Consider the following 72,089-nt stretch of genomic DNA (forward strand, 5'->3'; position numbering starts at 1 on the left):
TTCATTAGCAGCAACAGTGGCTCACGGCTTATAGTCCTCTGGAGATTCATCCACCATTATGTCAGCCTCTTCCCTTGAGGTTATTGAATATGGACGTAGCAGTTTAGAGATGCTCTGTTGAACTGCACTATGTAAGAGTTGAGGTATGTCAGTCTTAAAAGCAACAAAAATGTGCCCACGACAGATGGCTTGGCTCATCATTGGTCTATTTTCACTCAGGGAGGCCACACCAATTCTCCATCACTCACCTCCGGGAGGACCAGATGGAAGTATTCAGCAGGAGGTGGAGAATTACTGTAATTAAAAAGACACAGACGAGCCCCCGATCACCACGAGAGCCCTCCGCAGGAGCAGTGTAGGGGAGTGTCGTGGGCAGAGTGCACTGAACAGCTATTATTTTCACTCTTCCGCGGCTGTGTCCTCCCGCTGAGGTCATGTCGGGGCCAGCTCCAGTGAAAAGACCTGCATTTCTGTGGAGAGAATTCAGTGGCGGCTGATAAGATTCTGTGCTGCATGGATTGAGCTTGTCTGCGGTCTTGACACCTTTAATGGGGAGCACTTATTCAGACCAGTTGTGGCTCGATGACCTGATGAGATGAGGTTGTGTACGGGGGAGCAACACAGCCTTTGTAAGAATCGCAAACCCAAACAGCTCACTATCTGGCAGCTAGTGGAATAAATCAGTAGCTGGTTCTTCCCTCGCTAAAATAAGCCACTATGTGTGTTGAATGAGGTGCATAGAAAAGCGTTGGCAGGTCAGCTTGAGTCTGGCCCTGACAAGGTCGTGTTGTTATTGTGACGCAGGCGTGTGTCGTGGCGCTGGTGTTGGGTGTCCTCAAAGGAGAGCAAAGCACAGGGCTACAATAATGGATCAATCATTGTTGCCTACCTAATCCCTTCCTCTGTCAAGGCCACATTAAAGTTGCATTGTGGGTAAGGAGCTCAGGTGCCACCCAGGCCAGCTGACTTGTGCGTCACACTCAGGCTTTACTCGATTTGTGTGCCTCCTGTGGTGCTGATGATGCTTTAGGCTTGTAATGTGGTCAGTAATTAGATATTATTCTAATTACTGTTTACTTTGAGAGACGGCAATAAAATGTAGACGGGATAATTTAATTGAGCAAACCCTTGTGCGGTTGCTGTTTTTGTAAACATGATTCAAATGCAATATGTGCTTGTAGGAGAAAAATGCACATGCTGACTTTTTTCTATTAGATTTCATTCAGATTTGTTAGATTCCAATGTCACTCTAGTTGAAATATTAAATTGTATTAGAAGAACTTTGCCTGGAGGTAACACTGTTCAGGCTGAGAATACATTTCCTACAAAGGTATAGCTCCATTGTTTCCGACCAGGGTCTAATTAAACACATAAACTAGTTCCACACAGTGTTTTATTTTGTGGTTAAAGTTGATGAATAAATAAAGGGCCATAAAACTGATTGACATTGGTATAGGAGAATGATCACAGCCTCTGAAGGACACAGACCAATGTGTAGGTCCTAAGATATTGGCTGTGTCTTCCTTATGTCAGGGGGAGTTGTACTTTGTCCTGAAGGGGAGAGGGAACAGTGTCTCCATAAACATTAACCGTGCATTTGCGCCTTAGAGAGAGAAAATATCAGACATGCCCATTCCATCAGCCGGGCTTGGAAACGATGCAGCAGATCAGTGAGATTAAGGAGCCGCAAAGTGAGGCATTGATTTGGAGGAAGCTTGTGAGAACTGGGAGCAAACGGAACAGCCCCATGTCGACGCTGAGATTTTTCTCCCGGCATATGGGTGCACAATTGGGTCAGGAGATAAGCGAGCCCCCGTGGACCGAGGGCAGATGAAATCCATCTCTGGCTGTGCCCGTGTCCTGCCCCCTCGCCCCTCCCTCCCCCCCCCCCCCCCCCCCCGCCCCGCCTCATCTCATTCCCTCGCCATCCTACGCCGACCTGCCCGAGCACAGAGGAGCGCTCAGGACGTACACGAGCCCAGAGGACGCCGCCTGACCGAAAGCACGCCACTCTAATCATCAGGATTATTGTTGGGTGGAAGGTGCGCTGTGCCATTGCCAACACTGTTAATGAAGGTTCAGGCAGTCGCATAGTGTGGAATATACTTTGACAATATTGAGCAACAAATCCTCAAACTCTTCAGGTATAGCTAGTCAGACTGTTTTTATGACAAACATTTCAAAAAATTGTAAAAGAGAGAGTAAAAAACAATTATAATATATCATTATAGTATCGTACATGTATTTCACCATTATACACCTGCAATAAGTAATCAATAGGTATACAATTACCTGTACGATATTTACATAATTTACTACAGCAATTTAACCGTATAAATTATGGACAAAAATTGTGAAAGTGAAGACATTTTGCCACTCATCCAAGTAGCTTCTTCCATTCCTCTGACAGAGATCTGAAATAAAATAGGGCATGTTTGGACAGTGTAAATTGTTTCCAAAAAGGAGCGATGCTTTGTACCAGGTTATAACTAAAAGGTTAAAACTTTTTCTATGTCCTGTTGTAAATGTTTTGAATACAATACATGTAACAATCTCCATTGGCATTGCGTTCCATTGAATCATTGAGACAAAAGAAAAGCAGATCTAGCAAAGGAGCTCCTACATTTTGTGTGCTGCATCACCTCTTGAGGCAGAATAAGTGGCTGGAGTTAAGTGGAACTGAAGAAGCTTCTTGGATGTCATGGAATGAGACATACACCAATGCTATTCCTTAACACACAGAGAACACAATTCAACTTAGAATATGAAACGACACAGAAATATCAGACGTTTGTATGGCATGCATGGGATAAAACGCTGGCCTGCGTCAGCCAGGCTGTTGTAAGCAGCCTGGTGACCCTCCTGCGTCTCACGCCGTTTTCTCTCATGCAGGTTGGTTTTATTAGATATTATGGAATAGGCGGGTCACATTTCTCATTGGTCAGCGTGCCATCAAGGCACTTCTCTTTTACGACGGCTGGGATTTTTCCTAGAGATAAAGCCTTGGTGAATGTTTACCCATTCTCCCCTGGGGTGTTACACCCCCCTCCCTAGGGTAAACATCCTTTGCTCCATCTTTACGATACCTTCACAAACAAATGCAGTCACACATGCTGTTTTTCTCTTAGACTAATGATGCAGATAATATATCACTATTATGCAGATAAAATACATCACAGAAATATAATCATATATTCACATTTTATCACATTGGATGATTGGCAAAAGTCTTCACTTACTATGGAACCATGGAACCTGCCTGGTCGACTGAGGCTCTACACAGACATATTTATTTTTTACATTTCCTTTATACATTTTGAGTTTTAATTTGAAGGAGAATTTTAGAATCTCTTATATCAAAGGTTACGTGAACCCATCAACGCATAATCAATTTTCAGTTAAATTTTATTATCAGATAAATAATGTAAAGCTCACCATTATTCTTAATAGACTTTGTGATCTGATCAATAACATGAATTGGTAAAAAAGAATCAATACCAAGAACCGTTGTAAAGCAAGATTGACCGTCCACAAAGGTTGCGGAGGAGAGCTCTTCGAGTGCGTGGATGTGTGAACGCTTCATGTTAAAATGATGAGAGACGTGTGCTCGGGTCAGCGTTTCTGTGATAATGATGAGCCAGGTGTCTGTCCTCTGGCCCGCTGCCTGGAAATGCCATTAGATTGTGACGATCGGGGCTGGAAATGTGCAGACAAGGGGCACAAGGGTCACAGTGAAACACATCAATCATCCCATTGGCAACCAGAGACGACCTGGTGACAAAATCACCAGAATGGAGACCTGTGTTATGACTAATGTCCTTATAAGGCAAGGGAAGTCATCCATTACCCACTAAGCACTGCTCCGAAAGTCTAACGTGCCAATGCTCGTCTGTCATTTGCTCATCCAATATTGAAGAAACCAAAACTCAATTGACCAGAATTTAAAACATCTGGGGAAATATATATTTTGAAACTCTAACATTCAAGGTTTATTATATTTATAGAGCACATTTCAAATTGAGTCACCACAGGTGTTGTACAAATGTAGAAAAACATAATATTTCAATCAATAGTGATAGAACTAGAACCTGAGGGGACATTTTTCTACAATATCTGTCCTACTCGGTATTTTTGTCCTGTCTTAGTCAACACCGTGACTCACGCTTCATTAATAAATGATTTCACATTGGGGAAATAACTCATTAAACATAATATCCTCGAACAGCACAGAATCTGAGATTTACCAGATTTTGAAAGATAATCACATGAAAAGCTTTGAAATATTAAAAGAATTCTTTGACTTGGAGGAACAGGACTGTAATAGGTATTTTCAATAAGGAGTTATTATAACCAAAAATGAAACAAAGCAACAACTCTTTGATTGAATTATATATTAAAGCAGAACTTTCAAGGGGAATAATATCTAAATTATACACTACAAAAGAGTATTAACAATTTAGGCAGCCACTCTACGAATTACATTAAACATAAATGGAAAGGAGAGGGTAATTTGGTTTTGACGGGCGAAGAATGGGGAAACGTATGTACATCGCAATGGAGAACCACAAAATGACATGTTTGGAGGGAATTCTGTTGGAACATGTTTCTTTATAACACAATGTCAAAGAGCTCATTGTACATGCGGTAGTTCTGTTGGAGAAACTAAACAAAAAACACCTAAATAAAGAGCTACAAAGTGCTGTTTTTGAAGTCATCATCCCACTCAGAACTATGTATTTGGGCCTCAGGACTCCGGCCATGGGCACAATCAGGTGATACCTTTGGAACATACTCCTGGCAGCAGGAAAAAGGACTGGACCAATATTATCATGGACTTACGTAAAATGGGGGGAGAAAAAAATCACATTCAGAATTTATTTGAAAATGAACAAGACTTTGGAATAAATGGGAAATTTACTTTGAACTTGGGGCTGGTTCCATTTAATTTTTTTATTTTTTTGGTTATGTGTTTTAAATGTTTGAATAAAAAACTAAATAAACATAATTCTTCACATTCTTCTCTGCTCATAGTATATGTAGGGTAATCAGTTTGGGGCCGTAATAGTAGCTTCTGATGATCCGGATTAAAACATATGAGACGTTAACACCCGTCCCGGACAGTGGCCCAATGCCAGGCTTGTAATTCCCTATAGACAGAGGTCGTTTCTGTGCACACACAAATTGAAAGGTCTCAGCGTGAAACATCTGTCAGTGTGCGAGCCGTGCTTATCTGCTCCAGCCATGTCATCGTCCTCGTCATCGTCCCATGCGAGCACAAAGGCATGACTCTCGTAACATCCTCTGTGTAAACACGGGGAGACTGGGTCGTGATGAGGCTGGGTCGTGATGAGGCTGGGTCGTGATGAGGCTGGGACGCTGCGCCTCCTTCCGGGACAAACCACTTTAGGTAATTTCAGCTCTGATCCATGAAAGTCTCACACAAAGTTACATGTGGCCTGAAGGAAGATTTTAAACCAGGACTTAACCAGAACTTAAAGTGCACGTGACAGGTTCTTTGTTACTTTGTTTGGTGGGATAGTCCCCGTGGTAAATATGGATCGTAGTTTTACATCAGTCAAATTGCAGTTTGTGAAGAAACATTGAAAAATAAAAACAGAATCTCTCTTTCTGTTTCATCAAGAAGCAACATTCCATCAAAAATGCATGGAAAAATGTAACACAACTGGCATAATTTACTGACAGTTTAAACAAAATAAAGGTGTTATCAGGTATTATTAATTGTCAAATATTAGTATTACAAGTATTGTACAATGAATTGTATCTAATGAATTTTAGCCCTTGTTTACTGTATGGTTGCTCAGTAATAGCTACGTATGTCACATCTCCTGCTGGGATAAGAGCAAAATTGGGTAATATATATTAAGAAATGTGTAGTCTTATATGCACTTTAACCAGGACTAAACCAGGACTAAACCAGAACTTAACCAGGACTTAACCAGGACTAAACCAGGACTAAACCAGGATTTAACCAGGATTTAACCAGGACTTAACCAGGACAAAACCAGGACTAAACCAGGACTAAACCAGATTTTAACCAGGACTTTACCAGGACTAAACCAGGACTAAACCAGATTTTAACCAGGACTTAACCAGGACTAAACCAGGACTAAACCAGGACTTAACCAGGACTAAACCAGGACTAAACCAGGACTAAACCAGGACTAAATCAGGACTAAACCAGGACTAAACCAGGACTTTACCAGTACTAAACCAGGACTAAACCAGGAACAAACTAATCCAATTCCAGCCCCACAAAAACATGAATGACACATGTAGAAACATGGACCACTAACAGAAGCTGTCTCCAGGTTGAGCTCCACACCTCTCCTCACTTTCCTCTCCTCCTCCTCCTCTTCTCGCCTCCTCCATTCTTCCCATCACACTCTGGTCTGAAGCGGCGGCATGCTCACTGTCCCGAAACATGATGAACCACTCAGCCCTTGTGGGAATTTCTCCTCCTCCTCCTTCTCCTCCTCCTCCTCCTCCTCCTCCTCCTCCTCCTCCTCCTCCTCCTCCTCTCAGCCCAGAGCCAGCGTGAGCTACATCTGTGTGTGCCTGTAGGTGCAGCGGCAGCAGCATCGGCGGCAGGAGCGGCAGGAGCAGCGGGAGCAGCTTCTCACTCTCATTCATTCCACCTCAACTTCACAAGCGAGAGGACCTCCTGCGGCTCGGCAGGACAGAAAGTTTACCTCCTCTTTTGGACTAAACACGACTGCAACTTGCGAATACTTGACACTTGTTTTGGGATCAGAAAACGTGAATTGCAGATGTTTTATTGTTTTTTTTGCTGTCCTCTTTTTTTAATGCAAGAAAAGCGGCTCTCGCACCCCCCCCCCGCCACGTCCTGATCCCCGGCGCGGCACTTGACCCCAGGCTTCCCGGGCAAAACAAAGGGATTAACCATGAACTTTGCTCTCAACGGGAGATGGAAGCTTCACGCCACCGCACCCCAGGAGAACTCAGGTGTAAGTCTTTTTATATTTTTTTTCTTCTTTTTTTTTTACACTTTGTCAGGCTGTTTTACACTGTAGAAGAATGATAATTTCAAGTAAAGGATGGAGGCGTGACCTGGTTTTGAGAGAACGTCCTCATGCGTGTGTCTGAGAAGGGCTTGGCATGTATTTTTAATGTCTCCTTTTACCATAATGAAGGCAACAGAGGGCATGCTGTGGCAAAGTGTCCTGTGCAATGCTTAATATAGAAGACTGAAGCGTATCGAGCACTGTACGTGGACATGCATTTTACATTAGAGACAGTAAAATCTATGTTACGGAGTATTAACAATGTAGTCTTGAGTTCCTTGATTGACTTAAGTGCACTTTCTCTTTTCTCTTCTCCTCTTCTGTGAAAACTCAATCAATATTTCCCCTCAAAGACCAGACCTCTTCACTCCTCCCTTTGATTAAGTGGAAATATCAACACACTGAAGGATTAAGCAGCGAAGCATGATTTTAACAAGTCCACCCAGTGCCCCCAGAATTATCGAGGTATTACAAGGAGAGGAAATGAACGGTGCCCGCAAACTACAGAACCAATTTGTCCAAAGCCATTGGTAATTAGACCTTCGGATCTGTTTGTGAGAATTTTAACAGTTCCTGGGCAAAGGTCAGACTCATGCGGACGTTTGTGTTATTTTCTGTTTCAGAGTGAGCTGAGACCTCATTAACAAATGGCAGATATTCAGCTGAGAGAGCAAGTCCTGAGTGTAAAAAATGCAATATTCACATCAAGCCAACACCCTTATTAGCACTTTGGTCATTTTAATCATTTGTGGTGCGCAAAAGCATGTTTACCTGAATGTGAGTGGTTCTTGATTGTTGTTCTGTTTGCAAGATCATCAAATATTAATGGTGAAATAGTAATGGAATTTTAAAAGGAACATCTTGTAGAAACAAAAACTAAAAAATTGGAGTGGATGTCTATACAAATGAGATAACGGCTCAGCTATAAACCCGTGAACTGTCTGCAAACAAACACATTTTGAATTATGGAATGGTTAAGTGGAACATAATGTGATTTCAGTGGAGAAATTAGGGTTAAATGAAAACATTGAAAGCAGTTACAATTGTATTTATTACATTTTTTTTTTTGGTTGAATAGGAAATTATAACAGGCACTTTACAGTTCTGATGAAGGCAAAATCCATATTTTTAGGTTTTATTAGAAAAATAATGAAAATTGACCCCATAATAGTATTTGACATACTTACCGGTAACCACTAAGTATTTCCCTCCCTTTGCAATAGAAAATCAAACTGACATTTCTACCCTGGAAATGCTTATTGTATGCTGTTATAAATATGAATAAATTAACGTGTTATGGTCCATTTCCTGTATCCTCCAGTTGCCTTCATTCTGGCATTCTGGAATATTCTAATAATATGACATTTAAAGGGTATATTTCTTAATGCACACCTTATCTTAAAAACAGATTGGTAAAGACTGGATGTTCCCGTTAGCAGCTGCTCACACCGCATTGGCCCAGATTATAATCAGATTTTAATCATCATTTTGTCAAAGGACAGATTTGCTTGAGACCACCAACATTAGCGCTCTGCTGAATTATTCAACTTGATGATACCACTCAGCTTCTCACACACAGACTTCGTAAAACTCCTTTTGTCTCTGCGTATAACTGACTTAAAATATATTTATTGAATCGCTTATGACCCAAATGCCACAGGCACTAGAACTTCAAACACAGGTCAGCGGGCTAACTCATGGTCCCACTTTTTTCTCTTGCCAAAGCGTCTCAGGACTCATTTACACATCACAAACAGTCACTAGGAAATGGCCTTTTCCTTCCGTCTGAACCGTTCTCATTCACCATCTTTCGTCCGCACAAAGGCACACAGCTTTGCTCTTGCATTTCTGCTGCGCGGGGTAAAAAACGAGGAGAAAGGTCAGGTGTGTCTGCGAGCCAAGGGAGTCTGCGGCCTGGTGCCAGAGGAGCCGCTCCGTCCAGGACCGTCCAGCACCGTCCAGCACCGTCCAGCTCTGTCCTCCGCTGCACTCCCAAACTTCCACTCATTTGTAGTAAATTACTGGATCAATGGCCATTACTTATGCATAACGCTAACAGGATATTTCAGAAGCTGGATCTCTGACAGTGGCCAGAATGTAAAGGATACTTCTCTGCAACTCAATCAACTTTTCTACATTTTCTATTCCGCATTTAAAGTTACGTTATGGGACTTTTGTGGAGGAAAGTGTACGCCACCTTCTTGTCTCCATGGAGATGTTATTTTCTTTTCATAGAATTTCACAAACTGCGACTTGATTAATGTAAAACAATCATTTAAATTAGAAAATCAGAAAGACCTGTCATATGCACTTTAATTTAAATTGGTTGACATTACCAGGCCAGGTTACAGGTCAGATCTGTGAGAGAGGCAAGCCTTCTCAGATTACACACTAAAATGCTTGTTTTTTTTGGTATTTTTGAGCAATAAAAACACTTGAATAAATACAAAATCAGAATCATTGTTGTGGAACATCAAACGAGACATGTCCTGCTTTTTTCAGGTATTAATATTGAACTATAACATAAGTAGATCATCACTGTATATTTTGTTCATTATAAACCACGATATTAATCGAAAAAATGTCACTGTTACAAGCAGCAGATTGTCATTTACATTTGATTTTGAAAAATATGACATTTATTTAACCTGACATGTTTACTCGTCTACATTTCGCAAATAATCACAACTAGGAAACAAGGAGCGCTCGAGCCTCACGTGCACAACATTACAGGATTACAATTAAATGAGAATACAACTTTGAGGAAACTATTAATGAGGAAACACTGTTGAATATATTGAACATATTCTAACGATTAATGTGGTGTTGTGATTTATAGTTTTTAGAATGTTTTATTCTCTTGAAAAATTGAACTATAGCTTCCCCAAAGCATCTTTTGTTTTGTCTAGACCACATCTCAAATCCTTCTGCGTCAAGTCCACAAAACAAGTCACAACTGATCCGCTATTTATAGAGACGAAGAGTTCATGTTTACCACCAGCACCTCTGCGTCTGAGTAAAAATCCCAATGTGGTTGAAAAGCTGTTAGTGGTCTTGTGTTGTTCTACATGGAACAGGTCAGAATGGAGGAGAATATTCTTGTGGTCGTGTACGAGACAGGAATAGCTTTCACCAATGATTATTTCATTATTAGAGTCACATTTCAGGGTGTGACCAAAATGTGTTTGAAAGCATTTCATATTTTTGGCTATATTTGTTACCAAGCTTCCATGAAATAATCACTAATTACCTTCCACATTTTTATGCAATTATTCCACATAAGATAAGCTATAATATGTCATTGTGTTTGAGGAAAAAGAAGACCCAGGTGTAGCCGTGGGACCCCTGCAGTGTCTGGAATGTTATGAATGTTGGCCACAGAACTGGTGGCACTCGCATCTTACGCTGAAGGATGTCTGAGCTCATGCCACCATATTTTATGTTTGATAGAGCATGATAACTACAGATCATGTTGATTTGGTAGTAGCACCTCTCAAAATGTGTCACTGGCAGCCAATGGATTACTAATAAGATTTAATGGCAAGTCTTTAATGGAGCATAACAACGTAAACTAGTCGGTTGACATGTTTGGATCAATGACCAATGAGAGAATGATAAGTGAAGTCTACATGCTTTAATTTAACTGGTAAAAGAACAAAAATCATTTAAAAAGGCATTCCCAACTGCGCTTTGTGTTTTTGTTGAACCATCACAGAAACATGCACAAAAAAACAAAATGTGTACCATCATTTCTGTTTTAGAATGCTATATTTACGTATTAATATACATACTGTGGATTTAATTAATTAGTTCAACAGGACAAAGTTTCACCTTTCCTTGAACAGTTTTAGATTGATCTAGAGCTGGGTTGAGCTTGAGTTTTCTATTCTCTGTTGTCTAATTATAAGCAATTAATTAATTATAGCAATTCATTAATGAATCACAATTTATTAATTATTATTTTTGTGCTAAAATGAGAATTGAGCATCGAGTTTATTGAGTTTGAAATGTCTGCGTTGTGACTTGTAGATTGTAACTGCAGGATTTAATTGAAGGGACGGGACAGTAAGAGTCACATGGCAAAGTTCTTCTCATTGGAGCGAGGGGCCTCTCACTACAATACCAGTGCCACTGAAGTATTTGTGGACAGACAAGTTCTTTTTGGGAACAGTGAAGCAGGCAGAGAAAGCTTGTTATCTCGGCTCGTGGTGTGGAACAGAAGTGAGCTGGATCCTGAAGAAAGGCTGATTTATGTATCAGTGAAGATTGAAGATTGAAATTGTGTGACTGTAAAAGTGATGGAGGAGTGTTATGGAATGAAGAAATACAGACTGGCTCTGCCTGGAAGTGCAGACACAATGAGGATTTGTGCATGAAGTGTGCATAGTCCATACACATAATGAGTTTATATGACACATGGAGAAAAGTAGTGGAAATGGCTCACCATTGAGCACACATAGGGTTTATTTATCATATACTATATGTAATCATTGAATGTAAGTTTGACGCCGTTTATATCTTTTAATCAGCAATATATTTAGGTTTCAAATATATTTTATTCTTTAGTTGTATTCAGTTACTTAGTAGTCGCCCCCAGGGCAGTGCTGTTATAATATCTTATTCACAGCAGAAGAGTCACTGAGCTGAAATGGTATTTGTCTGACAAACTCAAAGTGGGACACAGATGCTCTTTAAATCTCATACTTCCCATTTAATAATATCCTTAAGAAGATACTCTACACTGATGAATGTGTTCTGTTGATTGTCATAGTTAATTGTTCAGTTATATCTAGTTTACGATTCCTTAAGCAATTGCAATTGCATAAACACAAATCTGAAACATAAAATGCTGTTAAAATCCAACAATAGAAGTGAATAAAATAAAAGCACGATCGCACGATGCCACAGATGTTTGAGGAGAACCACCATATGGGGATACTCACATGTGCTTAATCTAATTGTGCGAACCACTCAAAGAGAATTGTTCAATTATATTTTTTGGAGCGTAGAGAAGACAAATACAAACGAGTTGCTGCTCTTGCAAGACAAGTGTATTGTTTTTGTTATTCTAATTATATGGATAGTGGGGCTCCTTGATAACACTCATGCACTTAAAATCAGGCTTTTAGATCATGAATGTGATGATAAAGTTGAATTATTGCAGCAGTGCATTTTAACATGAGTTATTGTCCTTGCCCAGTTTTCTCTATCTGATCCAAACTCTTCCAATTTCTATCTCCAACTGGCTGTTCAACAAGTGGAATAATGATAATGTATGAAACTTTGAATTTGATTTAAATCGCTACAATTATTAAAAGAAAAAGGAGGCTGGGGTTTACCTCGTCTGAAAAATTACTTTATTTCAGATCAGAGCCCTGCTCTACTGGTGTGACCCAGAATATGAAGCTCAATGGAAAAATGTTGAGATTAATGCTGTGCCGTTGGTTCCTGTGCAGGCCTTACTGGCAAAAAATCCTTTCAGCTTTAAAAAATAGGACTTTTAGAGATATTTACAAATAAGGAGGTATTATAACCAAAAAAAATAAACAAAGCAACAACCACCATAACACTTATCAAATCATTATCTAAATTATATAAAAGTATTAACAATTTAAGTAGCCACTTTACCAAATACATTTTAAATAAAAGGGAAAGAGTAGGGGAAATATACGTAATATATTCAAACTGCTCACTATTCACAAGGAAATCCCAAATGCTGGCAGCCAGGAAGTCCACCATTACCAGGTTTTTTGGAACCGTCCTGTTGCTCAAAAATATTGTACTGAGATCAATAAAGCGCAATAGACTTTCTTTGATACCGCCATTCTTTCAGAACAATGTGTCTGAGCCTCTAATCTCCTGCCATGGACACAGTAAATGGATACCTTTAGAGCATACACCTGGTGGCAGGAAAAAAGAACAGTACAAAAAATGTATGACTCAAACTGCACCGACAATCAAGGACTGGACCGACACCATAACAGACATACGGAATATGAAAAAGATCACATTTGGACCTAACTTAAGATTGGAAAAATTTAGACTAATTTGGACTATTATTCTGGAATTTGTGCGGCTTAGGTTCATTCTTTTCTCAGCTATTTTCTCTATGGTCTTGTGTGTTGAAAAAAAAAAAAACTCACATTATGAAAGAAAAATAATGTGAGGTTTTCTTCAAGTCAAATATTTTGGGTTGTATTTCTGTGCATGTATTCATAATAATAATAATAATACTAATTATAATAGTGATCCTGATGATGATGATGATGATGATGATGATAATAATAAGTATTTATAAGAGATCTTCTACTGAGAGTGTTTTTCAAACTTCCTATAAGTTATTTGTTCTTTTCTTCTGTATCTATCTCTGTATCTACCTGCGTTGCATCAATGGAATTTCCCCATGTGGGACAATAAAGGATTATCTTATCTTATCTTATCTTAAAGATGACAATCCAATAGTAAGTGGGTGAATGTCTGGCATGATTTTGACGCAGAATTGTCGCCACCTGCTGGTTTTGAACCCACATTGCAACACTTTTCCCTCTTTTACAGATCTCCTGCTGAAAAGGCCCAGCCCCAACAATCTTCTCTTATGTGAGCTTCAAAAATAACCGCACCATGGAGGGAGACGGCCTGCAGAATTCCACTGTCAACCAGACCATGGACGTCCAGCTGGTCACGCACAGTCTGTGGGAGGTCATCACCATAGCAACCGTCTCCGCCATAGTGAGCCTCATCACTATAGTGGGGAACGTCCTGGTCATGCTTTCCTTTAAAGTCAACAGCCAACTAAAGACAGTCAACAATTACTACTTGTTGAGTTTAGCGGCTGCTGATCTCATCATTGGCGTTTTCTCAATGAACTTGTACACATCGTATATTCTGATGGGATACTGGGCGCTGGGCAACCTCGCCTGCGATCTCTGGCTGGCGTTGGATTATGTAGCCAGTAATGCATCTGTCATGAACCTCCTAGTGATCAGTTTTGATAGATACTTTTCCATTACACGACCTCTGACCTATCGAGCCAAAAGGACTCCCAAAAGGGCAGGGGTCATGATAGGGTTAGCGTGGCTGGTGTCGCTGATCCTATGGGCGCCACCCATCCTCTGCTGGCAGTATTTCGTAGGAAAGAGGACGGTACCGGAAAGACAATGCCAGATTCAGTTTTTCTCAGAGCCTGTTATAACATTTGGGACAGCCATTGCAGCGTTTTACATCCCAGTGTCAATCATGACCATTCTATACTGTCGGATCTACAAAGAAACGGAAAAAAGGACCAAAGATTTAGCAGAGCTTCAAGGGATATCTTACCCAACCGATCACACCGCCAGTCAGCCTCAGAAGACAATAATACGGTCTTGTTTTACCTGCAAATTGAGATCAACGTCACATGAGAGGAATCAAGCCTCGTGGTCATCGTCAAGCAGGAGTCATGCCATAAAAACCCCAGCTACGACCACCGACGAGTGGTCCAAAGCTGGGGCGCAGGCTTCCTTTAATAGTTATGTGTCCTCAGAGGATGAAGAGAGGCCCGTGTCTCCCAAGGGATTCCAGTCAACATTTAGGAATCAGGCATGCGAGAAGGGAAAAACGTCTGGGGAGGGCGAGAACGAGCAACTGAGCAGCTACGACGAGGACAGCTACTTCCAAACGCCGGCAAAAAGCAACTCGCAGAAGAGCGGGAAATGCGTGTCGTACAAGTTCAAGCCCGTCGCCAAAGACAATAGTCAAGTGGAGAGCAAAAACGGCGATTCCAAAACGCAGTTGAACTTCAGTTCGGCCGAATCGGTAAGCGCGCCGTCGACCTCTTCCACGTCAAAACCTATAGATGCAACTCTTAAGAACCAGATTACAAAGAGGAAAAGGATGGTGTTGATCAAGGAGAAGAAAGCCGCACAGACTCTTAGCGCCATCTTATTAGCTTTCATCCTAACGTGGACGCCGTACAATATCATGGTGCTCATTTCTACCTTCTGTTCGGACTGCATCCCTCTGTCCCTGTGGCATTTAGGCTACTGGCTGTGCTACGTCAACAGCACCGTCAACCCCATGTGTTACGCTCTCTGTAATAAAACCTTCCAAAAGACCTTCCGCATGCTCCTGCTCTGCCAGTGGAAGAAGAAGAGGATCGAGGAGAAGCTCTACTGGTATGGACAGAACCCAGTGGTCAGCTCCAAACTGACGTGATCGAACAGTTTTTATGGTCAGGCTACATTAGGTAAACCCTTTGTGTTACAAAAGCACAGATAACCTGTACATATAATGGTTTGAAGTAAAATAGACAGATATTATAAGTGGTTCTCATCTGGTTTTGATGTCTGACTCAAAATATTTCATTTGTGAAATATTTGTTAATGTCTGTGTTTGACAGACCCACAGCCTTTCCTGAGCCATGACCCACCAGTTGAGAACCACTAATTCAGTACACAGAGAAATGTGTATGATTGTAAACTGTATTGAAGTAAAACAAATGACAAATGGCATCTACAGTAGGACTGGGCGATATGACAATAAAAATGTAATCATAATGTGCTTTTTTGTTGATATCATTTTGTGAGTGAGTTCCTTTCTTTTTTATGCAGCTCTGTTCAAACATAGACACTTTTCCTCACACACTTGTCCTATTGGTCTTGCTCTGTTATGAGTGAGTGACAGTTAAGTATGAACTCTCAGAAGCAGATGACTCAAGTTAGCGCTACATAAAAAGATACTAACAGAACTGCTTGAATCATGATACAAAATTCTAGGAAATTGTGATCTGTTTTTTTGGCATATCGCCCACTCCTAATCTACAAAATGTCCTTTGTGACTACGTGTACAGTGGGGAAACGTCAAAAGTACATGTGTAGTACTCAGTGTTTTGAGGAGCTTTTCTGTTAAAGGGCTACTGCGTGTTGTACTGTGCTGTTGGGGTCTGCTTGTGAAGTCCAGATTGTAACTTGAAAATCCAAGCCTTGATATATGTGCCAATGTGTCATTAATCAAAAAAAACAAACATTTGCTTCAGAATTCCTTATTTCCTGTCACCTCATCTTGTTCTAGTGTTAAATTGAAGTTGATACTATTTCCTGCGTTGGAAACCACTTCATCATACAGTACTGTATTATGCTCTCCATCCTCAGGATATTGCCTTTCCCACATTTTGTTTTCTGATTTGCTGACTATTTTGCATTTCTAGGAGATTTATAACTTCCTTGCTCACATCATTTTGCCTCTGTTTGCAGACTGTCCTACTCCTATTGTTGACAAATGCTGCTGTAAGTGTTGATGACAAACCGTGGTCCTTCTAGTGCGAATGACAAATATGTTTTGCTTTCTGTGCTTTGACCTTTGCTGTAAAATCTAGAGCTGAAACTAAACTTAGTGTTTCATATTCTGTGACAAAGCACATGCTTTTCTGAATAAAATGTGGCTAATTATTATTGTCTGTTACAGGGATGCAAGTAGGTTTTGTTCCTTCAGTTACATTTAATTTTCAATATTTTTATAAAAGTAAAAATACTAATACCAGGTGTACTTCAGACTCTAACATAAAGTCAGTGTTTTGAAGCGTACTGCGCTCCTCAGAGCTCATCCTTCCTGCAGTCTGTGCCCTGCAGCACTTTGAATGTGTCTGAGGGCTTCACCATCATCCAGGCGTACTTGCACAGGCGCTCCTTGTTACAGTCCTTCTGCCAGTAGATGACGTTTCTACGGTTGAGGTTTGCTCCTGCACAGGCGTCGTACCACCAGCCCCCTCCCGCCACGCCCTGGAACTCCAGCTTGGCACAGTTCTGGAAGTAGTTGTCATTGTCCTTGTCCTTGGTGGTGAATCTCTGGTTGTCATGGAGATAATTCTCTGTGTCCAGTGTCAGAGCGTCCACAGCTGTACCCTGAAATAAACCCAGTCTCAGTCGAAATCCTGACGCTTCATCTTCCACCAAAACTGGGTCATATTCTCCCATTTTTGTGACAGCGTCTTTGTCCACCAGCTTTACTCCCAGTTTGTATCGCCCAGGACCACGTGTCAGCTGGTGGAGGTATTCATTCCCCAGCCAGTGATCCCCGCTGACGTGCCCAAATCCGTGCTTGTACTCAGCCCAGGTGCAATCGAAGTCTACGCTGCTGTTTACGGTGATGTGCTGTACTACGGTCCACCCGCCCTCCTGCATGGCACAATAGGCCACAATGGGAGCGTCTCCAGGCTGAATGAGGTACACTCCATCTCTGGCCTGGCCCGAAGACGTCAGGAGCATCTCATGGCAGTCCCTGGGCAGCACTGGAGAGAAAGAAACAATCAGGAACATATCTGGGAGTGGTAGTTTATTTACTCTGTCAACAGTTACTATAAATGTCATTACACTCTTCAGATTAACATTATATGGCCTTGATAAGAACGATTACAAATATTTACTTGGCTATAAACGTAGATGACATCATAGAACATAATCACTATCACTAACATTGTATTATGGAGATGACTCAGCCCATAACCAGCACAAATAGCACTATAGAATGTGTAGGAGTTATGGTAACCTCAGATAAGCTAAAGATCTTCAAGAAATCAGCAAACAATACCACCAGTAGTATTAAAGTTTTATTTAAATGTAACTAAAATAAAATTGTAATAAAACAGACAAAACTTATTCTCACAATCAGCTCAACCCATACATATAAAAATATTGAAATACCTTTCGTGCCCTGGTTCAAGACTTGATTGTGTTGTTCAGGGGGAAGAATTCTCAGATTCTCTGCTTTGAGATGCTCCATGTCGACTCCATTTACATGAAGCATAAGCTGCAGGAGAACTGCCACCAGCCACAAAGACGTCATCTTTTCACTCTGGGTCACATCATAACAAAGGTATTATATTTACAATTTACACAAATATCATCTTATTGAAAATGATGTATTAGAAAACAAAGTATAAGATTTACCTGGTACAGGGCCACATGTATCAGGAGTCGTTCTGTAGAAGAATGTTTTATGCCCGCTGTGTATAAAGTAAGTACCAGAAAGAAGCGCCGGCGCAGCGATGAGTGAAATGACTGATAGTTTGTGTGTGTGGCGCCTTGTCACAGCTGGACTTCAGACTCAGGTCCACAACACAGACACAATCAGCTGCTTATCGAAGCCTTCTCCTGATAAATCATGTAAATGCACTGATAGCAGCAGAATCTCAGTGTCACTTCAATCACAGAAGCAGTGAATGAGGCTGAAGTCCAGTCGAGCAAACGTGATTTTACTCAAATCTCACTCATTTCACATAGTGGTATATTTAGTGATTCATTTTATTACAGATGTGTTTTATGTTACAAATTAATGAATAACAAAATATGAAAAAATAAAAGTATTTATTTAAGGCATTTTTAAGACACAAGGCTAACATTTGTAAATAAAATAAAATAAAATACATTTATATATAAAATTGCACTTCCTCTGGCTACAATTCTATAGCCATTATACATCTTGTCAGTCGTCATTATTACCATGGTAATTGTGAAATGAATGAATCAATGCCCTGTGGTAGAAAAACACTCAAGTTAAACTGGTGTCGAGCTGTTTTAAACTTGTGAACATTGTAAGTCACACAAACCATTGCCACGTCTTCAGCTGATCCTGGAACAGATTTTAATAGAGGCTCGTGATGCCACAGCTCCAATAACTGTTGATTAAAGAGTTGAAAATTCCTGCCAAAACCAATTTGCAATTTTACTCACAAGATTTACAATTGAGTTTATAGCTTTTACAAATAATAATTACTTACTTATCCAATGGCATTTTAGTGCATCCACTGAGTCCACTTTCTCTTAGCTCCACCCACCAGGTTTTCAGTACTGACTGTATCCACTTTAAACCAACTACAATGTACCTGTCAAGATCACAAATACCGGTATGTAGGTGGAGTTGTGTACACAGCCAAGTTTATAGTAAACTTCACAAATGGCTTACAGAACAATAATAGTAGATGCAATTACAAAGGAACTGTGTGTACATAATAATACACTCACTCTTCATAAGGCTTAGAGAGGACTTTCTTAACCAGTGGAAAGAGGTCGACACAACAGCCAATTGAAACTGTTGGAGAGTCCTCAGATATACTGCAAATACAATGTATGATATTGTAAGTATTCAAAGTCAGCAATACTCTGTAAATGTGTGAGTGGCTGCGACCTTTTTGTTATCACTGGGAGAAAGTCCACAAATACTCCCAAGTCTTGTATTCTGTAAAAACAATTTTAAAAATACTTGCACAACTTTAGGTTTAAAACATCTGTTACAGAAATTGTACCTTAGAAAGTATGTAAGCAGCTCTCCCACGTTTCTCCTCCATAGTGTGAAAGCCACTTTGAGTCGCAGGTTTCTTCCAAAGAGAACATTGGTCATGGAGCTGTGATCTCTTGTGATCTAGAAACATAATAAACACTATTCAGATTATAATAGATCCTACTCTACTTCACTTCAACACGTCGTGAGAGTTTGCTCACCTCTGAGAGCAAACTGTAATCATGCCGCTCAGGACCAGTTCTTCCAGTTTTGTGTTTATCCTGTGACAAATCCCATTGATCCATACAGAATATTCCCTGCTTCATGTCGTGCTTACTGTTCAGCTCATTCTCCTTGTTTGCTGCTACATGAGGCTTCCCTGGTCCAGGCGCTTTCTTCCGAGCCACTGTCAGATGATGGGTCTTCCTCTTACAAGACACGACCCGCTTCAATCTACCTGGGCTGGGACCGGGGCGGCTTCCTGCAACCCTGGGTGGAGTCTGAAGTTTGGTACTCTAGCACATACAACACAACGTCTTATGCACAGCCAACCTACCTCTTATTAGCGGAGTCTTCATGTTTATAATAATCCATCTGTAATAACAAATCAACATCAAAACATCAAAAACGCATATCCTGTAAACAAAGCCATTAAAATAAATACAAAATTAGATACAATAACGTACTGTTTTTGTGTTTCTGTAGGTCACTTTATACTGGGAGCTGTCCTGGTCAAGAATTTGATAATCACCTTCATTATTGGAATCCATTTGACCTGAACAAAGAAAAAATGTTAAAAACACCACAACAACAGTTAGCTCACCCAACGATGTCATTTCTGTGAGGTATTAGCCTGTTCATACACGTTTAAAAGAGTAAAAAGTAGCAGGTGCAGCAGTTTGCTCTTCCAGCGTGTTATCGACCGCTGCGTCCGGCTTGAAATCCCTTTGAACTCAATTTCCCACAATTCACCTGCCATTGGCTATGACGTATACAGGAAACAATACAAAGGGAAACAACCTTCGTGCTGTGAGTTTTGCGTCCTAATTTGATTATTACACGTAAATATAACAGCATTATTTACACATTTACTGGCACTTATATTAGTCAATTGACAAAGAATCGCCAGGCCGTTCCAAAATGCACAACAAAGCGTGCCACTGTGCTATTTTAAGTACTGTTAAAATGACATGTTTAGATCATGTGTTTCTGTGGGGATTAAATTTGTTAATTAAGAAAATGCTTATCTCCAGCCTAATAATACTCACAGCATCGTTGAATCACAAAGGCACGCCAACACTTCGATTTCTTGTTTAGCTTGTTTCAGTTAAAACATGATAGACTTCCTTCCTTTCTCTTCTTGAGTATCTTTAAGTCACTGTCTCCTCTCCAACGGACTATTTGAACCAATAATGCCGCCTTTATCCGGGGATGAACTGATCAACCTGCTCCCTCTAGTGACCAGTCCATGTGCGTGTATTCAGATTGAAATGATAATGTATTAATGGCTGTTTAACTGGCCCAAATGACCATAAGCAGTGCCTTATACAAGTAATTCTACCATCAATACCTCAATAACAAACATTGTATTTTGATTAAACAAACTGTGTGGTTTGTAAGTAAGGTTTTGATTCCTAATAATTTCATGCATGAGCTGAATCCCCAAATATGAGGTAAACATATGGATAACCCCCCCTTCTTTATTCCTATAGTCAGACATTTTTTCCTCTAGTGTGTCAATGTTGGGCATTCTGGTGCATTTGACCTCACAGCAGGAGGCTACTTCCTCAAATGCACAATGAAAAACAGCATCAGCTCCTTTTATTTACACGTCATCTCTTTTGCGAATGTTTTGCTGACTTGGCTCTCTGCTGATCATCCAGGGTGACTGCGGTTTGCTGATGCAAAGTGCCTCATTAAAAGGCTTTCTATCGTGTTAGCTGTTACTAAGCTGTGGTAAGACTCCAGTGTCATGTATATAGTTATGTATTATAGTCTTGTGATGGTTTTATATGGCTGTGTTGACCCATTGCAGAGCAGAGTGGAAATGGAGCTTATCTACGCTGTCTGCCTCTTCTTAAATCTTGCTCCGTGGCTGGTGTATGGACTTCCTCCTATATGGACCCAACCAGAACAGGTGCACCTTTCATATCCAGGTAAATAAAATCAAACAATCAAGAAATCAATTAAATAGACCAAAAGATCCTCAAAAGCTAGACATCATGCTGAGATCCAAAGAACAATTGAGAAAGAAGGTATGAGAGCTATCAGTTTAATGCTCAAAAACCCTCCAATTTGTATGAATTACAACTATTCTGCAAAGATCACTGGGCCACTCCTCCACAGCGCTGTAATAGACTCATTGCAAGTTATCGCAAACGCTTGATTGCAGTTGTTGCTCCTAAGGGTGGCCCAGACAGTTTTTAAGTTTGGGAGGTGATTACTACAGGGGCATGTAGGTTTGGATTTTGTTTCCCTTAATAATAAAAACCTTAATCTAAAAACGGCATTTTGTGTTTCCGTGTGTTGTCTTTGACTAATGTTTAAATTAGTTTGATGATCTGAAACATTAAAGTGTAAAAAAAAACTTTAAAAATATGAAATCAGGAAGAGGGCAAACACCTTTTCAAGTTGCAGTGAATAAGTCTTATTCTTTGGTGTTTTATGGCGGTTGATATCCAAGTATTACATTACCGTCACCTACTGTAGTTGTACGTCTAGACTTTAGATTTAGACTTTATTCTTTAGACTATATTCGTTAGGCTTCTCCCCCTGGTGTTTTATGGCGGTTGGTTCAAGGCCCGAGACACCGGGGGGAGGGGCCTCGAAGTCTAAAGAATAAAGTCTAAAGAATAAAATCTAACGTCTAAGATGTACAACTACAGTGGGTGCCGGTAATGTAACACTTGTAACACACCGACCGCCATAAAACACCAAAGAAGAAGAAGAAGAAGGCCCAAGGCCCCTGCTTAGGCCCAAGAGCTTATTTACAGGAAACTAGCACAATTTACTGACCATTTAAACAATCATTAACAAAAATAAAGGTGTTATCAGGGATTATTATTTGTCTAATCATAACTATTGTGTCATTTAGAAAGATTTTTGCCCTAGTTTACAAAATGGTTGCTAGGTAACAGTTATGGAATTACCTCTACCTATGTCACATCAGCTGTTCATGTCCAACCAGGAAGTAACATTCCTAAATGTCCTCAAAAGTGTCAAACTGGGGAGAAATAGGACACATTTGTTGTAAAATCTTAATTACAATCATTTCACTATGTTTTTTGTCCTCTAGGAGTCCCAGGTTCGATGGAGGTGACCTGGACTACCTTTAATAAAACAGACAGTACAGTGGAGTATGGGCTTCTGGGTGGCCGGCTCTTCGACATGTCTATTCAAGGGAACAGCACTTTGTTTGTGGATTCAGGAGAAGAGAAGAGAGCCATGTACATCCATAGAGTCATCCTCACCGGCCTCAAACCCACTGCAATCTATGGTCTCTGGATTAGCGATAAATTACAGCCTCGTTGCCCCATTTAAGTGTCAGGAGAACTGTCTTAATTATTTATACCCTGTACCCTCTTTCTCATTTTAGTGTACCACTGCGGCAGCAACGAGGGCTGGAGTGATGTGTTCTATTTTACGGCTCTGAATGACAGCGTGGACTTCAACCCAAAGTTTGCCCTGTACGGTGACCTAGGTAACGAGAACCCACAGTCACTGGCCCGGCTTCAGAAGGAGACCCAGCTGCGAATGTATGATGCTATTCTACACATAGGTAGGCTTCTCTATCAGTCAGACAAAAACACCATCCCTAAATTATATGTAAACATGTTTTAAGATATAAGATTCAAGGTAAATCTAATATCGTGTTATATTTTCTAGGTGACTTTGCCTATGACATGCATGAGGTAAGTCGTCTGTCCTTCCTCTATGACCATTTAAGACCTGTAACAGCAGAAATCTTTAAAGCTCAAAGCTCCAAAGCATAAACCTGCTCAAATACACTCTTAAATCCAATTGTAAAACTAGTAACAGGGGTGTGTCCAGACTCTTTTCACTGGTCTTAATGACTGTAACACTAAGATTTTAGAAATGTGAATAAATAATATTTAAATAATTATAAGTATAAATATTTCCTTTTTTTTTGTGCAATATTAAAAGTAAAATTAACAAAAATGAGTGTATACCCCCAATACACTGCCTCCGCCCCTCTGAGTGGAGTGGCACCCGAGCTGGCTAATCAGATTTCTTGTGCGCCCCCTGACCACACCCTAGAACTTGCCTTGCCTAGTCTGTCTCAGGGCAGCTGTGGCTAGATATGAATAGATATTTCAATATTAAGTGCTGTTGGTGTCTTGGGTATGGATAATGAAACAAGTTTTTTTCCTGATTGTCTTGATCTTTACCTGAAATACTATGGTAATAATGTGGAAACCAACTCAAGTATTTGATGAAAATGTGGGTGCCAGATTCTAGCTTCTAAATCAATGTTTTCAAATGTGTCTTGACAACTGCACTGGCAGCCACAATTTTCCCAAATAGATATTCCTTCATTCATAGCTGTGCAGCGCTTTAGCAGTGTTCGTTCACATACTATTGCTGGAATTAATAACCCCGTCCCTGTTGGGCTGACAGCTTGAATACAAAAACATATCCTGTGGCTTTGGTAATATTTTAAAATAGTAAAACAGAACTCAGAGTTATGTGAATGACAGTGCGTTCCTGGAGTAGTCTGCTAAAAGTGGTTAATATTTTGCAGATGGACAAAAATCGTCTTTCTGTCTGGTGCTATGTGAAGTATGTAGCGTCACGTCTGAGGCTGTCTGTTGTTCCAGGATAACGCCAGGATTGGGGACGAGTTCATGAGGCAGATCCAGTCCATAGCGGCCTATGTGCCGTACATGACCTGTCCCGGGAACCACGAGTCTGCATAGTGAGCTCAGCAATACACACACAACTTTAGGCACTGATACTCTACTAACATTTCTGAATCAGGTACATCCTTTAATATGTTGGTAATATACTGCACATTCTTTTTTATATGTATTTATTTATTAACCTTTATTTAACTAGGTAAAAGCCCGAAATTGAAACCTCTTTTCCGCCAAAGTGGGAAACGGAGAGAAATTTAAAAAGCACAGTTTTTGTAGGATTCAAACGCTACTTCTCCTGAGTTAAGATTTGCAAGTAAAATGCATTTATTAAAAGCTGTATCAGGAAGTAGTAATGTCACAATATTAACATTTCAAACTTTAACATGAGTCTAGGAAAAGGCTTGATACTTGATGCCAATTTTGTTACCACAATAATAATACAAAACACTATTCTTTTAGTCAGTATAGAGTGTCATTTTCAACACAAAATAATACTTTTAATTTGGTGTTATATTGGATATTTTTTCGGTATCAATTTGTACCATTTGTTTGAGTAAAAGGGTTGCATTACAACCTTTTTAAATGTTTTTTTAGGCAGGTTAAATAATGTCAGTAAATTTTTCCCCTCCATCCCTTTTAGGGAAATGGGAGGTTTTGTCTATAGGAGTTTTTGTTTATAAGAGTTCTTCTATTGAGAGTGTTTTTTAAACTTCCTATCTTCTGTGATCCGTCCTTTTCCTCTGTATCTGCTGCGTTGTATCAATGAAATTTCCTCATGTGTGGACAATAAAGGATTATCTTATCTTATCTTATCTTAAATGTAAAAGTATTGTCTTTGAAACTTGGATGTGCTCGTACTAAAGTTTCGTCTGGGCCCACCACGGTCTGGGCATCGATTTTCTCTTCTGACTAGAAGAGATAAGCCTTTATTAGTCCACACAGTGGGGACATTTCTGAGGATGGACTTAACTATAGTAGCCATGGTAAAATAGTAAAATGTTGTTGTACTAATTGTTGCACTAGTTAAAACCAGCTGAAGTATCTGTAGTAACGGTAGCAGAAGGAGTGCTAGTATTTGGCTGAAAGCGGTTGTAGTAGTTCCAGGAAGTTTTTTTTGAATGTCTCACTGTTCTCATGGCATTTGCTTGTAGACGCATCTAACTGTCTCTCAAGATTTATCTGAAGAAGTGAAAGCTCAGCAGAAACGTGGTCAACACAGTATCCACGTAACGTCTGCCTGATGTTCTCGTACTAAAGTAATTAATGGGTTCTGGCAACTACGGGAGTACATGCGGCATAATACTACAACGGCAAAGGTGGCCTGCCAAACGCCGCGTGACAAATCACGTTTGGCCACTGTAAATGAGAAGAACATTTTAGTCGGAGCGCAGGAACATTGGCACTGACAGAAGCTATTTTGGTCTCTAAAGGCTGGAGCGGCATCAGGAACCGTTAACCTCCAAATAAAAAGACGCTATCCAAAACAGATACTTCTCGAGGTTTCATCAGCTCAGAATTTGTATTTTTAGGTCTCTATGATGGAACATGTCCACCAAAACAAAATGTGTTATTATCATTTAGGCAGTTTAATCAAAGAAGAGATAGGAAATGTCTACGTCAGAATATAGACTAGTAGTAAACAACTCTAGCAGCCGTATTTATTTTCCTTTTACAGAATTCCTTCTTTCAAATTGCACAACACGTCAGGATGTTCAGACAGTGGGACTCAGGTGGCCGAGCAGACGCTTTGTGACCAGAATGCCTGCGGTTTGACCCCCGCTCTGACCTGTGCGGACTGTCCTTGGGCAAGACATTTCACACACCTTGCTTATGTGACTGAGTGATTGTGGAATAAATAAATAATGGCCTCTAAATTATTTCAATAACGTTTAATGCACAAAATAAACCAACATGTTTTTATCTATAGCCTATTAATGCTACTTTAGGCCTTCTAAAATCACTCAAATCTGATATCGTGACATCCCTCAAGAATCACTCCAACTTGTTTGTTACTAGGGATGTCACAATATCAGATTTTAGTGTTACGATTTAATGATTATTCACTATTATTGAGACTGTGGCTAAACAACAGTGACATCTTTATTCCTTTGGACTAACATGTTACTGTTCCTCAAGTTTGTAATCGATTTTATGAAAATGAACTTTCTGAAAGACAAAATCAGGTCAAATATGACAATAATAGCCCAATATTAAAAGTTATTTACATTTAAGTCTATTTTTTGGATTATAGATTGAACTAAAAAGACTCTGTTTAGCTCCTAAAAATGTCACGATTATTATTATTTTGTTCTCATGATTAAATTGTGACCTGAACGATAACGATTATTGATTAACCTAATAATCGTGACATCCCTCTCAGTTACTAGTGCCCTCCACATTATGAACTTGAGCAACATGCACATTTCACATGATTTATGCGTCCCTGCTTCATAATATTTACCTTTTCGTCTGCGACCCTGCTCTGGCCCCTTCCCGCCTGCTCATCATTAAAAAAGCTAAAACAATAGTCTCTTTTTCTTGGCTTCACGTTTCACCATCAGACTTTGGTATCAATACTGACATTACATAACTAGAAGGCCTCTTCTCTTAGACCGCTCTCAAAGTGTGCTGTGCTTTGCGGTGCGCGGAAGAATCCAAACTTCCCAGCTGCTGTCTGCCGCTCATTCTTCCTCACTCTTTCACTATATGCTCCCTGTTTCCAACCTCAAAGCTTTATGGGTATTAAGCGGTTATAACGGCGCTGACCGCAGCAGTTTGCTCTCAGCATTCCACTTCAGTGAGAGCAGTCGGGTCTCAAAAGATGCTAGGACTTGAGTCAAGGCCGTCTTTGTTCTCTATATGTAATGTATGCTGCAGTGTGGGAAGTACAAGTATGTCGAGTCATGGGAGAAGAACTTCTAAAGCACTAGATCAGCATGGATTAGGCTGAATATTGTGTAAGTCTCTGTATAGATCAAACGTGTTGAGAAAGTGTAAGTTCGCTCAAAGATCATATTCCGTGTTAGACTTCAGCACTGGATCTTATTCATCCATTTGTTGCTTGGGGTGGCATTCATGTACCCATTTCTTTACTTTTGCTAAATATATTTCTGATATACTTGACCAACTTGTTTTGTTCTTAATAACTGTTAACTTATTTTTTTGGTGAGCCACTGCAAGATTCATACACAGTGTTTAGATTAGAGCTGTAGTCTATGTAAATCCTTATAATAAAAATTGACTAATAAAACATTTGGTCAACTAACGCGCCATCAACCGATTAATCGACTTAATGACTAAAGGAGATTACACAGTACTTATAATCAAATGTGCCTGTTCAGGAAGTGACCGATAATGCTTTGATCACTTGTGTTGGATTAACATTTTTGCAAGACAATTTTAAGTTAATAAGGAAGGTTGTTTACCCCTTTTTACAAATCAACCTCCCTTGGTTTGCTGTTGCTAATCGCATCCACTAGGTGTCACTACAACCTCAGATTAAGGCACTGAGGGCCTTGTGCATTTCAATACAAACCTGCAATACAGAAGGTTAAAAAAAAACACGTGTCATTTAAATGTCTGAGTTTTCTGTCCCTTTCTGCCCTTTGACCCCGATGGCTCCAATGTTAAACAAATTTACATTATTACATACGTAAGGCTACTTTAACTAGCCGCAATACAGAAATGACTCCCGTTTGTCATTTTAACTGTCAGTTACAGATGGCTCCTGTCTGTCCTTAGTCATAGAAGAGGCCGGCATGCATCCCATCTGCTTTACAAAGTTTTATGTAAAGTCCAGTTGTAATATTTGACAAAAACACTTGTATTCTTGTATTGTATACCCTTGTTTTCAGAGTAAGTTGCCAGGGAGATTTTGGTGTGACTTATCTCATTGCTCTGTCATGCAGCAATGTTGGGTGTTGAAAAAGAGTGGGGAAATGGAAAAGGGCATTTCTTAAACATAATTTATTGTAGACATATACTCTGGATTATTAATGACTATATTTTCTACCACTTCCCTAATTATTTTATATGACCTGTCGTGACATTTTACATCTTGAACTGCGCATATTGAAACAAAAGTGAGGATTTAATAAGATCAGTGTTTCATTTTAGTATAGAATAGACCAATAGAGAATCAGTGGTGCTTGACTCTCATTCTTCAACTATTTTTTCTTCGCAGTAACTTCTCCAACTACAGAAACCGCTTCAGTATGCCAGGCCAGACTGAGGGCCTCTGGTACAGGTAAGCACCATAAGCGCACAGACTCGTTGCCCTTCCTTTTCTCTAGTCCCCGACGGCTGTGTCTTGTGTCTGCTGGCCCGACACAAAGGGTCCATACATCCCGCCAAGAGAGTCAGAGGGTCTGCAGATCACTCTCTCTCACAGACAGAAAGATAATATTCTGTAAAACCACAGAACAGCTGCCCACTCCTCAGTCGCACGGCCAGACTGGCTGCTGGCTCCGACCTCCTCCATCATGTGCCTGCTTATTACTGCGTTTCCTCAAATGCTTCTGAAAACTACTGGAAAACATTGCAACATCACTATCCAATTTCAGGAAGAATTGTTGCCTTGTGCTGCTGGCCTTTTAAGATTGACCAGCACAAGTGTTTCCATGACAGTGTTATGATGCTCGGGCTGTATCTCTTCACACGTTGCGCAGGTTAAAGCGCGGGATGCTAGAAGTTCAGCGTGCCCTCTCTTTCTGGTCAGAGCTTTGGATCATTTTAACTGCTTGTGTCCATAGCTGGAACCTGGGGTCAGCTCACTTCATCTCCCTCTCCACTGAGGTTTACTTCTACCTCGAATTTGGGCAAGAGCTCCTTTTCAGGCAGTTTGAGTGGCTCGAGAAGGATCTGGAGGTTAGTTATTGCTTTACAAATCCCTGTCCTATTCATTTCCTTTGTGAATTTACAGTATGTAGAATTTGTGTTTTTTATGTTTTATAAAGGAGGCGAACCGACCAGAAAACAGAGCAGTGCGTCCATGGATCATCACAATGGGACACAGGCCTATGTACTGCTCAGACGATGACCAAGATGACTGCACTAACTTTGATTCTTATGTAATATACAAGCTACATTTACATAGCTATTTCCTGCTATTACTAAAAAAGACAAATAACAAAGCATTTTCACATTGGACAATATAAAACCAAACCACCTGCTGGTTCTCCATCTCTTAACAATAAAGGCTTACAGTTTTTGAATTAATCAAATCCATTCAATCCATTAAAAAACAAATCCATCACAAATAAAATCTACAAATGAGTTGAAGTTAGTTCGTTTGACACCGTCTCACAATCACAAATCACATAATTTCCTTCTAGCCAAATTGTCTTAAACACCAGATATAGCCCTTACATTTTGACGCGTAGCCATGTAAGTTATAGACTGTGTATTCAATGTTCTCCTGGCAGCAAACATAACACACTAACTTCAAGTTGGCTGTCTAGATCCAGATGGGCATACAGCATAGCCATAATAACATCAATTTAGACCAATTAGTTTCCAGTCAGAAGTCTTTAGTGCACTGACGGTCGGTCAAGTGCTGTTCTAAGTAGAGCTATAGGATTACAGGTGCTAGCCAGTTCACACTGTCATTGTTCCTCTGCTCAGGTTCGACTGGGACGCAACGACACCAAACCTCCTGCTCCTGGCCTGGAGCATCTGTTCTACCGCTATGGTACGCTCCTCATCAGCAATGCAGACTGTGGTTATTGGATATTACACCATTTTAGACATGGCAACATCTTAGCTCTGTTAGCTATATATTCCATATTGCCACTGATATTTTAATGTATTGTTCCAGGTGTAGATCTGGCGTTATGGGCACATGAGCACACATATGAGAGACTTTGGCCAGTCTACGGGGACAAGGTAAGCCCTATGCCAATGTTTAACTCTGCAGATGTATTATGTATATTTGTGTACTGTACAGATATATTATGTTTGTGTACTGTACAGATATGTTATGTATATTTGACGGTGAAAGACTCTTCTCTGTAGGTGTACAATGGGAGCACGGAGCAGCCTTATGTGAACCCTAAAGCTCCTGTTCACATCATCACAGGCTCGGCTGTAAGTACATCCCCAAAGATCAGCAACTTAACAACAACAATGTAAAGAATTTGTGTATAGCAGCTGCTACAGTGTGTGAGGTGAGGTTCAGTGTGTGATGTGGTTCAGAGAAGCTCGGGCGTCACCCAACCACAGCCCATGAGTCAGACCAGATCAGAACATCTGCTCTGCCATTAAAAGACTCTTATCCATGTGGGACTTCTGTTGCAGGGCTGCAGAGAGAGAACTGATAAATTTAACCCCAACCCCAAAGAGTGGAGCGCCTTTCGCAGCAGAGACTACGGTTACACGCGCATGCAAGTGGTCAATGCCTCACACCTTTACCTGGAGCAGGTCTCTGATGATCAGGTAGGACTTGAAGCAAATGTCATTCCAAAGCAGCGATGCCCTTGTTACATGTTACATGTTTTGTGTGTTTTAGAATGGAAAGGTGATTGACAGTATATGGGTGGTGAAAGAGAAACACGGACCTTCAGCCTGGTTGTGACTCATGCCATCCTACACTGAAAATGCACTTTAAACTATGTATACTTTCTCACAATATTTAGGAATACAGTTTTATGCATTATTCATTGGATGTATTGGAATTGGATAAACTTTCAATTATTGTATTTTGTAAGCAGAGAGCTTTTAAATAAAATCTTTACACTTTAAGGCTACTTGTTTCTTGGTATAGTAGTAACGTTAGAGATAGACGGGTCGATAGCATGTTCTTACATTTTGTTGCATTGTAAGTCATGTTGTAGGTAGATTATTTTAAGGATAGTTCTATTGGGATCACGTCTTTAATAATATCCAAATTAATGGGCTGGGCACATTTTGTTTTCCATGAATATTTAATTGCATGTAAAATCTTTTGTATTTTGGAACCACTCGTATAAACAAATGAGTATTAGGAGAAGTCACTGGTGCGGTCTGATGCACTTAATTTCATGACTGTGAGCGATGATCTGGCATATCACAGGCTTCAGTCCCTTCAGAGCACACTTTGTAAACACCTGGAAATGCACTTCTCTGGCACAGGCCGCTGTCTATCACTCCATCCACATGACAGAGGGGCTGCTGGATGATTCTATCTAACCCTGCATCTGTGTGGTCAGAGGAGCTGAAGTCAGCCCAGGCCCAGGCCTCTTATGTAACTGACTTGTGGCAGAGAGGATCTTTCCTCAAAGCATCAGCACTGCCATGGTGGGATTCAGCACAGCAGTTTCTGGATACACTGGCACACAGCCAGTGCACATCTGCATACATCTGGTTTCAAGTTGTAAGAGCAGTACTTTCACTCTGTCTTTGCATAATTCTGTTGACACAGCGATGTCTGCAAACATAACGACAATTAGACGTCAGCCAAATGTTCATAGACTAACATAAGAGCATGCCATTGGATGGAGATCTTATCCAACGCACATGCAAGGCCATGAGAGAAGTCACTCATGGAAACACAGCATGGCCAAAACACTGAGAGGAGAGAAAAAAAACACATGCACCAGCTAACATGGACTCCAGATGTGTCAAAATATTTAGGCCCAAAGATAAAGTTTCTTTCAGAGAATACACAGTCAGTCAAGCATCAGAGGCATGAAATGATTCTATCGATCCATCTATCTCCAATGATTCTTTGGAGAGGTTTCCTGACAGTGTCCCACCATGCTCTTGACTCACTTCAGATTCACATGGCAACCCTCTGAACCGCTCACCTTATACCCAAAACCTGCTGGATGCCACTGAGCAAGACACGCAAAAGGAGAGTTGCTGAGCGCAGACTTCAGACTCCAGCAGGTCCTAACACGCTCACAATCACCGCGTTTGTTTACAGCCACCACAAGCATGTTTACGGTCCTATAAAGACTGCCGTTTTCCAGTTTGTCATGTACTATCCATGGAACAACAACCATGGAACATACTACTCCCTCAGAAAGTCACGTGGCATTCTTCTTCGTACAGCGATTGATCAGATTCCAGGAAAAAAAGGCATGTGGTGAGAGAATAACATATCATTTCACATTACATTAGTGTTGTTGAAATACGAGGCCCTTAAATGAGAGGCATTGTAGGGTTGTGGTGTGGTGCTGGATTACAACTGCTGACAGAAAGTTGCCTTGAACAAGATTGAGTGTTGAAATGATTAGTTAATTTTTTTTTCAACTGTTTTGCAGCGTAAAGAGAGCAAGGACATCTTCGGAATTAGGGCTGCAACGATTAATAATTAGAATTAGAATAATTATTTACTAATTTAATGATCGTAAATATGTATAATTATGAAGACAGCAGCATTATAAAATGTATATAGTTAAAATGTATTAAAAAAAAACAATGTACATGTGTAGGATATGCAGATGTCCTCCCCCTGTTGCCATGGTGACAGGAATGCGGGCTAGGTGTTATCTACTGCCCGTGTGGAGTTTTACTGCCCTCAGAAGAAAGAGGACGTGATAGCGACAACAGAGACGCTCTGAACTTTGAAAATAACTCTTCATCAAATGACTCCTTCTGGATTACAGAGAGTAACGATCTCTCCAAGACAAACGCTAAAACGCTGAAAGACTATGCGGCTTTAGTGGTTTTAACAGACAATCATCAGATTGCAAAAATGTGTCCACCAGATGACTTTACATGTACATATTGTGTCATTGTGTTTAACATGCCATTTTAACTGTTTCATAACTTGTTTTGTGGACAATTTTACCTTTTGTGTAACTCTTGTGGCCTAAAGCCAGATCTCGTCGCCTTATCAGCTCTGACCCCAGCGTGTATGCTGATTGGCTGAAGCCACGGCGCCAAAACCCCCGCGGGGAAAGACAAAAGGAAAGAGCAGGGAGTTACACACCAGTACCATCCAAGCTCCAGAGCGAGTTCCATCCGAGTTTCTTTCGAAGCTCGACCCTCCATCCAGGGTCCCACCAGCAAGGTCCATGAGGCCTTGGGAGCAGGCCTCGGGCCTAGTTAGCGTGAGCGATGCTACGCTACGGGACAAAGACTTTTCCAAGAGAAGCTAATGTTCCCTCCCGGAACTAAGAAACCTGTGCCCGTTTTTAAAAACGTGATTGATGCTGCATCACGCAAAATCAAGCAAGGACCTTTTGCAACTTTTCAAGTCCACAGCCTTTTAGATCAGCCACATCGGTGGAGCAGCACGACGGCCTTTTCATTTGGAACGCCTCAGAGCCAAGGAGAACGCCTCAGAGCCAAGGAGAACGCCTCAGAGCCAAGGAGAACGCCTCAGAGCCAAGGAGAACGCCTCAGAGCCAAGGAGAACGCCTCAGAGCCAAGGAGAACGCAGATCGCAGAACCGATCCAGTCCTTCTTTGGCCAGACAACGTCAGAGCCGAGCTCCAGAGCAGGCCCTTGGACCCCAAGCAGGCCCTTGGACTCCACGCAGGCCCTTGGACCCCAAGCAGGCCCTTGGACCCCAAGCAGGCCCGTCTCCTCAGGATCACAGCTTCTGGTTCCGTTCGTATGAATGCACCTCACAGGCTGAATTTCATCTTAGACTTAACTCTAACACACACCTAGATAGATCTAGAACCATCATGTCTAGTGTTTTCCATCTGTTATCAACTCATTTGCATATTCCTAATTCATATTTATCTGTTTAATTATTTGGTCATTAAATCTTCATAACCCACATTTGGTTAAGTGTTCCTTCATTTCCAGAAAAGGGGTCAATGTCACGGTTACGTTCTCAAACCTTTAGATCAACGAGCAAATTAATTTCTAATTAATTAATTAATCTAGATATCTGATTTTAGAGTTGTTAAATTGCCGATTATCCGGCTGGTGCCCCATTCTTCTCTTAAAAATACGATTCAAACTTACCCACATTTAGGCAGTGTGTCATGTTTGAATTCTTGAACAATTCTTTAATCAATATCAAACCTGAATGCCCCGCCCCCTTCACAAGTGGGTGGACATTCATAACCTTACAGTACTTGTACTAGTATGTTACCCTACACATGTTTGAATAATGGCAAAAAATGACTTTTCGACAACCAAAATAATCATTAGTTGCAACTCTATTTGAAGTCCTGTCAGTGATTTAGACACAGGAGATTAAGGAGACGTATGACCTTTGACCTCCCTCCGGCCTATGGAGGTGCTACATTTAGCTGGAATCTGTCCTGTTTGCTCAACAGTGCAGCTAATAGAGGAGCTGCTGTCTGGCCAGCACACTTACCTCTATAGGACCTGACATGATAGCATACCTGTGCTATTTGCTAACCGTCTAACTCTAACTCTAGTGTCTGTCTTGTAATGACACAGTTTTCCCATGCTAGGACATTGTGTGTCCTCAGGGCAGTGTATTACTCATGCAACACATCCACGGGTGAGAACTACTGCGTTTCCACTCCACTGGCAACACACTGTAAATGAGTGTTCACGTTGTCACATGGAGGTGCTCCTCAGCTCACACAACAGACACTGATGAGGACCTATTTTCAGTTCAGATGTCTAAAACTTAAATTAACTTAAATTACTAATTACCAACTTAAATTACTAATAACCAACTTCATTTTCACCATCAATTTTACCAAAATTACAATATTTTTTGTGGACTATAAATCGCACCGGAGTATAAGTCGCACCAGCCAAAAAATGCATAATAGAGAAGAAAAAAAACATATATAAGTTGCACTGGAGTATGAAATGCGGTTGCAAGTGTGAAAATAACAAATGATATCACATATAAGTCGCTCCGGAGTATAAGTACAAGTATATAAGTATAAATATAAGTATAAGTTGCACCCCGGCCAAAACTATGAAAAAAGACGGTAGTTTGCGTATCCATTCTGCATAACTACAACATGTGCCAGGAGGCTATTTATTTACTTTGACAAAGAGTGCAGCTTACAAACTGGTACAAACTATGCTAAAAGTTTAATGGGGAAATAAAATATATGTATCTGAATGTAGTAGTCTGAATTTAGTTTAGGCTCAACAAAGTACTTTTTCTAACTTCTGTTTGCTGTAAATGCAAAAACATTGCCAATAGTAACTTATTGGTCGTCCTTATCCTCCTGAAGATGTTATTTTTTTGCCTGGAATGTGCCACTCAAATACAGTCGATGTAACGTATCTAACTTAATAGATGTTTTAGTGCTCCAAAAAAGCATAGAGAAAAGATACATTTAATGCCATTCCATGCAAAGTAATAACACTATCATGAACAATAACACCATTTTGTTATTTTCAAAAGGAATGCACAACCAGAGGGGCTTTTAATGAAGGTGGAAAAGCATAAAAAAGTATTTTGTGCGTCAGTATGTGGAATAAGACTATGGAACAGTTTGCCAGTGAAGTTAAAAGAAAACATATAAAGCGGGGGTGGAAAAAGGGGTGGAAATGTTAAGTAATGCATGAAGGGTAATAATATTGTATTGACCTTACTGTGAGAGATTCAGTAAATTAATCATATGAATGGATGAATATATATTACTGAACAACTGGGACTAAAAAAGTGTATGCGTTCATCCTCCATTACAAACATGTATGTATTTATTTATATGTATTTGTATTTCATTCTTTCGGTGCCATACATGCCACTTGTCTTCATTGGTTTTGACTTGATACCGGTTTATTCCTGTTCAAGAAGAAAAAACAAAAACATCCAAATACTTGCCACAGAGCAAACAATTTAGGGATTTAGGATTTGACATTGATATGAACGCTGCATGTGCTTAAGTTACCACCGCGTTATAACACAGGCATAAATATAGTCCTTGTACAATGGAAGTGAGCAAAAAGCAAAGTACACTTGATATAAACTCTGATCAGAAAGTGGATTATTACAGTAGTTCTGGGTGGCTCTTGGGGCGCCTGAGTTAAAATAACACTCCTTATAGTTGAAAGCTGGGTATCGCCTCACACTATTCCACTGCAGACTGTGCTCATACACGTGCACCGTGATGCTGGGAGGGCGGTGCACGTGTATGAGCACACACTGGGGTCATTACTGTATGTTTTGACTATTCATAAGCTTCAATGAGGCAGAGCTGTTTCGTGCATAGATCAGGTTTCCATATGTGATGGCTCCTCTTCTTAATGTCTGCTAACCTTTCCATTAGCTGAGGGGAATATGAAGAACCGGCTTGTTGGGTCTGAATGCATAATTATTTACACATGGAGACGTTTCCATCCAGTGCATGAATTGTAAATGTAAAGCAGGAGTGACAGGGATTCAGCCTGGAGCCTCCTGATTAGCCAAACCACAATTTAGCAGAAAGACAGCAGCATGATAACCAGCAGCATTAATCAAAGCAGAACAAGCTAATTCATTGTCCGGGAATCTGAAATGTTTGTCTGGAAACTCCTTGGAGATGACCCTAGTGGACGCTGTCAATTGTCAACATAGTGATTATATCGTAAAAGAAAAATCTGAAAATAAAGTGGGAAATTATGAATGTGTAAAATGTTCCCAAAAAGGGTTTCCGTGTGAGTTAGGAATTAAACATTGTTCAAATGCGCTGCCCGGTGGTTGAGGCAGCAGCACACATGCCAGGCTCCATGTGCAGCTGGCCGCAATGTTCAAATCCCGACTTCGACAATTTAATGTATGTCTCTCGCTCTCATTTTCCATTTCACGCTGAACTGTCTAATAAAGCCTACGGGCCAAAGAAATATTTAAATAAAAACTTCTGTAACAAAAAAAACTGTCCAACTGCTTTGCACACACTACTGAAAATACAGTTTGAATGAAATATGTGTCCTTGAACATTTTAATCGTATTTCCATATTTATATCTAGTCCGTATGGCATTAAACGTGTATTACATTCATTCATTCATTATACATTAATAACGTGCATTTTTACTGAGCCTCTCCATCTTGATATAGGCATACTAAAAAATGTATTGTTCATTCATTAATTTTCTACTGTTAGGGGTTGCGGGTGACTGGAGCCCATCCCAGTGACTTTGGGCCTTAGGTAGGCGTGGTACACTCAGGACGGGGGCCAACTCATCGCAGGGCAATACATAATAATACTTCAAGTGTCTAAAATCCAACAAGCCAAATCTTGCAAAGCCACTGCTGTTGATTCACCGCTCGCTATGACAACACAATATCATGCCCCAATATGCAAATATCCAGATTCCAAGAGACCCACAGACAAGTTTCCTATAGTCAGGCAGTTGGCGCAAGCCTCAAACAGCAGCCAACGACTGCTCTTAAGCTAATCATGAGGACAAATTTTGGCAGATATTCTTCTGTCATGGCAACACATATTTTTCAAAAATCAACTCACTGGTTCAACATAGCCGCCCCGCCTAGCGCCTATAGTGCCTATACGGTGCATGTGCCAGGACATTGCTTTAACTATAGTTTGTCCGAAACACTTGCGACACAACGTGGCAGAGCAGTTTTATACATGGACTAATTTGGCTAAACTCTATGATATAAAATGGAGTGAATTGTGGTTAATCAAAGCTGCTTCATGTACAATTTGACGTGTTTTGTGACCAATTAAATAAGTCTGTGACAATATAGCCAATTGACTTTGCACTGTAACCTTCAAATTACACTAGCAATCCAGTGAGAAAGAGGATTGTGTATTCTTTGGTCGGAAACAAATACAAAATAAACTGCAGGCCTCTAAACTCACACCAGCTACCATTCGACATGACAATTACCCAGGCGTCCCCAAAGGAAATCACTGGTCTCAGCAGGAGTTGTTATGACAGGGGCATAAGCCAGTTCTGCACATACAAAGATATTTCAACACCTTATTCCCATGTGGTGTTGATTTGACTTCTCGATCCGCTGATATCCGCTACAAGGCAGCTCTCTGGTGGACTTTTAAAAGCTAACAAAAAGACTGCTTTGTCTTTTTGAAAATGGGCTGAAGTACGACAGGATCTAATATTGCTACTTCAGTTTTCAAGTGTTGACATAGCAAACTCCCTTGGTTCTCCTGTCAAAAATGGAATGTGGTGTGTGAACCCTGGTCAAAAAAAGGTCACAAATTAATTTATGGTGGGATGCATCAAACTAAGAGGACATGGCCGGCTGTACATCTTCTTCAAAGCTACTGTAAATGTAATCAGCTCGGTAGGATGTGTTGTTTTGTTCATATAAGCCTGTTTCATAGAGGCAAAGGTGGTTTTGAGTGTTTATGGAGCTCACTGTGCTTTCCAGTATCCCTTGAAGAGAAACACAGCGGCTTACCAACTCATTGGGCAAAGACAGAACGACTTGTGTGAGAAAACACAGATGTCTCTGAGGAGAAGAGCATCAAATATTAAGAGAATCTTCTGGGCTGCAGCGGGTTTTGTCATTAAATGTGACCAATGATCTGGCACTAGGGACGTGCTTAGACACACAGGTATGTGCACTGTCTAGACCTGAGACTTCGTCCCATTCATCTACGTGAAGTACGACTTGAAAGAAATAATAGTCAAATAATGTGATCAGATGATAAAAATGATATATTTATAGCTTTATACACATAGGCTTCTTTTGCAGCAGTCAACATGTAATAAGTGTAGCAGTCTGCAATTTATAATGAATTTAAAGTAGCCTATCACAATAAAATCTCTGTATTGCCAATAACTTTGTCACAATATATCGGTGTAACATTTTTTTTTTCCAATGGCCAATCCATGCCAACAGAATAAGCTTTATAGTTTTCATGGGGTTTGGCCATTAAGAAAATCCATTATTTTATTTTGAATTGTTAATAAGTGCTATGGTGACAAAACATGCAGATATCATTATGTGTTTAAAGGTGCACAGTGTAACTTTTTTGATGGGAGGTCCTTCCCCTGCATGCTTCTGGATGGACATCAAGAAGAAGACAGCATGGCAATAAACTGAAAGGTGCTGTACCTTACCTGATTTTTAACAGAACACAGGTCTGGAAGACCTCCTGTCTGGTACCTGTGCCTAAGACACCGCGCCCCAAAGACCTCAACAGCTTCAGGCCAGTGGCTCTCACGCCCCACCTGATGAAGACACTGGATCGGCTAGTCCTGGACCACCTCCGCTCCACCGTGAGCTCAGCCATGGACCCGCTGCAGTTTGCATATCGGTCTGGCATCGGAGTGGAGGACGCCGTCATCTCCCTGCTGCACCGCTCTCTCTCTCACCTGGAAAAGCCTGGCAGCTCTGTGAGGATTCTGTTCTTCGATCTTAAGATAAGATAAGATAAGATATTCCTTTATTGTCCCACATGGGGAAATTTCATTGGTGCAACGCAGGTAGATACAGAGGTAGATACAGAAGAACAGATCACTTATAGGAAGTCTGAAAAACACTTTCAGTAGAAGATCTCCTATAAATAAATAAAAACTCCCATAGACAAATAAATAAATAAATAAATACCATTGCATGTGATCCCGACAGTAATTGCACATGAATATGTGTCACGACAGCACATAGATTGCACATGAATTTCACAGTAATTGCACAGTAATTGCACATGAATTCCAACAGCAATTGCACATACGACAGAATTGCACATCAGTATTAGGTTAGGTCTGTATTGCGACGGGATAACGTGACGATCTCCGGGTAAGACGACTGTTCTCCGCAGTTTCATGAGTTCCTCCTTTGTGTAAACGCGGTACGGAGCCGGCCGGGGGGCGGGGCCGGAGCCGGGGGGCGGGGCCGGAGCCGGGGGACTCAGAGCCAAGACACGACGAAAACACTCAATCCAGCCGAATAAAGTCAAAACAAGTTAATTTAAAGCGATTCCAGTGCGTGTCCCGATCGTTCGTGAAGTTCCTCTTTCATATAAACGTGTATATAAACGTGTACCGACGACACGCCGTACTTTAGCGCGGCCGGAGGGCGCGGGGGGGGGGGGGCTGGTGGGCTCGCTCAGAGCTAGCTCACGTCACAACAACACAACGAACGCAACGAAAAACGCTCAAATCCAGCCGAAAAAAAGTCAAAAACAGTTGAATTAAAAAACTATTCCAGCGCGTGTCCCTATCGTACAGTAAAATAGAAAAAATATACTAACTATATTTACAAAATATAGGAGATAAAGCACGATAAGTGTGAGAAAGAAGAGAGAGCGTTTACACCGGGCTGCCAGCTATACCAGCGCCTTATGACGTATCTTTCCAGCGCCTTCAACACCATCCAGCCGCTGCTCCTGAGGGACAAGCTGGAGACGGCTGGTGTGGAGTATGACCTGGCAGAGTGGATCCTGGACTACCTCACAGACCGACCCCAGTTTGTGAGAGCCCGGAACTGTGTGTCTGACACTCGGACCTGCAGTGTGGGGGCGCCCCAGGGCACTGCCTCGCGCCTCTCTTCACCCTTTACACTGCAGACTTCAGACATGACACGGACAGCTGTGTCCTGCAGAAGTTCTCTGATGACTCTGCCATCATCGGAATCATCACGGATGACGATGACGCGGAGTACAGAGGACTGGCGCAGGACTTTGTGGACTGGTGTCAGCGGAACCACCTCCTCATCAACGCGGGGAAGACCAAGGAGATGGTGGTGGATTTCCGCAGAGGCCACCCCACTGCCCCCCCACCAGTGAACATCCAGGGACGGGACATTGAGAGAGTGGACTCATACAAGTACCTGGGTGTTCATCTGAACCACAAACTGGACTGGACTCATAACACAGACGCACTGTACAGGAAGAGCCAGAGTCGGCTCTACCTCCTGAGGAGACTCAGGTCTTTTGGAGTAACAGGGCCACTCCTGAAGACCTTCTACGACTCTGTGGTGGCATCAGCCCTCCTGTATGGTGTGGCCTGCTGGAGCAGCAGCATCACAGAGAGGGAGAGGAAGAGGCTGGACAGAGTCATCAAGAAGTCCAGCTCCGTCCTGGGCTGTGCTCTGGACTCGGTGCAGGAGGTGGGGGACAGGAGGGTCCTGGCTAGATTCACATCTATGCTGGACCATGAATGTCACCCCCTGCAGGACACTCTGTCCACTCTGGAGAGCAGCTTCAGTGAGAGACTGATCCACCCTCGATGTGTGAAGGAAAGGTTCCGTAGGTCTTTCCTTCCTGCTGCTGTCAGACTTTATAACAAACACTGTTAGTACTGAACACTCGCAATACTGACCTAACCATGTGCAATTCTGTCATATGTGCAATTGCTGTTGGAATTCATGTGCAATTCATGTGCAATTACTGTGAAATTCATGTGCAATCTATGTGCTGTCGTGACACATATTCATGTGCAATTACTGTCGGGATCACATGCAATGGTATTTATGTATTTATTTATTTATTTGTCTATGGGAGTTTTTTATTTATTTATTTTTATTTTTATTTTATTTTATTTTTTTAAATTTATTTATAGGAGATCTTCTACTGAAAGTGTTTTTCAGACTTCCTATAAGTGATCTGTTCTTCTGTATCTACCTCTGTATCTACCTGCGTTGCACCAATGAAATTTCCCATGTGGGACAATAAAGGAATATCTTATCTTAACTTATCTTATCTTATAAACTCTTTACAATAGTCCACATGTATCGCTCACTTACCCAATGCATTCCCAACATACTAAATATTCACCAAGATGATTTATTTATAAGTTTATAAGCACTTTTTGTGACTCTCTAAGCCCAGAGCAAGTTTTACCTGATACCGTATTTTCTATAATATAAGTCGCACCAGCCAAAAAATGCATAATAGAGAAGAAGAAAAAAAATATAAGTTCCACAAATAATATCACATATTAGTCTCTCCGGAGTATAAGTATATAAGTATAAATGTAAGTATAAGTCGCACTCCGGCCAGAACTATGAAAAAAGGTGTGACTTATAGTCCGGAAAATACGGTATTTTGATAGATCCATGGCTTTGCCATCCCCTGTAATGCTAACAAACATTAGCATGCTAACAGCACACTTCACCTGCTTCTCAAAGAATACAATTCTTTATATTTAGATGCAGAGAAAGCGCTGCAGTCTCATTTTCCCCTGAACAATATCTGTCCTGGGACAAAACAGATTTTACATGCACAAAATTTGGCAAACAAACTAGCTCTGTTTTCACCTTTCAAAACTGTGAAAATTAGGTACAATGCCTTTAACTATATTAAATGTATACAATTAAATGTGTTTTTGTTTCTAAAAACACTTTAAAAAAACATACTTTCTGGTATAGAATAGAAACGCTTAATGCCATGTTGTGGAACATTCCAAGCAACAAACAGGGAACGTCGCTCACTTTTTATTACATAAGAGGGTTACTATCTAAAAAGTGATGGAAACACAAATGGTTCTCCAATAAACATACTGTTAAAATGATCTAAGGTGATAATTGAGCAAGTTGTTATATTCCAGTGAAGCTGACTGCAGGAGCCAGACTAACAAAAGCTAAGACAAACACGACAAGCAGGAGTTTGTTCTACCTTACAGTAAGTATGTTTGACCAACCATTAGCTGGACCGCAGTATGAATTTAGCCATGGAGAGAGTGTTTTTGTGACCACCTACTGTTTTTAGTAGCCTATTCAAACAGACGTGAACTGAAAGGCTTAATGATGGTGCTGACAACAGTTATGGGAGATGTCTGTGTTCTTGTTGAGAGGAAGGGACGGCTAGAATTACCCACAGAAACCGAGCAAAGTTGTGGTCGCTGTCTCCTAATGCGAGCTGCAGGGAGATGAGGTGTGCAAGCTTCGTTTTTCGTGCCTGACTTCAGAGTTTGTCCCGGGACCAAAACCATTGCGGCGGCGCAGAAGATGGAGCAGCAATGTTGTTCTTTGCCACTTCAAATGTGTTCCGTCATTTGCGCCAATGTCACCTCAATTAGGCATTAGCGTGCAGATCGAATACAGGGCAGAGTTTTAAACAGCGCCTTGGTGTTTTTGTCGGTAGACGGGGAATTTGGAAAGCATCCTCAACAGAAAACATTGTGGGTGGTTCAACCGATGCCAAATTTGTAAAATGGCTTGACACGTGCAAGTAAAGTAGATAAATGCTGTTTCCAAAACTTGCTTGGGTTAAAATAAAGGAGATGATATTTAGAGAGATGTAGTTAGACAAAGGCAACATTCAACACAGGTCTTGACCCTGAATCGTCTGAATTTCTTATCTTTGCTGCATTGAGCCAAAGTAAAAGCAATTTTGTTTCAACATTTGAAATCCATTTAATATCATCAGTCAATTGATAAAATGTGCATAAAATGCTGGACAAAAGCTAAATAATTGTGGATCTGATAAACCGTCTGGCCAAACAAGTAAGAACTTCAAAGACACAGGAGGTACTCATCACCACATCTCACTCCAAACATTCTTTTTGAATATTGCAAAGCCTCAATATCAAGGTCAGTGACAAACATGACTGCTGCTGGTCCAAGGCCTGGGCCTGGCTGAGCCCACACGTCACTGTAACTCAGTCTTATCTCTGTGATTGAAGACCTCTCATTGCTTTGTGATGTTCCAGTTCATTGAAAGAGCAAACACTGCCGGTCCTTCAGCCCTTCAAATGTTTTTGTCACAAAACTAAAACTGGTTCCTTGTGGTTTGCTTCATCACAGGCTTATTTGTCCCATTTTCAACAGGTCAAGAATAATTTACGAGCCTCTGGCAATGGCAAAAACATGTTGGTTGAATATTTGCATGTGGACAACAAAGCTTCATCATATTGGTTGCACATGAAGGACAGTGCAGAGGAGACAAGAGGACAGCAGGACGCTGCTCTGTGTCCGGCTGACGCGAAATGTGAGAAAAACAGTTTGCACTGAGCTCATGTCGTCCTGACTGGGGAAAGATAGCACGGCTTTCATGAAGATTCTACACAGGTTAGTGGTAAAAGTACAGTATTGAACTATAAAGTATTACACTATTAAAGAGTGAAATGTTGCTCAATCAATGTGTCAATCAATTTCTCAGTGTTATTATTATTATTACCTCAGGATGTCACCATAAATACAACAAAATATAACCTCAAACCCACACAAAAAGTACTTTTTATTTTTCAGGCTTTTTCAAACATTTAGTGGAGTCAAAAGTACGGATGATGGCTTGCAAATGTAGTGAAGTTAAAATAAAAAGTATTCACAGTCAAATATACCTAATTAAAGTACAGATAACTAAAGAAATGTACTTACTTACGTACAGTACTTTTACTTTTGTACTTTGTTACGTTCCACCACTGGCCCTTATAAGGACAAAAAACAGGGAGGAGGTGATTATGATGTAAAAATGGATGACTTGTAACAAACCACTGTCCGATGTCTGTTTACTGTCGGGAAGAGAACACCTCAGACATGTTCCTGCTCCTCAGCCTGCTGGCTCCATGTAGCGTCACACAAGCATGACAGCTCCTGCAACCACAGCTCTAGCCTCCCTTTATGCAACTTTGGGAAACAGCATCACTTCATTCATCTTATAAAGCACATGTTTTGAATGCGGTCTATATAAAACATCATAGAGGCACTGAAGATAAACTCTCTTTGCCATATTCCAATACGATTCATTTTTCCTCTGCAACCTTAAGTATCAATCATTCATGTAGTGTTCCAGTGCTGTGTGTGTGCTCAGTAGCTCCTCCTGCTGGTAGAAACAACACACTACGGTACTCGGAAGAGCAGTCAGATTATGTAAAAATTATGATCATAATCCATCCATCCATTTTCTACCGCTTGGTCCCTTTCGGGTTCGCGGGTGACTGGAGCCTATCCCAGTGACTTCGGGCATTAGGCGGGGTACATCCTGGACAGTGGCCAATAATTCTAAATAATGATTGAAATTACTCAAACAATTATTTCTTTGGAAGGAAAGTTGTGTATCTAAAATGAAGACAATGCACATGTATATTGAATGCAAGCGCTTATCTTAAATGTTAATAATCTCGATTACTCCCCTAGACATTATTTGTAATTGTTTAGAGCGATGATCATAATTGTAATTGAAATTCAACTCATTGCACAGCCCTACTGTGTCCCTGTTGTCACGGGTCAGATTCCTGCTGTTTCTAAACGCTGATGGTCCAAAACTCAGTCTTCTCGACCTACTTCTCATGTCCTCCATTGTCCTTACTGAACTTGGATCTGCCAAAGACATTCTGTCAGCAACACAACAACAGAAAGACAAACCAAAAAACACATGTTGATCACACTCTGGTAGACACATTTGGATCTAAATAAATAATGTGCATCGCCAAATAACATCATTCTGTGCAGTTGAAAGGGATGAAGTTTCTTTCATCACAAAGGGCAAACTTGAAGTAACACAAAAAAACCTGTATGAGCAGGTCCAGTGAAGCATGAGGACCAGATTATTTTAGCTGTTGTGAGCTATGAGTTTTTGGACACTTTCAGTCGATAAGCTACACATTATGATCACATGAACGTTTTCAGGTCAAACCAATTATCTATCAAATAAATTGGACAGGGTAATGCTATCTTAAACTTATCTTGTCTAGAGTGGCCCCCAGTGGCCAGATCTTTGGTACTGCAGCAAACAAAAAATCCTGCAGCCCAGAAATATATTTTCCCATAAAGCGCAATGTAAAAATAAGCTGCTTGTGTTCAGCTGACAGGTCATCTACAGCTTTTACAAAGGTCAGATTTTGTGGCAATTATTTCTTGTTCAAAATCCTTCAGTTTTCTTAAAAACAGCTTTTACAGCTTTAGCTTTGACTCATTGTGCTTTACACTGCTCTGCTCTGATTGGTCATAGCGGTCACATTGACACTACTTCCACCAGATGTAGCCTCTAAAGGCTAAACTGGTCACATGCGCTCCAGATCACTGGACCACCATTTTGCTCCCTGGGGGCTTGGGTCAAACTTTATTCACCTTATTCCAGAAAGTGGCCTGAGCACCACCATCTGACTCTCTGGTTGTATTAGTTAACACAGGGCTGTCGACCTCGAGAGAACATAAGTTCTACCCAGACTAAAGCCGAGGCTTTTCCCTCGTTCTCCACTTAGTGAATGAAGCTCTGAAGTGCAGATCTGTGGCAAAAAGTGGGCGGAATAAGCTGAATACTTCCCTTACACAGTTATAACTGTATTTGAGGTCTATACGCTCGAGTACTGTACAAAAACGTAAAAGGAAAGACCCTGTGCCGCTCATGGTCAAGAGGATAACACATCCCCAGTCTCATTTTCATTTCACACTGCGCTGGGCTGTCCAATAAAGCCTACGGGCCATAAAATCCAAAAAAAGAAAGGGAATGACCTCGACATCAATAGTCTTTGGACTCTCGAAGGTGCTGTGCACAGACTTCAACTGCCATTTCCCTCTAAATATATTAATAAACATTTTATTGCTGCTCTGCTAAATGGAAATGAAAATATTAAATGAAAGGAAATCGGTGCCTCAAATAGTGTCACAATGGTCTGGGGGCCAAAAAGAACACTGTAGTTAAGGAGTGGCATTGCTTTACTCACAATCCATTGTTTTGTCACCAAACCAACCCAACAAAATCTTGAAAAGCAGAAGCAATCCAACTGTGGTTCAAAATACACTGTTATGTTTGAATCTAGTGGAGGTGGAGGAGATGAATTGGAAATGACACAAAAAACTAAATTAGTGCCACACTTTCATGAAAGGCTTTTCAAAAATGATTACTTTGTGACGTCTGAGGTGTTTTTACTCAAAGCTAACTGAAACAGCATCGTTTTGGAAGCACATTTAACGCTCATCATGTATTCCTGCTGGGGAAAAAAAAGCGTTAAGTTTTGCTTGGTGTGAAACTTGGCCAACACAACAAATAAGTCACACATTTTACATTTTAACCCACTTAGGACAAGCAATCTGGTGAGAAGGAAAATGCCTACTGATGACAGCATATTTACGTATTTCTAGTTTCTACAAGTTCACTGTCTTGACATAAGCCGTAAGGTCACATATTTCCTTTTTTTTACAGTAATATCAGACCCTAACCCAACGATTGACCATAGAAACGACTTAAATAACCTCTCAAGCTTCCCAAAAAGCACTGGTATCAACATGGAGCCAGCTGAAAGGATGGAGCGGCCCGCTTCAAGAATGTTGCCTGTTTTCCAAAGGATTTCGAGGCATAAACATTGAACATAGTGAGCTGGTTGAGAGGGTTGTGAGTGAGCACGCCTATAGTTGGCATTGTGCGTGGCCAAAGCAGAGAGGACAGGAGATTCCACAGCAACTCTTAAAATAAGCAAGGTTTGGCCTGATACCACCCTTCACAGGAAAGAGGGGAGGAAGATCAGATGGAGCGAGACAGAGACCGGCTTGTCCTTCTAACCAGTGGAATGAGAAAGCTAAACACCTACGTTCAAACATTAAATAAAGACATCCACTCATCCGTAATCAACAGCGCAAAAGTATAGGACCGCCCTTTTGTTTTTCTCATTCATTCTGTTCTCTCCAGGGGAAAAAACAGGCTGTATTTTCTTTTGAATTCCGACACTGACACCAAATCCGTTATATGTCACGGCATCCTTTGAAGACCGGTACATTACACATAAGTCGTATACACATTAAGAAGTACATTCTCAGACATATTCAAGGGTGTATATGTATTCAAAAGGTGTGTCAAGTTTCATTTTGACATCCAGAGAATGTTGAAGTGTGCGTGTACTGGAAAAATATTACCAGTGATAGTAACACCTGCGCGTACATTGTCTCGAGCAAATTATGGGTAAAATACGCACGCAATGAGTGGTCCAGGTCTTGAGTTCTTTTAAGATAAGATAAGATATTCCTTTATTGTCCACACATGGGGAAATTCCATTGTTACAACGCAGGTAGATAAAGAGGAAAAGGACAGATAACTTATAGGAAGTTTAAAAAACACTCTTAATAGAAGAACTCTCTTGAAGACTCTTATAAACAAAAACTCCTATAGACAAAACCTCTCATTTCCTAATAAGGAATGGAGGGGGAAAATAAATAAAGATTTTAGCTGGAGGATTCAGACTTCTGTGAAAATCTCCATTAAAATGAGTCAAGCATTGTTGGTGCACACATATCGTGCAAACATTTTCTACAACTGCAAAAGTCACTGCACAAACGTATCCATAAAAGGACAAGGAGGAAGTGATGTAGTTGGGGAGCCCTCCTGGGAGAGTTTTGGGGGATGACGGCTCACAGCTGCTGACTCAGTGACTCACTTTTACCTCTACTGGGAAAACGGACGATAGAGTGGGATTCAGCAGCATCCAGGACCAGACCATGGACCAGACCATGGACCAGACACAGAGCAGACCATGGACCAGACCATGGACCAGACACAGAGCAGACCATGGACCAGACCATGGACCAGACCATGGACCAGACACAGAGCAGACCATGGACCAGACCATGGACCAGACCATGGACCAGACACAGAGCAGACCATGGACCAGACCATGGACCAGACCATGGACCAGACACAGAGCAGACCATGGACCAGACCATGGACCAGACACAGAGCAGACCATGGACCAGACCATGGACCAGACACAGAGCAGACCATGGACCAGACCATGGACCAGACCATGGACCAGACACAGAGCAGACCATGGACCAGACCATGGACCAGACACAGAGCAGACCATGGACCAGACCATGGACCAGACACAGAGCAGACCATGGACCAGACCATGGACCAGACCATGGACCAGACACAGAGCAGACCATGGACCAGACCATGGACCAGACCATGGACCAGACACAGAGCAGACCATGGACCAGACCATGGACCAGACACAGAGCAGACCATGGACCAGACCATGGACCAGACACAGAGCAGACCATGGACCAGACCATGGACCAGACCATGGACCAGACACAGAGCAGACCATGGACCAGACCATGGACCAGACCATGGACCAGACACAGAGCAGACCATGGACCAGACCATGGACCAGACCATGGACCAGACACAGAGCAGACCATGGACCAGACCATGGACCAGACACAGAGCAGACCATGGACCAGACCATGGACCAGACACAGAGCAGACCATGGACCAGACCATGGACCAGACCATGGACCAGACACAGAGCAGACCATGGACCAGACCATGGACCAGACACAGAGCAGACCATGGACCAGACCATGGACCAGACACAGAGCAGACCATGGACCAGACCATGGACCAGACCATGGACCAGACACAGAGCAGACCATGGACCAGACCATGGACCAGACACAGAGCAGACCATGGACCAGACCATGGACCAGACACAGAGCAGACCATGGACCAGACCATGGACCAGACACAGAGCAGACCATGGACCAGACCATGGACCAGACACAGAGCAGACCATGGACCAGACCATGGACCAGACCATGGACCAGACACAGAGCAGACCATGGACCAGACCATGGACCAGACACAGAGCAGACCCAGCCAGAACCAGCACGCCAGGGCCAAAGCCACTGCACTGACTGAGCTATTCCGGGCTATTCCGGACGTGTACTTCCGTCTGTCTTGTATTAGATTGGGTATTTATAACAGTAGCCAAGAAATAGGCTACGTAACATTTGTAACATTTATTGTAAGTTGAAATGAATGAATGTCCATTATCAATATCAAGTGGTAAATGAATTATTAAGCATGACAAATGGTTCCTCGGTGGTAGCGAAGACATAATCAGTAAAATAGCCTACAATAATCAGTAAAATAGCCTACAATAATCAGTAAAATAGATAAGGTAGGTCTATTAGATGCAAACAAAAAGGTAAACAACACACAGAGAGAAATAAAATACATACAAACATTAAATATTAACCCAAGGATGACAAACTTTTAGTCATCTAGCAACCGCTGCTGATTCTCTTTTGGTTAGTTATCATGGTAATCCTGTTCAAAAATATAGGAGTTACTTTTAATGGGCTTATTTTGGGTGATAGATTAGCGCAGGCGCTGCTAATTAGCTTGACCATGACTCTTTACCATAAGTACAATGGAATGCATCTGTCCTCAATGTTATTTATTGCACCTGAGGACTTCCTCGGGACCTCGGCATGTCTAATCTCTTCGGGCCACTGGATCAACCTCGCACATGGCCCGAACGTCATAAAATCATCCGAGAATGATCAGAGATTTGCTGGATCTCTGTCCAGATGTTTCATTTCTGCCCCCAAGACTTAGGGAGATGAGTAACTGTGTGTGGGCATGTGTGAGGATAAAACACAGAGATAACAAGCTACATAAGCAGGATGTACAACCATAAATCAAGAGAAACATGTTGTTGGATTAAGAAAATCTACAAACAGAAGTAAAGCGATGGCTATTATATCTTTCGAGCATCAACAAACGGTGCTGCTTCGTTCTCCTCCGTCCTCCACGTAATTGATTATATTATTTGCTTTGCGCACATCTGCTCTGACTGCATTAGAAAGAAACTCCTAACATAAACAGATTAGATGTAGGCCATTGTCTCTGTAATGGCTAGACATCTGCAATTATAGAAATCTATAAATAAACAAAGGCGGAAAGGACAAATGTGGCAACTGGCAAAATTCCTGCGTAGTAAGTAATCAGTTACATACCATTCTGTCTCTGGAGTCACCATCACGACACAGTGAGCGGTTCTATCCATATATGGAATCTGCTGAAAAGAAAGCGACTGTTAAAGCTTACTTATTACATAAAATACTTAGCAATGAGCAAAGTACTGAAGGATTATTCCCTGTTCCTTAGCGGATTTGTCAATGGAGTTGCCTGGAATGTGAAAAATGGCTGGTGGTACCAAGACTCCTAATTCTACACAATGAATAAACAATAGTGGTTGGATTATATTTTTAAAATGTATATAACCATAATATTCAATGATGGTGATATATTTTAGTGTGCAATTCCCGAAAACCAATGTTAGGAATTCTTGGATTCTTTGAAGACGGCTTTTTGGAAATTCTGGTGAGTCATAGAAACCTTTTTTTAACTGAAAATCAACAGTAACGTTGAATGAAATGTATGACGCGTTGTATAGTAAGACACTTGATTTAATCCGGATTTGTTTGTTTTACACAATAAAAATCTGGTCATTTTCTTGCTGTGCGATCATTCATCTGTATCATGTTAGCCATAAAAGTAGAACGTTGGCAGGGATTTTCCATGTCGCAGCAATCAGTGTTGATAGGCTCGAGTAAACATGGTTGCTATGGAGTCGAGGGGAAAACTTTGTAAATAGCCACAGTTCAGATATTGACGTACCCACAGTTTATTTGGACAAGAAGATTTAAGATACCTTAGGTCACAAAATGCCAAGCGTTTAGGGAGATTTGACAAGTGATTATCTGCAGATGACCCAGATGTGAAAAACAAATATGTATGTATAAAGATTTCGGAAAACAGGTTTAAACGTCTACCATTAAGAGAGTCATTGTGGTGGAATTTGTCAAAAGAAGTGCAAATGTTTGATGAATAGGAAAATGCTGCAGGCCATTCGTCGATGTTTTATTGATTACTGGAAATGGCTCTCTGCAAGTCCAGTCACATTGTTGTAATGGCAGTGTGAAAATAGACCAAAAGTTCAGTGTGTTCTTCTGCTTAGCTGCTCACGCACGCTGCAGCGACATGTCAACTTTCAATAACTGTGATAAATATGTGTACCAGACTGACATGGAAAAGGATCCTTTGATCTTTGTCCCATTAGAGATCTTTTTGTGATGAAAACATTTCGTAACAGTTAATTAACTTAATCTGCTGCATTTTTTTTCCTTCCCTGTAGAGATTATGGATTCTGTGGTGGTGGTGGTGGTGGTGGTGGTGGTAGTCTACTGCTGATCATGTCAAACATGTATGTAAAATTAAGACACAGATTCTGAAGTTAATATATATATACACTGTATTTTCTGGACTATAAGTCGCACCAGCCCAAAAAATGCATAATAGAGAAGAAAAAAACATATATAAGTCGCACTGGAGTATGAAATGCAGTTGCAGGTGTGAAAATAACAAATGATATCACAAGTATATAAGTATATAAGTATAAATATAAGTCGCACCCCGGCCAAAACTATGAAAAAAGGTGCGACTTATAGTCCGGAAAATACGGTGTACTGTACTACATTTCGTGGCATGCTCAAAACCTGCAAGGGGTTGGTTATTTGGTCATTTTTATTGCAAGATTGTGAAAAGACAGAAAACTAAGGCACAAAAACGCTTAAAAAAAAAGAAAATCAATGAAATGTGTGGACAGAGATCTGAATCTGCATCGAATAACAAAAAATAGTGAAATATAACTGATTGTTTGCTTTAGTACATCTTGCATAAGACATTTTAAGTCTCTTAACAGGGTGGATGTGACATTGTGCATAGCGACTTAAGTGGAGTTACCATTTGCAACAATTACAAATAAACGTTGCAAATCGCTACACAACTTTTACAAACTTGACTCTGAAGAAAGGCCCTTTATTTTCCTCTCCAGCTGTGGGCTGTTCATGCTGGCAGCGTGTTTAGATCCTGGCTGCAGTTTGAACTCCTGTCTGAGCAGTTCTAGTGATAAATGAGCACAAAGTGGTGTAATTCACATGAACTCTCTGGTGGGTCCTTAAAAATGGCTGGTACTTTTTTATACCGGACAATTTACTCGCTATTTTGACGCTGCTAATGTAAGATGATTCACTACAAAACGCAATGAGGAAATAAATAAATAGACGCTGAGGTAATATTATTTTAACAGATTCTAAAGATTTACAAAGTACATATTGTATTAAAAAATGCCTTGTTTAATAGTAGTTTGTGTGCCCTCTCCTCATCATACTTGTGGTTGACCGCGGCGTGCCTCAAACCCACACAACTTACTCATACCTGCTTCCACACGAGCCACAGACACCCAAATAATGATTCCATTTGTCCAGATGATTGCACTCGCTCAGCCACCCAAAAGCATAAACTGTTTAAAGGAAAGAAATCAAAACGCTGATTAGTAATGGTTGTATCACTGATAAAAGCTATGAGAGCATTACAAAGGTTTAGTCTGGTTTTACAATGGATTTGAATAAAATGTATATAATTATAGCTCCACTAAGCCAATGTAGGCGGAAAAATAAATCCTGGCAGTCTGATACGCTCTGACTTTTAAGACGATGCGGTTTTTAATTCCTGGTGTGTGGTACAACTATAAATCGCACTGGAGCAGGACCGTTTCAACAAAAGAAAACAGAGGGCCAAGTCATTCATTCATGATTTATGATTTCTAATATATTTAATTACTGTCTAAGTGTGTATTCATTGGTAAAGTTTTAATTATAGAAAATACTATTAATATCAAAGAATGAGTTCAGCCAATATGTATGTGTAACTTCTCTTTTCTCTCATTTTATGTCGTATAAAGTCAAATGATTCCAAAGTATTATGATAAATGTTCCTTTTTTTCCAGTAATGGTGGCTGGGTTTTCATCGAAATAACACAATGTGTTTTCATATATAACAGAACCACCCAGTCTCTTTTGTTCACGCTCACACAGCGGCAGTGGCTGAAAGTGCACATTAGCATAATTAGTGCAGAGCATGTCTGACTGGACAGTACCTGCCCCTGAGCAGGAGCTAAAAAAGTGAGGCCTCAGTCCCAAGTTCATACTCTGTGTTAACGTGCATCAAATGGGAACTGGAGGAAAAACCTTTTTTAAAACTGAGAAAAAGTCTGCACAGCTATGCTAGCTCCCAAATGTTTATTTTGCGTACACTGTTTTTGGTCTAGCATGCTGCCAGAGTTTTGGATGTTCGTGTCCTTTTTCCAAAACAAAAAACATATATATATATGTCATTCACAATCTGAGGATGTAGTCTAGTCTGAGAACTCAGATATTTATCCTACTCTGGGCTGATAATAGCCTGAATATACAAAAAATATTTCTTCAATGTTTTAAATACATCTGCCTAAAGCGCTTTTTTTAAAGACAAAATTTTGCTTGACACTTTCAAATCTGAAGTACTGACCGACCAAGGTGAGAGAAGTGTCTTGCCCAAGGACACCACATCAGTTGTATAATACCTGCCTGAGCCACTATTGCCCACACATTTGAAGTGCTTGTTTATGCAGCTCCTCAACATTTACACACATTACATAATACTTTCCCTAATTTCTGCCTAAAAAAACTACCATTGCTATTTAAGTTGATGAATCGTTGTAATAAAATCTAATTTCAGCTCCTTGCCTTGGAGAGAATCACTAAACACTTCTAAAATAACTGTTATTTCATTGACTCCATTTCACAAGACATTTCTTTTCCCGTAATATGTTTTAATAACTTTGACTTTGTCCCCACATTTTCCAAGGCAATCACGATGGCAGGTTACAAATTTGAATTTCATTTGGTCGTTCACTTTATTTGCCCGGTGTCACATGAAGGCAACGTCTCAGACAATGTTCATTAAATGCAATGTTAGCTTCCACATAGTGACCGAGCGTATTTATTCAGCCCAGCTCATGATTAATGTCGATATTTGAGCTAAATGTGTTGGTTCGAGCCGACAGACTGTGTTGTGCTGGTGTTGCTAAGGAGGAACAACATACTTTTACTATTTTGCCAAACAGCATTTCATCATTTTAATCAGTTTTCAGCGCGTCCCACCAAAATATGTACAATGTGTCTTTCTTAATATTGAATTATTAGATGGTAATTAAGTTAAAATAGTCACATTGATTATTTAAACAGAAGCAAATGCACACACAAGAAGTTTGTTTAGAAATAAAAATGTCTATTAGTTACATCATATTATCTTTTTACACCATTACACATAATGCTTTTGTAACTCCTCCAGGCGTCTCAGTAGATGTATTACGGGGTCTATTTATCGTGTTCCTGTGAGTTATATAAGAACGTACTATTCCATGGTTAAAGGTGTTGGAATAAACTCCTTATTAAATTAAACTGGACAATTAAGCGTTTGTGGTTGTCTCGTAGCCTTTTTTTTACAATGAAGACTCCTAATGGACAGCTCCAGTGTTGATGAGGGGAACATTGTATGTATGCTGATGATGCATTGTTATGTCTATGTTTAGTCTTTAAGCATTTAACCTCAGACCACAGAATGTTGTGCAGACATGCAGTTTATTACTGTAAACAAAACAGTAATATCACTGTTCATGGATTTACACATACTTCTACTACAATCATCTGAGGCACACGTGTTTCAATAAACAGTCAAACAAGGTTATTTTAAAAATCTCAAACTCACACAATATCAAAATATCAGCCCAACTCAGCCAAGCCTTCCAACCCCACATGCACCAAGTTGGAGCACGACTGAAACTACACAGATCTCACCCAAACAAGCAGCCGGCTTCATATGGTGTTGTAGATATTTGTCTAAAAGTAAACAGGGTAATAGGTTAATAAATAAAAACAAAGTCAGATATTATGAGGCAGATAATAGGTTAATAAATAAAAACAAAGTCAGATATTATGAGGCAGATAATAGGTTAATAAATAAAAACAAAGTCAGATATTATGAGGCAGATAATAGGTTAATAAATAAAAACAAAGTCATATATTATGAGGCAGGCGCACGCTGTACTTTCTGCTGTCTCTGTCACAGCGTTAATGCCATGGAACAGTCGGCCACATCAAGGAAGTCCTCAGAACACAAACTGTTCCATCAGTTTTACGTAACTCCAGTGGAAAGCGGCCATGGAGTGAGGACATACCCTCCCAGGGCATGATAATAATGAAGCTTCTGTAAACAGTGAGCCACAAACACCAACTAGCAAAGATGCCCAGAATACACACGTCTCCAATACTTTTATGTAGATGTGAGTTTGGTCACCGGTTTGATCTGTGTAAGTTCAGATGGGTGTAAGTTCAGATGGGTGTAAGTTCAGATGGGTGTAAGTTCAGATGGGTGTAAGTTCAGATGGGTGTAAGTTCAGATGGGTGTAAGTTCAGATGGGTGTAAGTTCAGATGGGTGTCATGGATACCACACACATGGTCGGTGTGTATACAAATGAATAATTATGGCTATGAGAAAAAAAGAAAGGGAAAAAAGTATCAAAGGGACTGAAAATGCGTATTTCAGTGGAATCAATGAGTGAATAACAACCAATGAGCTCATTTGTTTCCTATGGGTCACTGAAATAAACTCATCTGATTGCACCGTTCTGTCTGAGTTTGGCTGGAGGCGCATCAGATTGAATGGTGACCAGACTGATATCACAAAGAGATATATTTCTGGACTTGCCAGGCAACAGTTCCTCTGTACCAGGCCATAAAACCCTTTGATTTCACTTGTAAAGAGAAGTTATGATTCTATGATTTTGTAGTGCTTTCCATTTGACTTTCTTACTCCAGCTTGTGTGAGGCAGACCTCCTGTTACAGCTTTGTGGACGGGGTTTGATATTTCAGGAAAGTTACAAATACAAATAAACCAGAAGCTATCAAAAAGTACTGCATGCTTTTAGACATGACGTGCACGAGACAACCTGGTCATTGAGGCTTCATATATTCATTAACGGACTATCACACTCACCACAGGTATGCTGCTGGATGCTTGGGAGACATGATCTAATACTGTAACATTTTCAAAGCTTCGCAGATTACGACTTCGCCCGTTCTCTGAGCAGCCTGCAAATCACGCCAATGTCATCCAAGACCGTATTGTCACATGTGCCGCGGTTGCGCTCCGTGCCGTTTTTCTGGCTCTGCTGAGGATCTTGTGTTGGAAAATAGGAGGCCAAGAGCAAGTCAAAATCATTAGCAGCCCGATACCCAGCATTTGTGGTATGAATATCTCTTTCCTGAGTGTCTCGAGAGCTAGATCAACGAAAGGCAGCGCGGCTATGGGAGCGCTAAGTGATCCAGCAGAAGGAAATTGGTAGTCTGATGTCTACAGAGGGCTTTGAGCAAGAGGTATGCTTGTGAGTTTTCCATGATTGCATGTTCAAATCACAATAAATATCTTTCCATGTTGAGCTGCCGGGTCTAAAATATTGTGTTGTGTGGACACATGCTATTGCCATTTGGAGTTTCAGGTCGTATCAAACTTTAAGTGAGCGCTCCGGGGTATTGGACACTTCCTTCGACACGTGCCCTCAACATGTGTGTTTACGTTATCCGGCCGACGCCGAGGTTCATGCACAGTGCAACCTTTTCCTTGAATCTGGTTTAAAAAAAAAAGAAAAAAAAGAAGAACTTCCATGGCCTGTGAAAACGTCTTATGAGAGCATATTTCCATTCTCTACATTTCCATGTTTTACTGGTTGAACAACAAAAAGATTTTCCTTATTATACAAGAGCCGTATCGTAAACGCTATTAACGGGGCCTTACCGTAAGCGATATCGCCGAAATTGAATGGAAAAAGAGGAGAACTCCCTGGATTCGTCGGACTGTGGACAATTTGCCAAGCAGACAGACACCATATGGAATCATGTTAACAGGGCTGTAATCCCAACTGCAGAATATGTGACTGTAAATTCTTGTTTCATGTTTTAATATGTCTATAATGTAAAAAACAGAAAGACTTCAGAACGACTTCAGAAAGACTAGACTATGAGAAGATCTCGAGGACCGAAATGCCACTAAAGTTCCCAAAGGTTGGTTGTTAGGTCGCCTCAGTGTTCCCAAAGAGGTATAGGTCCAGTCAGCTTTTCCATGTGGTGGACATTCCGGGCCACATCTGGTTTAAATATAGCCCATGTCCAGCTGGTGTTGGACCCACAGTCTTTCCCGAACCTTTCTGCAGCTTTGAATGTGAACGTTATCAGCTTCACTCACGCTCTCCGAGTCATCGTGTTTGACTTTTTATAGAACTAAGGCAATGATATGCTCCTGAATAATGTTGTGTTTGGAGCACGGGAGCAGAAAGCGTGAAGAAAGCAGTGGGATCCTCTTTTTAGAAACACGGCTTGTTAAAATGCACTGTTAAGAAAATAAAAGTATAAGGGTAAAACACAACAGAAATTTGATCTCATGTTGATTGGTTGATTTTACCACAATTGAATACATTGTACCGTAAATATTAGGTTTGAGGGAAGAAAGTGAAGGCCAACAATCACATTTCCTCTGGTGCACATCAATTCCAGCTTTGTAAGTATTTGTCAGATTTCATACATAGTTTTTTATATATGTAGTTTATTTTCGTGAATGGTTTGTTTCCAATTGTAGTAGAAGGCTATATATTTCTATAGTATATTATAGTATAATTAGACCCTGCAGGATTCCTACATCTGTACTTTTTGTGTACATAGTAAGCCTATTTTATTATTTTTTCTTTTCTTTAATGCACGCCCTTTTTGATTTTATATGTGTTGCTTTATTATTGTTCATTGTTTTACGTTGCACCCTATCACCAAAGCAAACTCCTATGTTTCTGAGGATGAATTAAAATGAATTAGAATTTGTTATACTAATGAACTTGTAATTTGCTTTAAGTATTATGTAGCCAGACAAATGTGATCATAAAATAATATCCAGCTGCACAGTGTTGAGCTATTCTCATTAAAAGCCACAGTTTGGCTTTTGTTCAAAGTTTTTAATTATACAGTGCAAGTATGCAGGTTTTATCATATCCAGGTCTTAGGCTGAATCCTATGTCTCATTTTAGTATTAAAGTTTTGAGCCCTGTCTCTGCCTAGTCCTGTTCTGGATCAAACACAGTAACACAATCTGTTTTTATAGGTTTTATGCTGCATTAGATGTCTTATGAAGAATCTAATTACAATGGGTGCTTTGTCCAACTGGATGGTTAACTAAAGCAGGTAAATTGGAACATGCTCGTGTCTAGGGAGACGTGATTTACAGGAGACAAGCTTGGTGTGCATCCAACTGCTAAAGTCAATAGGCCTAGATTCATCTCCAGAACAGGCTCTACTGTTAAACTCTTTCACAGATGAGGAGTACAATGGAGTTTGGAGATGCATTTGCCCTCTGGGGCGGTGTCAGCATATTTCTGTAGACAGCTTCCAGGTCAAGCTGTTGCCATAGAGCAACACAGGTCAACATGGAGGTCATTCAACTCAGCCCTTGGTTAGAGTCACAACGCAGGGTCCAGCGGGTAGTGCTCATGGCCTTCTGTCCATTTCACTGACCTCACCAGAACTACTATATACATATACTGTATACATAAAATAGAATATACTGTAACGTGCTGTGCTTTGTCAGCTATTTCAAATGTGAAATCCAGACTGAATATCTCCCAAAAGATGGTCTCCTCCAGCTTGGAAACCACTTGTTATACAGCCTTTAAATGACATGTACATGTAGAAAGATATATATCCCCGCTGTCACCACTGTCATAGCCAGAGCCATAGACAGTTCTATACGTTCAGGTCGTATAAGATAGCTACATAACAGACCGTGGCCTTTCCGCAGAAATGATTTTGTGGTTAACACTTTTTACGTGCCATAATGTGGATACTTATTGAATTACAGGCTGTCAGATATTCCCTCAGTTCAGGCCTCAGATTTACCATTCAACTGCTCTGGCTTTATGTTGTTTCTTCATTACATCTGTGGATTATCAGCATTTGTTTGTTTGTGGCATTTGTTTTTGTGCTCTCAATGGACACTGGACAGAAATATCTATTTAGCTTGTGAATTATGTGCCTCCATTGTGAAGACCCAATGTCATTTTACATTTCGAATACTCAATTCACTATTTTTATAGCCACAGCTGCCCTGGGGACGACCAACAGAGATGTGGCTGTGGATCTGCACCAACTGCCTCTCAGACCACCTCCAATCACTGACACATCCCATACTGGGTTTGGGATACAGTGTCTTGCCCAAAAACACAACATCAACAGGTCAGAGCAGGAACCAAACCAGCAAACTTCCAGTTAAAACTGGTGTACCTGATCTTTTAAGAGGTTTTAAGGTTTTAAGTTCATATTAATTTGCTTTCCTCTTCTTTTGTTCAAACGGTGAAGTAAAACTAGGGTGACTCACCCAAGTGCAGCCAATCAGAGTGCTGCTTTCATCTTATATTTCAGGGTTAATGAAATACACAATACTTTATTTTTAGATGCAGACAGAACACAGTGGTCTCATTATTGTCATAAAGTGCTGCTTTTATAAAATGCATTTTGGTGGGAAATATAATTCACAAATTTACAAAATAAGTCTGGTTCCCCAGCTTTAAACAACAACCACTGCTCCACCTGAGCCACTGTCCACTCCTGCATATTATATGACGAAATACATTGTTTAATACAATGTAAGATGCATTTGTGGCATCTCAGATCTCCAAAGTTCTGTCATAAAATAACACGATGTTTATATCCAATGAAGCCGGTTTAGCTTCTTTTTGACTTTCAAGCAACAACTCACTCTCCTGATGATTTTATAGCCCGCTGTGGGACAGAACCCATGATCCTGCTAACCACTTCACCAACAGGGACTCAGCCATAATCAAAGCAGTCATCACTCTTAAGTGGTAAAACCTTTTCTCTTCAGCTTGTGGTACATTCCATGCTCTATTCTTTGTTGGAGTGGCACCTAAGGATGAGGCTGTCCAGCTATCATTTAGTGTTACTCTGAATGGAATGTTCAGAACTCCACAGATTCCTACCTTGGAAAACTCAACACAAAAACCGCAACGCGTCCCATCCCCGTATTCAGCTCCTGCATGAAAATATCACTTAGCCTCCACCACAATGCCTCGCAGGGCCTAAGACAATATTTTTGTCGGAAAGTGAGCCACAGTGCCCTGTCAACTGACACTTCAAAGCCGCTCAAAGCTGATTTTCAGGCGACATTTTCCAGTCCTTTGGCCCGCATTCTTTGTACACATTTGCACCAATCGCGCATGGTGTATATTTGTTCTGCGTGTTGCCAGAGTAAACTAACAGATACCACCGATGAGTGCTAGGAGCAGTCACAAATCTGTCCGAAGTTGTTTGTTGGTGTTGAGAGGAGCCAAACAGTACAAACAGTAAGATTTATGATCACGTGACATTTATTTGATTTCAGTGACTTGCCCACAACATGATGTGTCGATCAGGCCCGTGACCCTCCAAGAAGATGAAATGATTCAAAAGCAGGGGTCAGTTCAGGTAGCGGAGTGGTGCAAGCATATGGAGACCAGCAGCAGCAGCAGCAGCAGCAGCAGCAGCAGCAGCAGCAGCAAACACAAGTAAAGAAACACCTGGGTATGTGCAATAGGCTGAAGAACATTTATCCCCTCTGTAATAACACAAATACATTTTATAGACCTGAAATCCATAAGTTTTTCTTTCAAATTAGTAGTCTGGGTGACACATTATTCTTTATTCCAGAGATTTGGTTTCAGAAGTTGGTTCATTTTGGGGAAAAGGTGGGGAAAGGTTACAATAAAGCAGTTTATTTGACATATATATGACAAGGCGGTACTTGGTATAATGATACAAAAACAACATTCATCGTCCAATACTACATTACTACTACATATTTGTGCTTAGCAATTAGTCACACCTGAAAATTTACAATCGGAAATTCAGGCTAAAAACTGCAAGAATAATATTGATGTGGCTTTGAGGTGAAGTGTTTGTGCATATTTCTTCTTTATTACCGTCAAAGTCTGTTTAAGTGGAACTAATGTGTCTCTCATTGGATGGAAATAGCAGAAACAGAAAATATTTGACTTTTATACTAAGGACACAATAAGGATGAGCTATGTAATCAATATGGCAGCTCGGCAATGAAAAGTCACTTGCAATAAACCACTTCAGTTTTAAAGTTCTACAGTGTGACCTGCAATATTTGACTCTTCGTGAAAGTTGTGGTACACTTTGTTGCTGTCCTCTTTTCTTGCATAGGATATTCTATTCAACACATTGCTTTTTAATGTGGTTTTAATTGATTCAATAATCACCCAAAATGAATGTAATTTACTGCATATAGAGGTTATGCACTGACATCATGGAAAATGCTCCTCAATATTAGTTGAACTGAGTAGCAGAAATATTGCACAACTGATTTTAAAAACAAAAAAACAGAACAATTTTGCCTATTTTTGTCCATGGAGCTACAGCCTTGCTCAAATTAACTTTATACAATAAAATGGAAATTGAAAGTAGTTTCTCCGTTGTTCCGACTTTGCAGAGCATACTTTGCAGAGCATACCTAGCTTATTTGCTATGGCAGTTGGAGATTTAGGTCAATTCAACTTGCCTCACAAGAATTAAATAAGCTAATTTCTTCAACACATAAACTCAGAAACATTTTATTTAAGAACAAAAAGTTCCACAGGGTATCATTACACAGTCTGTATCAGTGATAAATGTGAGCATAGTCTGCAGTGATCCTGTTGTTTGTATGGTTTTCTATTACTTTATTTGAAATTTGTAGATTTTAGGTGCATAATTTGGAAAAGTTTGAGACTTTTATATTTGTTATTAGACTGTAGCAGCTCCATCACATTTTAGATGTGTCTTGAGCTCAAAACTCACCATTTACACTCAAACAACTTTACCTCCTCTGCTAAAATTCAGATGTTGTGTTGTCATTGGCATAACCTCTTTACACAGTGAATGCTGCAAAGAGAATCATTTTCCAAGTGTTGTTCATACGACGACGTGTCTTTGACAGAGAAGAGCAGTCAACATCTGACTCAAGATGCACTTTGAGGGGGGGAAACGCTCTCCTCCTTTTATCTCCTCGGCCATCGGGCTCCATTCCCCTTCACTGGCGGCCGAGCGTCTCCTCTGTCCAGCACAGGGCTATGAAACACTGCACGCTGTATGAGCAGTGGACAAAAGAGGTAGACAGATAGAGCACTGCTAAACTAACTGTTTCTAAAGCACGATTAGATTGAGGAGGACTCGGCGCCAGCTCTTACTCACGCTTAGTCAGAGGCAGCTGCTCAGATTCATCTTAACTGTCAGGTATACAGCGTTAAATGTGTTGCTTTAGGCTTCCGGGCCCTCCAGCAAAGGAACAAGTGAGTGTGAGTGAGAGAGAGAATTTCCCAACACAATCCACTAATACAATTGTCAAACTGAAGTGCAGAGTTTACCGTAAAAATGTTGCATCCCTGAGCCATTCCCACTGCGACTGATTAACCAGTTACATTCTTGTTTTGCTTTTTCCCGTATCTTGTTTTCTTGTCAACTTTTCTGGAGGGGGTTTTCCACCTACTGGTCGTCACGGAGACGTTATTGCTTTGCTTGGATTTGTCCCAATGTCCGGCAAATTTGTCCATTTTCAAATTAATTGCAAAAGGCAGTCTTTCCATTTCCTTATGGCCAAAGTTATTTCAGTCCTTTGCAGTCGCTCCGTCCCCGTCAGCCACTTCCTTGTTATTGCTTTTCTTGCAGCATGCAGCCAAAAGGACATTCCACCAGCATCCATCTATTATTTCCGTTGTTTAAGTTTTACCTCTCAGAGACATGGTTTTAAAGTCCATTAGAATGTCGATATGCAGTAATAAAGTCTCCAAAAGTCCATAGTGGTATTGACAAATGAGACAATATTTCTAAGGATTGAAAGGATAAACAATGCTTGGAATTTGATATTAATGATCATTTTCCAGTTTTCCTCAAATGCAATTGAAAGTCCGATAGATTTCCTTTAAAGCTGTCAACAAAATGCTCATTGCTGCTTGTTTTAAGACGCGTTAAAATAATAACAATGTTCAAAGAGAAGGTTAGCAGAAAGGGTCAGTGCTAATGGGCAGCAGTTTTTACAAGAGGTGAAAGTCTTCTAAAGGTGAAGCTTAAAGGGACGGTAGCGTCTCACAGTAGTAGCAGGGCTATGAGAACAAGTCTAACTGGAAACACGAGATCCCCCAAAGCAAAACAGGAGTGAGATAAATCAAGCTATGTAATAACTACCTTCTATTAAAAACATTAAGCTGTCGAGGTTTATTTCTGTAGCATCGACTGCCTCACTCACTGCGACTAAACCTACAGCAAAAGGGAAAAGTACTAATTAAAGTGTGTATTTGTTTAAGTGGAGGCAGTGCTTATGTAATTTCAATTGGCCCGACAAAACTGAGCCCGTCATGCGAGGTAAAGCTTATAATTGTGAGGGGATTCAGAGCCGGCAGTTGTTAAATGTGAAAGTAATTTTCCGTGATAAGAAACGAGAGGGAAATGAGTGTAAAGAACAACTGATTAGGCCTCTAATGCGTGTCCAAATACCTTAGAGGGGTTTCTCCATACACCGTGAGCACTAATGAGCACTTTGAGAGATTGGATTTGAGCTGGAAAGAGTGGAATAAGAGTTTTTTCTTACCCCAGGGCTGACTGTAGCAGAGATAATTTGCCATTAATGATTTTGAAGTAAGGCCGCTTTCTGTTTAGAATCGTGATAAAATATTTATGGAGAAAATGCACATATAGTGGTTTTCCTTCATAAAGATATAAGGCCTATATCGTGCAAGTTATGGTCGTCACATTTCTGGTTTTGTTGGTTTTGACAATGACATAAACAACAGTAATTTAACAATCAGAGAGTGAATTTAAGGAACACAGTCAGTAGTATGATGTAACTATGCCATCTCTCCACTACTCAGTCAGCCAATGTTTATTATGGGGTGTTGAGGCTCTATGAGTTGAGACTGCAGCGACAGTATTAAATAATAGACTAATTGGGCAGTGTTATTGTTGCAGGGGGGAGTTCTCTGACCGGTCGTGTGCTCCCAGGACCTGGAGGTGAGAAGCAGTCAAGCAGAACATAATGAACTCGACGCCCAGGGGTCACCTATAACTCTGTGCCAAATATGGGAGTCAGTTGATCTTATTAATGCAATGAACTTTCATCAGTACAGTAGTATTTAACCAAATGTTTCCTTCCACTAATGGGTCAGCTTCCATTTAAATCTGAAATCAAATCTGAACATACTTTTTTTTACAAGCTAGAGGGAGCAAGCATGTACACATCTTGGCGAAGTAATAAATATGCAAGCAACACCATAACACATTCTGGATGACTATAATGGGCGTGTACGACTGAGCTGCTCTTTGGGGAGAGGTATTTGATGTGTTTAACAAGTTTACCTCCAGGGTCAACAACGTCTACAAACGACAAGTCAAGTGCAAACACTGACAGAAAAAAGTGACCATTTTTCCACAGTCCAGACAACATTGCACTGCTTAAATCTTGGCAACAGTGTCGAATGAGTCATGTAAATATTCATTGGGCTCTGTGGTACTGGCTAACTCTCTGTTTCTCACGGCTGATGCTAACTTGGATTAAAATGTAAAATACAAAAATAAAAATACAGCCGGGCTCCATTGTGCACAGAGCCAATGAAACCTGACCAGTGATTCAGCCTGTATATATACTGTATGTATAGGATGTTTGGTTTGCAGCGGCGTGTAATGCTCCGCCTGTAAACGACTTCTTCTGTTAATTCATCGTCTTCATATCACTTCATATCTCAGGTTTATGACAGCCCTGCGTATGAGAGGCTTGATTTATTCAGGAAATACCTTGCTCAACACAAACAGAGAAAGCATCATATGGGTTATTACTCTCCAAAAACACACTTGGAAACTTTTCTTTTTCTATAGGGAAAACCAGTTCCCCTGGAGTTTGTCTTGGCTGTGCGCTCCGCTCATTATGGGCCCTGCAAAACGTATATCCCTGTGTGGGACGGCTGTGGATGGTGGGGCTCAACAGGCAGCACCCCCCTGTAATACCTCTCCTGCTGGGACAGAAACGGAAACTCCAGCATGAGCAAATGATGGAGCCAAAAACATGGCTCCCGTTTCTGTTTTTTCCTGACACAGCACATTACGGGGCACAGAGCCGCTGCATGGGACCTCATCAGAGTGAGGAAGTGCTTCTATAGCATCTGGACCCAAGCAAGAGGCTGAAACCACCGGTCCAAGTGTTGATCTGTCACGTCCAATTCTGATTCTAATCCATTAGGCTTTAGTTAAGACTGCCCCATGTCTATTTGGTGTACATGCACTCATTACTGCCCCTACAGCCTGTTAATGGGAACTGCATGTCACCGACCTTTGCGTTTTCACACACCACATCAAAATTGGGACTTAACTGGGATTAAACCTGGAACTGTACCTGAAGTAGACCGTGACCAAGGCAGGACACAGCAAGACACAAACAATGTTCCAGGGTTCCTTTATGAGTGAAAATGAGATAACTCAGGGACTTATGCAACATTCATGTGGCCCTTGGGTGTTCGGATATCCAACTTGTTTGCGTAACTGCTTTTAGCCTTCCCAAAAACTACCGTTACTACATTATTACTTTTACTTTAGCTAGCTGATGTTCCATAGTTAACAAAAAAATCTGATATTTTATTGCTCAAATCTATTTTAAACCCCTCAATGTAAATGCTTAGTCAAAGAGCTCAAAGTTTTAAAATAGCTAAAATGGACAAATCAGGGCTCACGACCATCCATCAAACATCAAGAGGCACTCAAGCATTATTCAACTCCGAAAAACCTTTTCCCGAGGTGCACATGAACGCAGCATTACACCACCGTCATAGTATACCATGAATATATGAGACAATTAAAGAGCAGAACGCAAAATACATTAGGCAATCATAGCACAGGGAAATAAAAATCGCCAAAGACAACTTTTCAATGTTAACACCATCAAGACCTTTCCTGGCTCACTCCGGCTCCATCAGTGTCCTGGAGTCTGAATAGAAACTGCTTTTACAGCTCAGTGATGGCTTCTGCATTTGTCTTCATCTCCTTTCAATTTGATGAAAGACACTCTGACCTCGCAGCTGATTTGGAACACTTTGCATCCTTTTAGATTTCCTTTGGGCCCCTATGAAGTTGTGCTTGTGTCTCAAATAACCTGTAGCTAAAGCCATTAGTGAGCGCCTGTAACTCAGAATACAGAACCCCACTTGTGTCAACTCGTGATAATCTAAACTACATAGCCAACCATTCAAATATCCACTTTACCTTCTCGCGGATAACCACAGAAAAATGCATGCACTGGTCAAGATATAACGGGCAAAGAGAAGTGGACAGTGTGTCTCTTGGATGATTAACAGAGAACAATTCACTTTGAAAAGCTCTAACGGAAATTACAGGAATGTTTTTGGCATGTGTTTTTGTTTAACCGTTTTATCTGTTTCCATTCACACAGCCTCTCCAACTCAGGAAATACACTAAACCACTGACTTCTCTGAATCTATTAGCCCTGTCAACCTGAATCACGCTACAATAGGTGCACAAAAGCCCCAAATCTGTTGAACAAATTGAAAAGGCTCTATGTATTTCTTATACAGAGAGACATTGGCCCCGATAGGAAACTAAGGCTTGGAGCTGATGGCTTCTTAGTGTTCCTAAAGTGCAGCACAAATCACACAGCCTAATACTGTTCCTGTGATTTAATGATTACAGAACTCCACAGCCACTGATACAGGTCACATGGGACTTTACCTGAAAGAGACAATCGGATCTTATAGAGCTTGTATGATATTCATAACAGGTTTCTTTAATATAAAAAGGAAGTCATTTTGCGTTGGTCTGACTCTCACCTTGATCCATTTAAGACAAAACATGGAGTCTCCTCTCTCGAGTCCCTAAGCGTGGAACGTGTGCTTTACAGTAAACTACTTGACAGGCTGAGTTATAACTACAGCTTATGGGGCATGGAAAGATCTGAACAGCAGGAGAAGGAGGAAGGGAGCAGGGATTCCCGGCAATCTACACGCTTAATGGCCTTTCAGACTTTTTCTTTGAAAAAGTCATTTTTTATCAGTCTGAAGGAGGGGGTCCCCCTGAAACGTGGACATTCCACACATGCTTGCTCCTCTTGTAACTCTAAAAGGTGTCCAGCATGTTCCGTCTCTGTGCTATTTTTACCTTCTGAAGTCTGCACAAATTACGCATTTCACTGCTGGAGAAATCAGTCGAGCTATTTATTAGTAATGGACTGGCTTATTCATGTGTCTAACACATGTTCTATCCTCACCAAAGTTAGCAAAGTCTTATGGAAATTATTCAATCTTGTGCTGGCCGGTGGTCGAGTGGTTAAAGTACAGCACATGTACGCCAGGCTCCAGGTGCAGCCGGCCCCAGTATCGTGAGTTTGAATCCCGACTCCAGCAATGTCCTGCATGTCCTCCCTTCTCTCTCATCCCCCATGTCAAGCTTACCTCCTGTCTAATAAAGCCTTTGGGCCAAAAAAGTCTTAAAGGAAATGATTGAATCTTATACTCCAGTGGTTCTTAACCTGGGAGTCTGGACCCGGATGATATGGAGAAAATATTTAATTTATGCAATGATCCTAATCAAGGCTTGATATCCTTCAAATGCTATGGTAAATGTAGACGTTATTTGTTAGGTTAAGACTGTTTTTAGGTTTATCAAACATTGTATTTAAGGAAACTTTTGCTGGTGGCCTATTTTGTGTGTTTGGGGATCGAGAATACCAACGGTTGCTATTATGGGGGCCACAATACCATTTTCACAGGCCCCATAATAAGTAATATTATATAACTTTTAATCATGTCCGATGAACACTGTCCAAAAGCCTTCAGCGCACATCTGCATGTTCTGGCCTGTCCACTCTCTCCAATAACTGGAAGTGATGCACAGCTCCCAGGAGAGAGACGCGTCTTCACAGGATTTTGAAAATGTGTGTGTTGTACAAGAATCATGTGTGTGATGTCATGCAGGGATTACACACTCTCAAAGACTGGCTCATGTCAGTGAAGAGTAGTTCATCTTCTGATTCAGCCCGACAAGGGAAAGACTGTCATGGACACTCACAGCACCTGCTCGCTCACAAATCTCCAACAGGAAGTTGCTGAATAACATGATACACTGTAGTATACAGTAGCATTTGATACTGATCATAAGAGAGCACTATCACACGCGTGCAAGAAGGCAGCACACGTGTCCAGCATGGACAGCATGTGGACGCTTACTCAATCGGGCCGTATTTATGTCCATGCTTGGAACACGGTGGTGGTGCCCAGTGACATTCAACCTGAACTAAAATAATCAAATGTTGCATGTTTAGTGGCCTCCAGAGCCACCAACACAACAACAGTGACAGAGGAGACGGAGTTATAGTATAAGAAGTGTGGAAAAGTTAGCCGGGTATCCCCATAAATCACTCACATGTTGACTGGACAAATACAGACAACATCATTATTTACAGCATCAGTGTGATGTATCTGACATGTTAAGTGCTTTCCCTGTCATCAGAGTTGTACTGTAAAACAAACAGAACACTTGGTTTACAGGAGAGAGCGTAAACCAAGGTCTATTGTGTACATTCCCTCCACGACCTCCTGCAGCTGTCAGTAATAGCACGGAAAAGCTCAGATGGGTTTTTCACATGCACATGCTCCAAACAGTAGTCAGCATTTCCTCTGAGCTTTCCAGGCCAAGAGACTGGCCACACGTCCAATTGGACTGTTTAAGAGCTGAGTGTTTGTTTGGGTACATTCTTAGGCTCATGTCCCGGACACTGACAGGACTTTGCACCTCCATTCCTCCTGCCAGCTTCAGGAAACGATGGAAATCGTGAGAGCGCAATGGAAGAGGTTTTCCGAATCAAACGTCACACATTCTTCAGGAGATACTGTTCCTTCTAAATATTTATGCATATAATAGATTTTTGCTGCAGTGTAATTATAAAATCTCTTATACCATATACCTTTTTAGAATAGCTATGTTGGGACACGTTCCAGTTCATTCATGTAAATTCACAACATGTTAAAGTACAATAAAAACAACAATATTACTCTGCAACAATGGCTTTCTGTTTCAGTGATACTTGCACCAAACTCAGTCTGACTGAGCTGTGCCACTTTCCTCCATAAATGTGTCATTTATGGATCCACTTCAGTTATTTAAAGATTAATGTAGAAGTAGAACTTATGTGTCGTCCAGGTGTCCCCCAAAATAGTTCTGGTGCCTATGACTAAGCATTTCTAAGGGGAGTTTGAATCTATTTTAAAAGTGAGTTCAAAATGAGACCCATTCCCAGGTTGTGGGCTGCGGTCTCCAGGGGAGCGGTGCTGGCAGACATGTTGCTACTGCCTGGAAGACGCCGCCGAGTTGCCAGCACGTGGACAAGCTAGTGGATTTATGAAGCACTAACCGATGATGAAGAACGCTTGTGTCATCAATTACTTCACGTTGACCATGACCGAGCGGCTGACTGGTTTCTGAGAGAAGCACTGAGGAATGAGTCCCAGAACACTGCGTTTGGACACTTTACGACACAGATGACTGCTATGAAATATTGCATGTTTCATTTATGAACTCAATGTGAATGCAATATGGGGAGGGAAATGTCCTTAAATGTGCCGCAAAATATTACAATCTCTTTCTCTAAATGAGCCAAGCAGAGACGCACTTCTGTAAGTTAAATTGTCACGTTATATGCAGCAAGGTGAGGATTCCAGGACAGTGTATAATCTATAGCTAGTGGCAAATCTGTGCAATAAGCTACTGGAAAATATGAAATCCCAGCTGCTTTTACTCAGCAAAAACATCTGAAGGAATCCCAGGAATCTGAAAGATAACATCAGCTCAAACGCCAGGTCTGAATCAGTAGTTTGCCTTGCCATGCACCCCACATATTAGAGGCAATGGGTTTTCTTTTGGAAGGTCAGATATGCTCATCTCCCCATCGTGTGGTAGAAGTAGGTCAATCACACGACGCGCATCGTAAAGCAAACGTGAATGACATGTTCCCCTCCAGACTTCTCCCAGAGCAGCGAGGAACTGAGGATTTATGTCCCAAACTTGTCTCAGCGGGAATCCATTTGTGATCCCAGCAAAGAACCAGCTATAATGTCTTCTCCAAGTGTCTCTCGCTCTCTTTGTTTTCTTTAGTTATTTAATTTTACTAGTTAGAGGAAAAGAGATTATGTATTTATCCATTTTATACCCTGAGTCCAAAACAGTTGATTTAAAGTGTGTATGCTTGCTCACAGTAAGTACACAGGCTTTTATCATATCCAAATTTTTACAGCTCCATTCATACAAAATGCAACTCAGAGTGCTTCACAACCACAAAAACAAATTAAAACCAAAGTTCAAAATACTTCACAGTAAAATATATTAAAAATGGTAAAATATGGATACAATTCTCTCAGTCATATGCATAGCTAAAAAGAGATGTTTTTAGCCTAGATTTAAACATTGTTAAAGTAGGGAAGGGCCTGTCTCACCACTTCAGACGCTGCCTCCACATGTTTAGTCCTGACTCTGGCACCAGCAGGAGGCCGGTCCCTGAGGTTCATATGGCACTAACATATCTGTGATGTATTTTGGTGCAAGGCCATGAAGAGACTTGTGCACAGAGCTGCTAAAGTCTATTCTCTGAGACCTGAGAACAGGACTAATGTGATGGTACTTCCTGGTTCTAGTTAGGACCCGAGGCCAGTGAGCAGGCCGTTACAGTACTCTTATCTACTGGAGACAAACGCATGGATAAGTCTCTCCAAGTCTGGTTTAGACACAATACTTTTGATCCTGACAATGTTTTTTAAATGATAAAACACGACAGATGTTATTATTTTTATGTGGATGTTGAAGTTCAAGTCTGGGTCTAACATTACTCCCAAATTTCACACTTGGTCTGACAGTTTTATTGAAAGAGACTGGAGATAAATGCAGGAGGTAAATATACTGGAGATAAATACACTTTCTCTCAGTGCAATAGAATTATCCTTCCATCCATCCTTTCATCCATCTTCGTACGCTTATCCGGGGCCGGGTCGCATGGGCCGCAGTCTAAGCAGGGACTCCCAGACTTCCCTCTCCCCTTTTTTTGTTGTTGCCCTCAGGCATCTGTCTGCACTTGTATCCTTAATAAATATGACGTGAAATGAATTAAATAATAGATTCAATAGCCTATATTTGACAGAAAAGTGATATTTTATTTGATATTTAATTTTTTAGATTTTTTTTTTTTCACACCAATGATCGCGGGCCGGCCCTCCGCTACTTGCCTGGATTCAAATATAGCCCTGGGAGGAAAATAATTGCCCACCCCTGCTCTAGAGAAAGGTCATACACTTCCAAGGAAAAAATAAATAAATCTTAAGATTGTAATTGTCTTCATTGTCTTTATTATTTTGTGTCTTATGGCATTTGATATTAGACAGTTTTAAA

General features: G+C 40.8%; 4 protein-coding genes across 5 annotated transcripts; 2 read left to right on the top strand and 2 right to left on the bottom strand.

Annotated features, from left to right (window-relative positions):
- The first annotated feature begins 6,564 nt into the window (after positions 1-6,564).
- On the top strand, positions 6,565-15,334 carry LOC140370820 (muscarinic acetylcholine receptor M5-like). The gene is made up of 2 exons (XM_072458063.1): positions 6,565-6,986; positions 13,599-15,334. The coding sequence occupies exon 2, from the start codon at positions 13,665-13,667 to the stop codon at positions 15,234-15,236; it is 1,572 nt and encodes a 523-aa protein (XP_072314164.1). The 5' UTR covers positions 6,565-6,986; positions 13,599-13,664; the 3' UTR covers positions 15,237-15,334.
- A 1,229-nt stretch (positions 15,335-16,563) lies between these two features.
- On the bottom strand, positions 16,564-18,085 carry LOC140370810 (fibrinogen-like protein 1-like protein). The gene is made up of 3 exons (XM_072458051.1): positions 17,966-18,085; positions 17,720-17,868; positions 16,564-17,307 (listed from the first exon to the last, which is right to left on the bottom strand). Exons 1-3 carry the CDS (start codon positions 17,980-17,982, stop codon positions 16,613-16,615), a joined length of 861 nt encoding a protein of 286 aa, XP_072314152.1. The 5' UTR covers positions 17,983-18,085; the 3' UTR covers positions 16,564-16,612.
- Positions 18,086-18,464: 379 nt separating this feature from the next.
- On the bottom strand, positions 18,465-20,684 carry LOC140370556 (KATNB1-like protein 1). 2 transcript variants are annotated; one of them, XM_072457733.1, is made up of 10 exons: positions 20,564-20,684; positions 19,982-20,070; positions 19,852-19,889; positions 19,517-19,784; positions 19,321-19,436; positions 19,203-19,253; positions 19,040-19,129; positions 18,796-18,900; positions 18,625-18,718; positions 18,465-18,549 (listed from the first exon to the last, which is right to left on the bottom strand). In XM_072457733.1, the coding sequence occupies exons 2-10, from the start codon at positions 20,063-20,065 to the stop codon at positions 18,514-18,516; spliced, it is 882 nt and encodes a 293-aa protein (XP_072313834.1). In that variant the 5' UTR covers positions 20,066-20,070; positions 20,564-20,684; the 3' UTR covers positions 18,465-18,513. The 2 variants fall into 2 exon arrangements, with proteins under 2 accessions (XP_072313834.1, XP_072313833.1); XM_072457732.1 differs by lacking the exon at positions 20,564-20,684 and having other exon boundaries at positions 19,982-20,282.
- On the top strand, positions 20,309-30,830 carry acp7 (acid phosphatase 7, tartrate resistant (putative)). Its single transcript, XM_072457731.1, has 15 exons — positions 20,309-20,324; positions 21,179-21,251; positions 21,331-21,451; positions 22,591-22,791; positions 22,891-23,073; positions 23,181-23,206; positions 24,134-24,231; positions 28,356-28,418; positions 28,924-29,038; positions 29,128-29,241; positions 29,795-29,861; positions 29,988-30,055; positions 30,185-30,256; positions 30,467-30,604; positions 30,678-30,830. Exons 3-15 carry the CDS (start codon positions 21,343-21,345, stop codon positions 30,741-30,743), a joined length of 1,320 nt encoding a protein of 439 aa, XP_072313832.1. The 5' UTR covers positions 20,309-20,324; positions 21,179-21,251; positions 21,331-21,342; the 3' UTR covers positions 30,744-30,830.
- The last annotated feature ends 41,259 nt before the right edge of the window (positions 30,831-72,089 follow it).

The sequence above is a fragment of the Eucyclogobius newberryi genome, unplaced genomic scaffold, assembly GCF_026437365.1.
Source record: "Eucyclogobius newberryi isolate DKJ021-1_F unplaced genomic scaffold, fEucNew1.0.hap1 SCAF_21, whole genome shotgun sequence".
Classification (NCBI taxonomy): domain Eukaryota; kingdom Metazoa; phylum Chordata; class Actinopteri; order Gobiiformes; family Gobiidae; genus Eucyclogobius; species Eucyclogobius newberryi.

Excerpts from the sequence above, each read along its gene's own strand:
- LOC140370820 (XM_072458063.1), top strand. The coding sequence starts at position 13,665 with ATGGAGGGAGACGGCCTGCAGAATTCCACTGTCAACCAGACCATGGAC.
- LOC140370810 (XM_072458051.1), bottom strand. Across the intron at positions 17,308-17,719 it reads CTTGAACCAGGGCACGAAAG|TGCTGCCCAGGGACTGCCAT; the intron begins GTATTTCAATAT and ends CTTTCTCTCCAG.
- acp7 (XM_072457731.1), top strand. The coding sequence starts at position 21,343 with ATGGAGCTTATCTACGCTGTCTGCCTCTTCTTAAATCTTGCTCCGTGG. Across the intron at positions 23,207-24,133 it reads TTGCCTATGACATGCATGAG|GATAACGCCAGGATTGGGGA; the intron begins GTAAGTCGTCTG and ends CTGTTGTTCCAG. Across the intron at positions 30,605-30,677 it reads AGCAGGTCTCTGATGATCAG|AATGGAAAGGTGATTGACAG; the intron begins GTAGGACTTGAA and ends TGTGTGTTTTAG.
- LOC140370556 (XM_072457732.1), bottom strand. The coding sequence starts at position 20,131 with ATGACATCGTTGGGTGAGCTAACTGTTGTTGTGGTGTTTTTAACATTT. Across the intron at positions 19,437-19,516 it reads ATTACAGTTTGCTCTCAGAG|ATCACAAGAGATCACAGCTC; the intron begins GTGAGCAAACTC and ends TTATGTTTCTAG. Across the intron at positions 18,901-19,039 it reads CTCTCTAAGCCTTATGAAGA|GTACATTGTAGTTGGTTTAA; the intron begins GTGAGTGTATTA and ends TGATCTTGACAG.